The sequence below is a fragment of the Cannabis sativa genome, chromosome 6, assembly GCF_029168945.1.
Source record: "Cannabis sativa cultivar Pink pepper isolate KNU-18-1 chromosome 6, ASM2916894v1, whole genome shotgun sequence".
NCBI classification, from domain to species: domain Eukaryota; kingdom Viridiplantae; phylum Streptophyta; class Magnoliopsida; order Rosales; family Cannabaceae; genus Cannabis; species Cannabis sativa.
The window spans coordinates 29,079,818-29,151,906 of NC_083606.1; the positions used below are offsets into that span (position 1 = coordinate 29,079,818).

At 33.9% G+C, this 72,089-nt stretch overlaps 4 protein-coding genes across 37 annotated transcripts; all 4 read left to right on the forward strand.

The window, feature by feature from the left end:
* The first annotated feature begins 27,925 nt into the window (after nucleotides 1-27,925).
* LOC133039461 (uncharacterized) lies at nucleotides 27,926-41,377 on the forward strand. 5 transcript variants are annotated; one of them, XR_009688617.1, is made up of 3 exons: nucleotides 27,926-28,657; nucleotides 29,247-29,354; nucleotides 41,090-41,377. XR_009688617.1 is itself a non-coding variant. In XM_061118377.1 (3 exons), exons 1-3 carry the CDS (start codon nucleotides 28,534-28,536, stop codon nucleotides 41,174-41,176), a joined length of 303 nt encoding a protein of 100 aa, XP_060974360.1. In that variant the 5' UTR covers nucleotides 27,926-28,533; the 3' UTR covers nucleotides 41,177-41,377. The 5 variants fall into 5 exon arrangements, 2 of the variants coding, with proteins under 2 accessions (XP_060974360.1, XP_060974361.1); XR_009688619.1 differs by having other exon boundaries at nucleotides 41,096-41,377; XR_009688618.1 differs by having other exon boundaries at nucleotides 27,926-28,627; nucleotides 41,096-41,377.
* A 7,708-nt stretch (nucleotides 41,378-49,085) lies between these two features.
* LOC115695673 (uncharacterized) lies at nucleotides 49,086-52,546 on the forward strand. Of its 30 annotated transcripts, none has more exons than XR_009688342.1 (9): nucleotides 49,098-49,566; nucleotides 49,678-49,752; nucleotides 49,877-49,928; nucleotides 50,287-50,348; nucleotides 50,477-50,550; nucleotides 50,665-51,058; nucleotides 51,668-51,731; nucleotides 51,859-51,941; nucleotides 52,272-52,546. XR_009688342.1 is itself a non-coding variant. In XM_061117195.1 (7 exons), the coding sequence occupies exons 4-7, from the start codon at nucleotides 50,500-50,502 to the stop codon at nucleotides 52,366-52,368; spliced, it is 378 nt and encodes a 125-aa protein (XP_060973178.1). In that variant the 5' UTR covers nucleotides 49,098-49,566; nucleotides 49,678-49,752; nucleotides 49,877-49,928; nucleotides 50,477-50,499; the 3' UTR covers nucleotides 52,369-52,546. The 30 variants fall into 30 exon arrangements, 6 of the variants coding, with proteins under 6 accessions (XP_060973178.1, XP_060973179.1, XP_060973182.1 ...); XR_009688349.1 differs by having other exon boundaries at nucleotides 51,668-51,727; XR_009688354.1 differs by having other exon boundaries at nucleotides 51,693-51,731.
* Nucleotides 52,547-62,377: 9,831 nt separating this feature from the next.
* LOC115695092 (protein FAR1-RELATED SEQUENCE 5-like) lies at nucleotides 62,378-63,817 on the forward strand. Its single transcript, XM_030622185.1, has 3 exons — nucleotides 62,378-63,084; nucleotides 63,199-63,432; nucleotides 63,616-63,817. Exons 1-3 carry the CDS (start codon nucleotides 62,378-62,380, stop codon nucleotides 63,815-63,817), a joined length of 1,143 nt encoding a protein of 380 aa, XP_030478045.1.
* A 93-nt stretch (nucleotides 63,818-63,910) lies between these two features.
* LOC115695093 (protein FAR1-RELATED SEQUENCE 1-like) lies at nucleotides 63,911-64,717 on the forward strand. Its single transcript, XM_030622186.1, has one exon. The coding sequence runs from the start codon at nucleotides 63,911-63,913 to the stop codon at nucleotides 64,715-64,717; it is 807 nt and encodes a 268-aa protein (XP_030478046.1).
* The last annotated feature ends 7,372 nt before the right edge of the window (nucleotides 64,718-72,089 follow it).

Consider the following 72,089-nt stretch of genomic DNA (forward strand, 5'->3'; position numbering starts at 1 on the left):
TTTAACAACCTAAATATGAACTTCTAAAACGATGGAAAATTAAACACATAAAAGTATCAGAAATCTTACATTGGGTGCAGCAGAATATATGTCTCCTCCCACTCAGATCTCTAACCCTTGATTCCTTTCTGTCGCAGAGTATAATCAAGATCTGAGCCCGATAGTCCTTCTTTGTTGTTTCTGAATTCTACATAGCCTTCCTCACTATGATTGAGGTATTACTTGATGTGTGTGGGCACTACTCTAACACTTATAGATTTCGAAACAGTGAAGGAATAGAGAGAGAGAGGGTGGCGGCTCAGAGAGAGTTTTGAGTGAGAAAATTCTGTCAGAATAATGTGTGTTCAAAACTGAAGCCTTTGTCTTCTATTAGAAGACCACCCAGGGCTATGATTGAATTAATGGACATTTAAAATTGAAAAATAAATGAGAAAAGGGAAGCTTAAGTGGCCGGCCTAGGCATTGTGGAAACAAGGCTTGCCACTTTTCCAACTTTCCTTTTCCTACATTGATAGTTTCTTGTTTTGTCAAAAACTGCCAACTCCTTTGTTCAACCACATAAATGTCAAATCTAATTAGTTAGTAATTAAAATTAATTATCAAATAATTTATTGTCATTTATTTTATTAATAATAAAACTAATTGAAGTTTCCTAATTAATAAATATGCCCTTCAAAATCTCTATTTACTGTTTTGCCCTTAATAAGTGATAAATTCTCATATAGACACAATCTATCTTGAGAATTATAATTGATTAATAAAAATCAATTAAATGAGTCTTACAAGTAATATTATCTCAACTAGTGGGGGGACCATGGGTCTATATATCCGAGCTTCCAATAAGCAGATCTAGAATTTACTACTTATATTCACTGACTTATTAATTCTTCGTTGAATCCACGCATAGAACTTAGAATTGCACTCTCAGTATATAGAATGCTCTATATGTTCCACCATATAGACACATCACTAGTTATCCATTGTTATAATCCTAATGTGATCAATGATCCTCTATATGGATGATTTACACTGTAAAGGGACTTAATTACCGTAATACCCTACAATGTATTTTATCCTTAAAACACTTAACCCTGTATAAATAATATTTCAACTAAGTGAAATGAGTACTCCATCATTTATCTCGTTTGGTTAAGCTCGAAGAAAATCACCATTTGCTTACTATTCGCCAGATAGAAGCTATAGATTCCATATTTATGTTAGCGCTCCCACTCAATCGCACTACCGTGTTCCCAAAATGTACGTATCACCCTAACCCAAAAGTAGGCTTAACTAACAAATCAAAGAACACGAATAACACTTTTGAGATTGAGCCTAACCATATCAGGATTTCGATCATGTGATCTAGGATCAACTTAGTGATATTGAATTGAATAGATATTTACGGTAAGTTTTATAAATCTATTTTAAAGTTCAATATCGGTCCATTCCAATGCATACTCCATGCATCCAACCTGCGCTTTACTTTAACCAATGTTCTGGAAAGAACAAAGCATTTCGCCAAATGCAAGTAAACTCTGTTGTAGATTGTCATATCAGTAAAACCCAGCGTTCTGATAAATCTAGGAATACTTTATTCACATAGTCATGTTTACTTTCCACTGTGTTGACAAAACAATAAACATGATCAAGTATGTGAAAGGGGTTTGGATGAATTTATAAATCAAATAGACAAACAATTGATTAAGTGAACCAAAACATACACAAATGAATGAAAAATACTTCTGTTACTTTATTGATATTGAATAATCTGGATTACATTGAAATGGAGTTTTATTTAGGGCATAAAACCCAACATAATCACCATCTTATCAGTAGACTTTCTAGCACAAAGGCAAGTCTCGAAATCTGATGTGGTGTAGTCTAAGAGTTTTCAATACACCCTTATCGACTAACGTATAGTTCCTCTTCTTAATCTTAAGATTTACTTAATTGTCTTCCAATGTTCCTCTCCTGGATTAATCTGATACCTACTCATTACTCCCACTCAGCAGCAGGTGTCTGGTCTAAGGCATACTAAAACATACCTGAGACCTCTCACTGTTGATTTAAAGAAATTCTTTCATGGCTGTATCTTTTCTGGAATAGTTGAGACTTTTCCTTAGATAAATAAATCTATGCCTAGAAGTCGAGAAGCTTCTATAGATTGCCATTAGAAAGAAAATGCTTCAGCATCTTACTAAAGTAAGTTGCTTGCATTAGAGTAAGTAATTACCACGTATACCGCAAGCCATAGGTTTAGATAAACTCAAACCTATAATACTAGGAACCGGAAGTCTTGTTATGTCCATTGAATAGACTTATACACGAAAATTTCCTTTCTTGTCCTTTTAATAGAAAACTTTAGGTTATTCCATGTGAATGGATCAAACCATAGTTCTATTGGCTTTTCTTCTTAGTTTCATATCTCGACAATCCATTACTTGTTTAACCTCACAATGGATTTTAATCACTAGTGTCTTCCAAGTCATAAGAAGGTGAGTTCCTAGAAACCCTCCCACTACGACAAGGTACCGTGAATTATGTCTAAGAAAACTAAATGGTATTAATCTCTTCGGTGTGTCAAGACAACAGAGGCAGTGGGATCATCATGTATCGAATAAGATGATAGAACACTTATTGAATCAAGAAAAAATTATCTCCTTTATTTGCTACTTTGTTTTTCAGACTTAGTCATTCTCTTAGAAAATTAGTATTTGTTTAAACAAACACTTTCTTATCTATTGACTATGGGATGTTCCACCCCTAATCACTTAGAATAGCTAACAAACATGGAAACCATGGTTAACAGTTCTAGCTTTTCTTAAGATTTCGATTAGGTCATCCATAAATCTAGTAATGGTTTACTCTAAGTACACAACCATTGCATCATTCTGAAATTGTATTACCATAGAAGGACTTAGGCAACGATTAGTAACTAATCATCAATATCTAACAATTTCTGGGGAGGTAAGTTTGGATATAATTCAAAAATCAATTTAATGATCTTTGAACTGCATATCAACTAACTATTTCTCCACCCCTATCAATGCGCAAGATCTTTAACCACTTACCTTAATGGTTTTTAACCATTGCTAGAAATTCATGAAATTTTCAAACATTTCAAATTTCTTTGCATAAGGTATAATCTAGAGTGATCATTTTAAGAATACAACGAAAAACTCATATCTACCCCTGAATGTACATCCATCTGCGAATGAGATGAACTTACTTTCAGTGGATACAGGCATATTAACTCTTTGCAGAGAATGATCTTGTCAAAACTACTATGAACAAGATACAAATGCCATAGATTTATAAAATATGGTTGTGTCTTTTGATGACTCAGGTTTAGTTACATTAAAGAGTTCTTAGAATAGTGCAAGTGGATCCTGGTCACAGAATACTAAACTCATATTCCATACAGTTTGAATCCATTGATAGAAAATGGTTATTAAACACTTGTGAAAGTGAAACTGTATTGTATTAAAAAAAAATTATTTGGAATCTAAAATTTAAAGTGAAAGACTTAAATTTATACCAAATATACATGAGTAATTCTTTCTTGGACCACCACTACTAATTTAACTCTAAGTTTTATTTTCCCATACAAGTAGGAGGTTTCTAAGATTGAGGATTTATATCAATTCGGGATAGAATCTCGGGAATATAATCAAATGTGTCATTCAATTTCTTAAGAGAAAATATAGAATGACATGAAATGATTTATAGACCATTCATCCAATGATATGTTATTGAGCTAATTCGAAATGAATAAGCTAAGCGAAATTAGGATAATTTCGTTTTTAAATAAGAATCCAACGATGCTCCGATTAGCGAGAGTCAAAGTAATCTTATTTATACAATCTTCTTGTTTCATATTGTAAATACTAGTCTAAGGTGTCATCAATCGATGAACAGCTAGATGTTGCATTTACAATATTTATCTTTCGAGATGTAACACTATTATGTTTGTCTAATGATTGACAATCCATTAGGGATATGTCTCATTAGAACAACAAGCCTAGTTAGACCAACAATGAAGATTCGAAATTGAACTACAAATAATAACAGAAAATAACATGGTTCAATATAAATTCATACACAATTCAGGAATTATCAAACATATAGCAAATAAAAAAGACATGTGAAAATACAAAACAAGCATATCTTAAACAATTTCTAAGATTTCCAACAAACTGATACAGTGCCCCGGTAGGCGAGAGTCAAAATATCATTCATTGAATACAGTTGTCAACTCATCTAAAATGCAAACCATTCTAGCAACCTTTAATTCGATCAAAATAAGAATCCAACGTTGTCCCGGTAGGCAAGAGTCAAGGTTATTCTCATTTTAGGAGCTTCCACCATTGTTTCATATTTTATAAGTTTATCTCTAAGTAGTCACCATAGGGGAGAGTCTAATAGAGACGAAAACTTACAAAACACTTGTCAAATGAGATCTTACGGTGTTAAATGCGTTCAACGAATAACCATCCATAAGGGGGACGAAGTCTAGCGTCTCGAGGTTATATTGAAAACATTTAACTATTGTAAGACTAATAATGGAGATCGAATATCCTTATAACTAAAAGCTCATTATTTTAAAGAGTTGTATTTTCTTCTAATATTTATTTTAATCAATTTATTTTAAATATATATTTATTTAATTAAAATTTCTAATTTAGAATGAAAAATTCTAAATATAAATTTTAATTTAATATTTATAAATTATACTTAGATGGATATGAAAATAAAATGAATTATTTCCATCTTAGTAATAATTTCCAATAAATATTTAGAAAATTATTCAATTTAAGTTGTTTCAAAATTAATTTAAATTAATTTACAACTCAAATTGAATTTTCTATAAACATATATTGCATTTCGAAAAATTGAAGTATTTAAGAATACAATTTTCGAAATTGCTTGTTAAAATAAAATAAAAATAAATCCTGGAAAAATTATTCTCATTTTATGTTGGCCCAAAATTAATTAATAAAATTAATTTACAACAAAAAATATAATTTTCCTATTTAATTAAATATTAAAAAAAATCAAATATTTAAGTATCATGATGAAAATAAACTTAAATATTAATTTTCTATTTAGTTAAATACACTAGAAAAATACTTTAAGCAAAACAGATAATATCTATCTAGATTTTCTTTGACTAATTAATTCAATTTCTAATTATAATATATTTTAATTCATTTATTTTTAATTAATCATTAAATGAAAAAATCATTGATTTAAGTTGGTCCAAAATTAAAATAAATAATTTTCAACTTTAATCTATTTTTCAAATAAAATTCAAAATTTCTGCATTTAAGAAATGCAATTTTAAAATTGTGGGGAAAAGATTAATAAAATAAAATAAAATATATTTTGAAAATTATTCAAATTTAAGTTATTCTAAAATAAGATTTTAAACTTAAAATAATTTTCAATTTTAATTAAATAACATGAAAATAATAATATTTAAGTATCATGATGAAACTCAACTTAAATATTTAAATTTTCAATTTAATTAAATGTATTAAATTCAAGAAATAAATAATTAATTATAGAGAAGACTTAATTATTAATTCTAATTTAATACTAGAAAAAATATACTTAACTTAGATTGTACCAAAATTAATTATTAAACAAATAATTTCCCAATCTATGATATTTTCCTAATTAAATATTAAAAAATATAATTAGTACTAGAAATAACTATCTAGAATATATATCATTAACTAAGTGTTTTTCTAAAATTAACTTTAAAATATTAAATGAAAAATAAATTTCATATATTTTTAAAGTTAATTATGTTGTTAATTCAATTTTAATTAGGTTAGACTAAAATTATTAACCTAATACAATTATTTAAATAAGGAAAATGGGCCTTCACAATTGGGGTAGTTCATGTGAGGGGGAGCTGGTTTCAGTATGTCGTACCCACTTCTATTGGCCCCCAACTCTCACACAAGGCCCAAAAAAAAGGAATTTCACCTTTAAATATACAATTGTTATTCATTGAATAAGCCCAAATCTAATTGGGCCTAAATAAATTTACTTATGTCAAAATTTATTTTAGCAACCTAGTCCATTTACTTAGTAAAACTTAAATGAGCTTCCTATATGCATCTAAGCCCTATAGCAAACATATAGGCTCACACAGGTCAAAATAATTTGAATGGGCCCTATCATGTTACTAGGTTTACACAGATGAAAAAAATTGCAAAAATTTACCTGTTACAAATTATTTATAAGATCTATTGACAATTGGACTATGATTAAAATCATATCATTGGATCTGTCAACAAGTTAATCATAGCAATTTAGATCAAATAAATAATAGGTTTGTAAAAAAAAATTGTATATTAATATATAAACAAACAATACAAACAAATAATTGATCTAGAATATCTGGAAAGTAAGCTAAAATATCTCAATTTTAAAATTTAAAATAAAAATAAATTTGAAAATAAATATCTCAACTTGAATTCAAATTTAGGTTGTTAGAGAATATTTGAAAAAATTCAAAATTCAACAAACTCCTAAATTTCCTAAATTCTAACAAAAAATAAAAAAATATCTAACCAATTTTTTCAAATATCAAGTTTATTCAAAATTTAAATTTATTTAAAATTTCTAATAAGATAATATAATAAAATATCTTGAATTTTAAATTTAGATATTTCATTATTATATTCTAAGTCTTATAATTTAATTCATTTAAATATTACATAAATAAACTAATTGAGAAAAAAAAAAGATATTTTATATGGTTAGAATATTTAAAATAATAATAATAATAATAATAAGTTTGAAAAATTTATAGTTTGACACCGCAAAAAAAATCTATTCAAACTAAACTAACCAATTTTTCAAATTTTATGTTATTTTTGCCAACATATAATTGTAATAAAAAATGTCTAATAAGATAAAATGTTAAACCTAACATATTCCTAATCTTATAATTTTAATTAATAAAATATATTTCAAAAAATAACAAATTTAAAAAAAAAAAAATGATATGGTTAGCAAACTTTGAAATTTGAACAAGATTATTTTAAAAGATAATATTTTAATATCAAAGTAAGATTATTCAAATTTTAATAAAAAATAATATCTGATCTTATAATTAAAATAAATAAAATAATCTAAAATTTCAAAATTAACCATAAGGCTCCTTTGTGAGAAATCAAATTTTCAAAATTCAAAGCCTACTAATATCAGAAACTAATTTTAATTAATTAAAAAAATTAATAAAAATTTATTTTATTCTGACAATTAGATTTTTGATTGAAAATTTAGATTCTACGCAAAATTCTACAAAAAATTCGCTTTTGTTCCAATTAAAAATAATTTTTGAATCAAAAGTTACGACGAAAACAAGTTTGGTGCACAGCGGTATGCATTGCATACCCCTGCGCGCGCGGAATGGCCCATCTGACCGAGACAAGAGGCTGCATGCAGCCTCCATGGCCGAGAAACATGGGCATGACACAGGGGAAGCATCGGACAAGGCTTTGTCTGAAGGGATTTTGTCCCATGTGCGCGCGAGAGTGTTCTTTCAAACCCTGATATTTTCGTTCAACTTCAAAAAATCATAACTAATTCATAAAAAATTCAAATTAGGTTCTGTAAAAGCCTAAATTTATTATTTTTTTGTCTACTTTCCAGAAAAAATAATTTCCGATCGAAATAAAAAATATTTCAGTAACATATATTACGATTTCTAAACTATCATCAAATAAGCACATAAACCACATGAAACCATCCAAATCAACACATAACATCATTTTAATTCATATTTCATGAAAGTAAATCATTACCATGGCTCTGAGGCAAATTGTTAGAAATATTTTACCAGGATCTAGATTTACTACCAAGTGTGTTTCAATAACATCCTAATATGAATTCTAAAATAATGAAATAAACACATATAAAGTTTAAGAAACCTTACATTGGGTGAAGCGGAATATAATGACTCCTTCCGTTCAGATCTCTAGCCCATGATTCCTTTCTGTAGCAGAACATAATAAAGATCTGAACCTGGATCTCTTTCTCTCCTTCCTTTGATGCTGATTCTCCTTCTTGTTGTTTGGAATCTCCTACATTCTTACACACTATGATTGAGATACCACTTGATGTGTGTGGGCATTACCCTATCACTCAAGGATTTCGAAATTGAAGAAGAAAATAGAAGGGAAGTAGTTTCGGCTATAGAGAAAAGAATAGGAGGCTAAAATAATGAAAAAAATAAATGATAAAAGCCTATAAGAGTGGTCGGCCATGGGCTTTGGATAATGGGCCTCACTTATGCAATTTCGCTGTTTTATCATTTCTGCATCTCATTTTCTCAAAAACGCCAATTTTCAAATTCAACCATTTAATTGTCAATTGTAATTATTTAATAACTAAAAATTAATTATTAAATAATATTTTCATTTAATATATTTATTAATTAGACATATAAAGTCTCTTAATTAATAAATAAACCTAGAATCTGTTTTCTTTACAATTTCGCCCTTGCTTAGTGAAAATTCGTAAACTAGACATAGTCTAACTTTAGAATTATAATTGATTAATCAAAATCAATTAACTGAGTCTTACAAGCAGTATGGTCTCAACTAGTATGGGGACCATGGGCCTATATAACCGAGCTTTCAATAAGTTGAACCGAATTTACCAAGTAAATTCCCTAACTTATTAATTCCTTATTGAATCCACACTTAGAACTTGGAATTGCACTCTCAGTCATGTAGAACGCTCTATATGTTCCACGATATAGATACGTCATTAGTTATCCATTGTTATAATCGTAATTTGATCAATGACCATCTAATAGATGATCTACATTGAATAGGCACTAAGTTACCGTTACACCTTCAATGTATTTTATCCTTAAAACACTTAGCTCTGTATAAATGATATTTCAGCGAAGTGAAATGAGATCTCCACAATTTATCTCTGTTTAGCCAAGCTCGAAGGATATCATCGTTTCACTTCTAAATTCCTATAGAAGTTATAGACTCCATATTTATGTTAGCGCTCCCACTCAATTATACTATCATGTTCCCAAAATGTACGTATCACCGTGACCCAAAAGTAGGCTTAACTAACAAATCAAAGAACATGTATAATACTCTTGAGATCGAACCTAACCATATCAGGATTAAGATCATTTGATCTAGGATCAACGGGTGATATTGAATTGAATAGATATTACAATAAATTTTAATATATCTAATCAAAGTTCAATATCGGTCCCTTCCGATGTATACTCCATACATTCGATACTGGTAAACTTCGCCAATGCCCTAGAAAGGACATAACACTTATCCAAGGTGTAAGAATACCTATCGCTGATTATACCATGCCAGTCTAAATCCAGTGTTCTGACAAATCAGGGAATAAACTTTCAAACATATAATTAAGATTATATTCCACTGTGCTGACAACACTATAATCATTAACAAATTCATATGTTCTGGACTTAAATAGAATTCATACATTATATATATAATCATGAAATAAATCATGTGAACCATGCAACATAAAATGTTATTTCTGATCTTTATTAATAAGTAAATCTGATTATATTGAAATGAGTTTTATTTAGAGCATAAAACCCAACACTCTCGTCCTACCCTTATGCAACCCATTGATCCCCTTCATGCTTTTGTTTCTTTCTTTATCAACTCGGATATTACTTGGGATATCCCTAAACTCAAACATTATTTTCCTTCATATCGGGTTGATCATATTCTTCAAATCTCTTTGGACCCTACTATGGTTTACTCACTGATATGGGGTTTTCATCCTTTTGGTCTTATTACTGTGAAATCTTCTTATCATCTAGCCTCTTCTTCTGCCTCCGTTGACTCACCTTCCTCCTCTAATCCCAACCCTTTTCAGCAGTGGTGGAAAGCTCTCTGGACTCTTCCGTCCCTCTAAAATCAAGCATTTCACTTGGAAAGCTTTCAACCATATTTTACCTTGTGCCTTAAATTTGTTTTACAAAAAAATTAACTCGCAGCCCTCTTGTTCAGTTTGTGGTAATAATATGGAATTTGTCACACATGCCCTTGTGGATTGCCCCAGAGCAAGAAACATTTGGAAGCTTTCAAGATTCAAATTTTTTTACCGTGATCATCGAAGAACAGACATCTAGGAATTTTATCTCCAAGTAATGCAACTCATCTCAAAGCAGGATTTCCCTCTTTTTGTTGCTCTCATTTGGCACATTTGGAATACTCGAAACTCAATATTATTCAATAAATCTAATGCTCCTAACAATGTGGAAGAGTATGTTTTTAATTATTTACAGGATTACAATGAGGCACAACAAACAATCTCGCTGGTCATTCGGTCCCAGCCTCTAATCAGCGCATGCACTATTCCCAATTATTTCCAGTAGATGACTTTCATGAGGACTCCGCGGCTCTTTATGTGGACGCAGCTTTAGACCATAACCATGGCTTAACGGGGATTGGTTTCACTTTAAAGATTGGTCAACACCAGATTATTGCTTCGGAAAATCATCTCTTGCCTAGGGCTTCCACTCCTATTTTTGCAGAGGGTCAGGCTTTGTTGCAGGGTATATCTTGGTGTATTGACTCTCAGTTGAAGCCAAAATTCATCTTCTCCGACTGTTTAAATTTAGTTTCAAAAGTAAATGGTGATTGGCAGGACCACTCCGCTCTTTCTGGTCTTGTTTCTTAGATTAGGTTGTTCTTCTCCAACTTCCCTAAAGCCTCCTTGAAGTACTTACCTCGCCAGTTCAACACAGCCGCCCATTCTCTTGCCAAGGATGCTATCAGGTTGCATGAAGAAGGCCATGAGGAATTATTCTAATTCCTTCGTTGTTGCTGCCTATGCTTAATGGTGTTGTCCTCCAACTTGTTACCTCTCTGAAAAAAAAAACTTTTATTTCAAGTTATTAGTCAATTTTCGTACTTGAAATCACATACTAAAATGTTTTTGAGTACTACAATTAATAAATTTATCTTGGAATTTTTCATAAAAATAAAATAAAAATCAAAGACATAGATCTACTTAAGCTTGTTTCATCGATTTTTGCTCGGCGCTTAATGAAAATTTAGTTTTATCTTTAGAAGGAGTGTGATTTTCAAAAGCCTATGTCCTCGGCTATGATGAAACCCCCAAAGACGTAAGCTTGCACGCGAAGCTGAATAGACTCAAATAATCGAAAACATATGTCTCCGGTTATTTGAATAATCAAAGACATTGGTGGTTTATTATGTCCCCTGCAACCTTTCTCTTTTACTTTCTCTCTTCTCTCATTCACTCTCTCATCTGAAAATCCTCAAACCCCTAAAAAAGCCATTGTGACGGGACTAAATTTCACGATTTTAACTGTTTTTCATCTTTATTTTTGCAAAACTTCAATTTTCCGACCCATAATCACATCCTGAGTACCAAAAATAATTTATTTTAGGGTTTTGACGTTAAAACTCGAATGTTTATGCGGTGGTTTTAGGTGGGTGACAATGCGATCGAAAAAAATGCTATTTCGAGCTATTTGGTTGTTTGGATTATCTTGTATTTAGGTAAAACTCCATCTTATATGCGTATTTTGTACGTTACATTGTATTATTTTATGTTTCAATTTTTCGGGAGTGTTTGGTATAGGGTTGTTTTTTGGAAACCTCAGCTGTGGTACAAGAAAAATATCTTTTAGCTACCATGCTTTTCTTTTTGCTACCAAATTTTAGTTGCAAAATTTCTTAGTAGCCAATACCAAACAAATAAGACCAAATATTTCTACTGCCAAATTATTTAGTAGGCAAATGTTCTTTTTAGCTACCAATAAATTTTGGTAGCAAAAATTTTGTGTTTAGCTACCAATTTAACTACCATATTTCTTAGTAGCAAAAGATCTTTGTATTTTCTGCTACCAATTTTACTACCAATTGTGTTTAGTAGCAAAATAATATTTTCATCTACTAATTTTTGCTACCATTTTTTTATGGTAACAAAATATGAACTGTTAGATATACGCATTTTACTACATTATTTTTAGTAGAAAAATATTTCTTCTCGCAATCAATGCTCAGCAATTATTTTTTCTTGTATAAAAATATTAATTAGCACTTTTTTATTTTATATTTAATAAAATATAATATTTTGTTACCTACTAATTTATTAGAGTAAAAATATAATTATTATTTATAAAACTGTTATACTAAACATTAGAAAATACAGTAAATAATTGACTTTTTTTTACTAAAATATAAATATTATTTTTAATGTTTTTCCAATGAACTTAAATTATTTATGTAATTTTTTTATTAATTTTAGTGAAATTATTTTATTTTTTTTTTCTTATCCTTTATTGCCTTTATTACCTAAATTATTAATTTGGTAAATATATACAATTTGCATGTATTTTTAAAAAGTTTAAAATTAATTATAATTAGGTTGGCACCTAATACAAACAGTATTACTAAATATTATTTTGAAAATAAAAAATTTGAAAGAATAGAATTATAATTTTTTCACAAAATAAAATTATATCATTGCCTTATTAAAACTGTTAAAGAGTGTTGAAAAATAATTTAGAAGAGAAAAAAGGTAAACTAAAATATTAATATAAACCAATAAAATAAAATGATAATATATAAATTAAATAATTAATGAATATAGTATGATTCATTGTTCAATAAAAATGAATAAAAAACTTGATAAATATTAAATCAATTCTATGAATGCATCGGCCCACTCCATTCGAATTTCATCAATGTCTTCATTTGTGTAATTCTCCATTCTATTGTTGCACTGAAAAAAAAAATACTAATAAATATTAGTGAACTTAAATAATATATATATATTGAAAAAGATGTAAATATCATATACATTAGTATTTAACTAATTGAGAGGTCTCGAATCCATGCATAAATCTCGCATGTATTTCATTACATAATGTCCACATTCAAAGTTTGATAGTTGTCGAGGACACTGCACATTTATATAGATGTGTAAGAATCTCTTAAAATAAATAATTAAAAGTAATATTTTGTTGTAAAATTATTAAATATTTGTGAAATACAAATTAAAAACTCATTATATATTTTGAGAGATAAAGACTACTCACTTTTATAATTTTTCATATAATACCACCTGCTTTTGGAATTTTCTTTTTTGAAGCATTGCAATAGTCAAAAATCCTAAATAATAAACAAATTAACATCAACACTATTACATATAAATTTTAGTTTGATGCTTATTATACTAATGATAAATATTATTCACTTGCATTGCAATAAAATTGTTAATGGTATCACTTGGTAGTTCTCCAAGTGGATTGAGCCAGAAGCACATCTCACGTGATGGATCAATTATTGTTAGCACCCAATGAAAACTAGTAATGGAAGAAAAAAAATTGTTATATATAAATATATTACTATATAAGTAAAATAATAATTTAAGTTAATCTTACCATAAATTAATAGGGATCAATGAAAGTTGCATCTGCACTGCGCTTGCTAATCGATCTGCTGTTGATTCTATATTTTGTAGCAAATAGGATCCCACTATAGAAGCCCAACTTGGATGAATAAAACAAAAATATTCCTCTCTTTTTGAATTTTTCAACCTTTCATGTAAGATCCTAAACATTATAACAATACCAAATTAAATAATGTTATTAAGTGCACGATTAAAAAATATGAAAAAAAAAAAATTCTCTTACCTTATATAAAATGTGATACACCCAACTCCAATCTCAATATTTGTGCCAAAATCAACTATATCTTTAGGTTCAATATACAAATCTTGATCAGCCCAAAAATATTTGGATCCATTCCAATACGATACTCATCTCTACTTTTGCGATATTGAACACTTAACAATATAGCTTTGACACTCCTTGGGATGATTTTGGGCATAACAAATGGAACAGGAGAGTCTTTCACATTCATCGAACTTGTTGAAGCTTTCTGAGTTGGCATGTGTAGAGATAAATGTTCATTTTTCTCCATAGTTTTTAATGCCTAAAATATTATTAAACAATAATTAATTATAATAGAAAGGCCAAATACAAATCAAACTATTTTCTTTTACCTCAGAATCACCTAAGATGATTAAGTGTTCCGGCCATGCAACAAAGCTTTTGACTGCATCTTTTACGAAGATTAAATTATCACGAACATGGACAGGAAGACGAGCATTTTCATTCAAGCATTCAATTATGCGTACTCGTACATTGCCTTTTTCTAAATCTTTCCCATGAACTTGTTTTCCTGAAAAAATTTCACTAATAGCAACTACATCACCGTCTCTCAAAGTTAATCTATACGTTTTATCCTTCAAACAACATAGAAGAATTAGCTATATTAGTAGTAAAATCAATATTATTTTAAATTCAAAAAAAAAACCATTGTTGGTGGAGTTGGCCACTGTTGTGGTGGATTTGAACTAATTTGTTGTTGCTTTGTCTCTTTATTTGATGATGATTGAAATTTATGTTCTTCCTAGAATTTTCTTTCCAATGATTCAACCCGCTTGTCCACTTTTTCTTGAATATATTTTTCAAAAACACCATCTTTTTCACTGGTAAAATCTTTGATAATTTTTCTAATTTTTCAATGCGTTGTTCTTGAAGCTCCATGGATTTAGATGATAACTCTATTGATAATTTTTTTCCTATTACATGTCCAGTTCTCTTAGCCACCCATACTTAGCATCACCTAAAACTTGTCTATAGATAGCAGCCTCGTCTACCATTATTAATGTACCAGCTTCGAGTTGATTAAGTTGATCCTCACGTAACTCAATCATCTCTTTCTACAAAGATAAAAAAAATTATGTAATATATTTATATAAAATGTAAATAGTGGAGAAAATGTTATTAACTTATAGTGAATGTGTTGCATACATATTTTTCCTCAGCAATTTAGTTGATCCATCTATTTTTTTTTCTGTGTAGTGAGTTTTTTTGAATGTTTCAATCTCTCCAGCTTTAATAGAATTTGATTGTCCTTCATCTACATTTATTACCGGTGTAGACTTCTGAAATAATTAAGTGAAAAAAATTTAAAACTTATACATAGTAATTTAAAATTAATTAGTAATAATAAATTATTTTTACCGTCTCATGTAAGTGTTAAGTAAATGATTTATTTCCACCCCTATGCATAAATTTTACTTTTGATCTATTTTTTGAGCCAGCCACAGACTTTTTCTTTAAAAAAAGTAATTGACATTAATAATTTTTTTAAGAAAAATTAAAAATATATATGATGAAATAGACATTATGATACCTTCCACTCTTCATTGGAGAAACATGCAGTGCACATCCATTTCCAGTCAGCTTCTCTTATCACCAAACCAGTAGATCGATGCTCTAATGGATTTTTTCCTTCCTCGATCATTTTTTTTATAATGTCGGTCACAATTATGACGATGATTACTGTATGCATTTTTGCAATATTCATCACAAATTACCTCAAGATATGGATCTTTTACAAAGTCTAATTTGAATACATCCTGCATAAGTTTTGAATGAATAAATATAAAATTACCTAATTAAAAGAAATATTGAAAAATGAATATATTAACATAATGTACATGTATACGAGCATATACAGCTTTTTTTCTGAAGGTGGAACTTTACTCCAACCACTGTATTGCAATGGAGCATGATGGCGTACATTTACGACAACATTGATTGTAAAATCAGAAGCATTATCACCATAAACTCGAAGCTCCCCCTTATTATAGGTAACAGTTAAATTAGTTATTTTGTCATTCTTCAATTCACGACTTAAGTGATCTCCACGAGTAGGACCACGTACGTTCTTTTGTATTTCTATTTTTTGTAAGAAAAATATATAATTAATAAGTATTTATAAATGTATTTTTTTAAAAATATGAGTGATGATAAAATTTTGTACCTTTTGAAGATTGATGTTGTTCATCATGTAATGGAACTGTTGAAGGGTCATCAGTAGAAGGTGTCAAGGATTGCGCTGAATCTGATGGTGATTGAGTATCATTGTGTGCCCGTTTAGAGCTAAATCTTCTCGTACTACTCAAGGATTGATCTGAAGTATCAGTGCGTCCCCGTTTTGAGCTACCTTTTCTCGTACTACTTGACATAATAAAATCTGAAATGATAAATTATTAGTAGCTAATATTAAATTATCCCATTACAAAAATAAAGTTATTTACACACCCTTCATATTAATCACTTTCATCACAGTCAGTTTCAGAATCTGAACCACTAAGTAGTGCTTCTTCATCAATATCATCAATGTTTAATTCGTGTTGAACTTGATTATTTTCATCTTTTGGGGAGTCAATCAATAACTCATCAGTTTTAATTTCATCAATATCTTTTCGAATAAGAATGTCATCAATGTTGTTAGAGGAATCCAATATGAGATTAATGTTGTTTGAGGAGTCTTCTTGGTATGCTTCACGATTCAGGACAACTCGTTCTCCATCATCAACTTCAGGCTCTGATGGTATTTCCCAAATATGATGATAGTTTACCTTTTGCACCACTTTCCAATTTTTTTCTTTTTTAAATGGATTAAACTCATTTGTTGCGAATCCCAACCTAATGTTTCGAGGCTCTTTGGCAAAATCAGGATATTGCTTATCGAAATCTTTCCAAGCCTCTGCATCTGCCGGATGTCTAAGTACACCTTCAGTATCCACACATTTTTCTTTGTGCCACCTCATATCTGTTGCGGTGTGTCTTGACATAAAAAGTCATTGTAAACGGGGAATTATTGGAAAATAATGCATCTTTTTATGTGGTATTTTCTTACCTTTAGTTCCTTGGTACTCATATCTTTCATGACCACATATAGGACAATTTGTAGCATCTTTATTGTCTTTTGAGTACAAACAACAATCATCCTTACATACATCTATTGTTTCGCACTCTAAACCAAGACCACTCAATATTTTCTTAACCTCATAATAAGAATTTGGGATTTTGTTATCATCAGGAAATGCATCCTTAAGAAGCTCGAGAATCATGTCGAAGCCTTTAATACTCATGCTAGTCAATACTTTTATATGCATTAGTTTAACCATGAAAGTCAAACTTGAAAACTTTTTACATCCAAGATACAATTCTTTTTCTACTTCATCAAATAATTTATGGAAGTCTTTCCATTTCTCCTTATGACTTGAATCCTCAAAATTCTCAGAAGCATTATGTGTAGGAACTTCTTGAGCCAAGTCTTCAATTACTGGGATCATATCATCATTGTCATCATGGTCAATGTCATTATTATTATCGCCAATATTACTCAAATCTTCGACATCAGTAGCATCATCATTATCATGATCACTTTCTTCTAAAATATATTCCCCATGATGTACCTAGTTAACATATCGAGTATAAAACCCTTTTACGTAGATATGACACTCAATTGTCTGTAAGTCATGAAAGTATAAATTCATACACATTACACATGGGCACCGAATCTTATTCTCCTCATTCCGATGACTACTTGATAATCTAATGAAATTTTGCAATCCCTTATTGTACTTGGCAGATAATCTATTCTTATTAGAAATCCAACTCTTATCCATAGCTTGTTTATTCCTTTTCAGAGATGTGAGGATGATGTGTTACACTAGAAAAAAAAAATCCAAAAAACAATATGACCAAATTCTGAAAAAAAAAAATATTACTAAATAATTTTTAAAATAATTAAATTATAAAAAAATTTCTTAAACTTATTTTTATTTTTTTAAATAAATTTTTTTATTCAAATATTAACTACTAACACTTTTTAATTTTCAATTAAAATAAAAAAAAAGAATTTTCACTAGAATTATTTTTCAAAAATATATAAATAAATATTTTAAAAATATAAATTGGAAAAAAAAATTAAAAAAAAACTTAGTCTTTTCAAAAATATAAATTGAGAAAAAAAATAAAAAAAAAATTAATACAATTAAATAAATAAATTTTATATAAAATAAAAAATTAATAAAATTTTATTATTAAACACTGTTTATTTTTTTTTAATTTTTTTTTTCAGTACCAATTGGCAAAAACTCATTGCATTAATTTGGGTAAAGAAACCCTAATTTCATCATTATCCCTCTTCCACCTCGAGCTATCAACTTCTTCAACCGTGCACAACTCCACTTTGTGTGAATGGATATGCTCCAGTCGCTCTTTCTCTCGTTTCCTCTCATTCTCGCACTCTCTCAGGATCAGATCCACTTACCTCTATCGTATCACTCTCCAGTTCTATCTCCTCATCTCTGACCAAGCCTAAAAGAGTCGACGACTCCAACTCCCCCACTCGCAAACGATGATGGCACAGCTTCTCCCCTACTCACAGTCGACGACGATAGCTCCTTCCTTGCAAACGACAATGACGCTGCCTTCAAGTTCTATCCGCTCATCTATATTTGGGTTTGATGTCTTTTGTTTTGTCTTTAAATCACAATCCTGGGGAGGAGGAGTCCAGGTCTCTCGTAGGATCGGCGAAGGGTTGGGTAAAAGAGAAGCATGTAACTCTGCAAAAGAGGTGCAAACATTGTCAATACATTTCAACATATCAGGGGGAGAATTATTGTGAACCTTTTCATTTCGCACCCTCCATAAAGTGTCAACAACAATTGAAGCATAAAGGAAGACTTCCTCAACCCGGATCCCCCTATTTCTAAGATCCCAAATGAATTTCACCCAGTCCCAGACACGAATACAAGCATCACAAACGGGGTAAATTCCCCAAGGAGACGATCGCCACAAATGCATCACCACCTCACAGGAGAGGAATAAGTGTTCAATAGATTCTTCCCTCAAACCACACAAAGGACAACTAGAATCCTCGATCTGAAAAACGTTTGCTAATCTCATTTCTAACAGAGAGCGCATTTGAAAGCATACACCACCAAAGAACCTTATGTCGCTCCAAAATATTGCTATTCCAAAGCTTATTCCACAGCGACGGGGCAACCTTACAATGAGGGGCTCTCTCTAGAGCTTGAGTTAAGTAAGCTGATTTGCACGAGAATTGCCTGTTACTTTCCAAAGTCCAAATCCATCTATACGTACCGTGGCCCGATGGATTGCCTCCTTTTAAGATTGTCGAAATAGTCTCTTGGTCAAACTGACTGTTTAGCTTCTGTAAGTCCCACTCTCCACTAGATAACAAGAGTTTAGTCACCCTAGTGTTATCCATAAAAACCACACCCTTTGGTTTCGGAACGAAACCTTTGCAATGAGGAATCCAAGGATCCCTCCAGATACAAGTATCTCTACCATTAGCGACCACTTTACAGGCCCCTTTCTCAGAATTGTGTTGGCTTTTACAATATTTTTCCAAAACTAAGAATCAGAGTCCTTGTAGTTACAGCTGAGAAAATCCTTTCCCTTGAGATACTTAGCCTCCAAGATCTTGCAGCACAGAGATTGGCACCCATTCAAAATTTTCCACCCCCACTTGGCTAAAAAAGCAAGGTTCATTTCCTTAGTTTTCCGAAAACCAAGACCCCCCAAGGACTTGGGGAGACAAAGCTTATCCCAAGCTGTTAGGTGAAGACCATGGTTCCCTTTCTCTAATCCCCACCAGAAATCTCGGATAAGACCATCAATCTTATAAACAAGCCAGTTAGGGAGCTTAGTAGTCTACATGGCATAGATTGGCAAAGCCAAGCCCACAGACTTGATAAGGGTCGCCCGACCCGCCTTGGATAAAGTTTTTTCCTTCCATCCCTGTAGTTTAGAGGTAAGATTGCCCAGTATAAAGTTAAAATCAGTATCCTTTTGTCTAGATCTGAATAGGGGAAGACCTAGATACTTAATGACACCATCCGGATAGTTAATTCTCAAGGTGTCCTTAATACCCCTTCTCATGCCCTCCGGGGTATTCTTGCTGATGAAGATAGACGTTTTGAGTTTATTAGCTTTTTGGCCTGACCAATCAAAAAATTTCTCAAGGCAGCTCCAGTAACTTTGAGCTTCTCTTAGATTGGCACGCCCTACTAGAATAAGATAGCCTGCAAAGAAAATATGGGAAAGGATCGGACCACCCCTACTCAGCTGAATGCCTTGAATATTCCCCTTTCCAAGGGCCTCTTCTAAGAGTCTAGATGAAACTTCAGCAGCACATATGAAGAGATAGGGGGAGAGAGGGTCACCCTGCCTAATCCCACAAGAAGGCATAATCTTACCAACCTGAACCCCATTTAGGCAAATGTTGAGAGTGGTGGTGGAGATGCACTGAGAAACCCAATGGCAGAACTTCTGTGGGAATCCAAAACAGGCAAGAACATGATCTATGAATTTCCAACTCAATCTATCATAAGCTTTGACGAGATCAATTTTAATGGCAAAGTACCCCTCCTTCCCTTTTTTCCGGTTGAAAGAGTGGATAATCTCTTGCACAATCACATTATTATCTTGGATATTCTTACCCAAGATAAATGCAGCCTGCGTAGGGCAAATAAGAGAGGGGAGGATGGGTTTAATTCTATTTGCCACTATTTTAGATATGACTTTATACATCACATTGCAGAGAGAAATGGGCCTGAAGTTATTAGGTCTTTTCGGGTTCTGGCCTTTAGGGATGAGTACAATGTTCCTAATGTTTATACCCTTGTGCATATTGCCTTGAACAAAAAAAATCAGACACTGCATCACAAAAGTCGTGTCCAACAGACTCCTAATAGTGCTTGAAAAAGAGCACTGACATTCCATCCAGCCCAGGAGCCTTATGATTATTCATGGAAAAAAGAGTGGATCTGATTTCATCTCGAAAGGGGCATAAAATGACCCCCTCATATTCCTCCTGAGAGATCTTCTTATGGAACAACTGGGTGCAATCAATTGCCCTTTCATAATCAGAAGCTGTAAAGATACTCTTGAAAAAGTCTAAGAATTCAAAACCAATTAATTCTCTATCATTAACCCAGACGTTATCTTTGCTCAAAATACTTTCAATGGCATTTCTTCTTCCTCTAATTGCAGTCGAGAGAAAAAAGAATTTAGAGCATTTATAACCATCCTTCAGCCAGGAGATTCTAGCCCGTTGTTTCCAATAAATCGCTTTCCTGGCCAAATTTTCATTTACGGAACGACAAATATCACATTCCACGTTCCAATCTCGGACACCAGCAGGTAATTTCTGGAAATTGTCAAGCTTAGTCTCCAGCTCCTTAATGGCCCAATCAAACTTACCAAATTGAGTTCTATTCCAATGCAGCAGGGCCACCCGAGTTGCACCAATTTTCTTGAAGATTCTAACAGAGGCCCAAGGATGATAAACGGAGCCCCAAGCATTGGCAACAACCAAATTGCTTCTATCATCCCTCGTCCAGTTCTCTTCAAACTTGAAACATCTCTTAAACTTGACCTCCTGCCCTCCAGAGAGTAGACATAAAGGTCTATGATCCGAGGTGCTTGTCTGAGAGGATCAAAGGATAGCTTTAGGAAATAACTGGAGCCAAGCTCCATTGACAAGACCTTTATCAATAGCAGATTTCACATGGCCCGTGCCATTCCGGTGGTTATCCCAGGTCATCTTATCTCCTTGAATATGCATATTAGTAAGTCCCCGGGAATCCACAAGATTAGCTATCACAGGGATAAAAGGGTCCCTACCGGACGCCCCATCGCGTTCAGAGTTGCTAAGGACAAAATTGGTATCGCCCAGAATCAACCAAGGACCCCCAAACCTATCTCCAAGGTTCATGAGGTCACCCAGAACTTTGTCTTAGCATGAAGGTAAGGAGGGCCATACACACACACGAGAGAAGCCAAGTGTGGGTAGGAGGATCTGAATAAACAAGGCCGAAAATGTGGTTGCGGGAACAAGAGATAGTCTTAAAACTAAAACCCAGTTTCCAAGCTAAAATAATACCCCCAGCAGTGCCAATAGGAGGAACATTAACATTAAAATAAAAATCGAGAGATTTCAGTATACGTACCAGGGAAGTGGGTTCCACTTTAAGTTCAGTCAGAAACACAAAATCAGGAGAGCGTGCTCTAATCACGGACTTCAGTTCGCGAACTGTAGAGGTCTGCCCCAACCCTCTACAATTCCAAGCAACACCTCTCATGGCTCCTGTGGAGTAGATATGACATTCTCCTCCACAGGGGTATGAGAGTGAACAGACAAGCTGGAACTGGAATCTTCAATCACAAAAGAACCAACCAGAGGGTTCCTCATAATTCCATCAGAGCAGCTAGGGGATCCAAAACTCTCTTCAGTTGGTTCTTCATAGGCCACTTTATCTTCCTTTTCTTATTCCTTAGTATCCCACGGGAAGTCACGAACAACATCAGGGTGCGTTCTGATAACTTTGTGAGGTCTAGAGCACAACGAAGTAGAGCCTTCAAATTTACGCTTCTTAAAAGGCATAGTTCTCTCATTGGTTTCCGAGGTAGGCACTACTCCAATATCACTCCCCAAACTCTTAATCTCATACAAATCCAATTTTCTAAAATGTTTTAGATCATGAAGTAATAATTCTTGAGCACTTAAAAAACTGAGCTAGAGCATTTTCTTCTTCATCACTTGTCACGACCTTTGAACCACCAGCCTTACCCACAATATTATCCACACCAAGTGTTGGCCTAGTATGCCCGAGAGAGGACTGGTTGATAACCCCACTACCATGCAAAATATCCTCTCTATGTTGCTGAAGAGGACTTTCAAAAGCACAACCAAAGGAATTTCTCACATTACTAGTGGCCACGTTCTTCAAAATAGAAGAGGCTCCCAATTCCCCACCAAGACTATTCTAATCCACAAGCCCATTAGTTGACTCCTTGACTGAATCAGAGGGGTCCATAATATTATTTTGGCCTAAAGGGGGCTGGGCCGTAGCCTTAACACCACAGAGTGGGCCTTCCTTCACATTCAAATTAATATTAATATTATCACTTAACACTTCAGTCCCCACATCCACCTTAGAGTTGGTCAAAGGCACATTAAACAACTCGCTAGGCCCACATAAACTCGGCCCAATACCAACCGCACAACCCACTTCATTTACCACATTCAAATTTTTCTCATAACACGAGGCACGATCAATCCTTCAATTGCTATAACGGGTACCACCTCAGAAGCCTTTTCCCCTACTAGCAGACCCTCTTCACCTCCAACACCAGAAATGGCAATAGCCTGAACAGTGACATCAGGGGTAGTCTTGGGGAGCCACACCGCCTGATTTGAAATCTCGGAACCCACAGCCGCGTGACCCTGAGCGGTCACCATAACCTTCGTGCCCCTTGGTCGACAAGCTTGACCCCTCAGACCGAAGCCAATGATCCTGTCAACCACCCTCGTTGACTTCTCTACATGAGGTGATTTCCCTGGCGTTGTGCCCCGAGCTCCACGAGCAGAACCAGAGATCGGACCGGAGAAGACATCCAAATAGGCAAACTCAGTGGATAGCCAGGGGCCAAACATGGGAAACGGGGTGCCCTCGCGATTTGTAATAATCACAGGTGAAGCCAACTTGCATCCCCTCCGTTGGTGCCCAAGAACACCACACTTATAACAGAAAATTCCAATTCATTCAAACTTGAACTGTAACCATCTTTTTTCACCATTTGCTAAATCAAAATAGCATCCAGATGTAAGGGGCTTAGCAAAGTCAATGTCGACTTGCACCTTCAAAAATTTACTCCAAAAGGATGGTTTATCATCATCTAAATCCACCTTCACAACCCCTCTAGCAAGATTATTCAAGAGATTACCATTAGTTGTAGATAAATATGTTGGGTTTTATGCCCTAAATAAAACTCATTTCAATATAATCAGATTTACTTATTAATATAGATCAGAAATAACATTTAATGTTGCATGGTTCACATGATTTATTTCATGATTATAAGTACATAATGTATGAATTCATCTGAAACCCTTTTCACATACTTGATCCTGTTTATTGTGTCGTCAACACATTGGAAAGTAAACATGACTATATGAATAAAGTTTCCTAGATTTATAAGACACAGGGTTTTACTGATATGATAATCTACAATAGAGTTTACTTGCATTTGGAGAAATGCTATGTTCTTTCCAGAGCATTGGTTAAAGTAAAGCTCAGGTTGGATGCATGGAGTATGCATCGGAAGGGACCGATATTGAACTTTGACTTAGATTTATTAAACTTACCGTAATATCTATTCAAGTCAATATCGCCTAGTTGATCCTAAATCAAATGATCTTAATCCTGTTATGATTAGGCTCGATCTCGAGAGGCTATTTGTGTTCTTTGATTTGTTAGTTAAGCCTACTTTTAGGTCAGGGTGATACCTACATTTTGGGAACACGGTAGTGCAATTGAGTGGGAGCGCTAACATAAACATGGAATCTATAGCTTCTATCTGGCGAATAGTAAGTAAAGGATGATCTCCTTCGAGCTTGACCAAACGAAAATAAATGGTGGAGATCTCATTTCACATACGCTGAAATATCATTTATATGGGGTTAAGTGTTTTAAGGATAAAATACATTGTAGGGTGTAACGGTAATCTAATCCCTTTACAGTGTAGATCATTCATATGGAGGATCATTGATCAAATTAGGATTATAACAATGGATAACTAATGATGTCTCTATATTGTGGAACATATAGAGAATTCTATACACTAAGAGTGCAATTCTAAGTTCTATGTGTGGATTCAACGAAGAATTAATAAGTTAGTGAATTTTAGTAATAAATTCTTGATCTACTTATTGGAAGCTCGGTTATATAGACCCATGGTCCCTGCACTAGTTGAGATAATATTTCTTGTAAGACTCATATGATTGGTTTTGATTAATCAATTATAATTTTCAATTTAGACTATGTCTATTTGTGAATTTTTCACTAAGTAAGGGCAAAATTGTAAAGAAAGAGTTTTAGGGGCCTATTTGTTAATTATGATACTTTGTATGGTTCAATTAATAAGTATGATAAATGACAATATTATTTAATAATTATTTATAGTTATTAAATAGTTAGAATTGGCATTTAAATGGTTGAATTTGAAAATTGCCGTTTTTGAGAAAATCAGATGCAGAAAAGATAAAACTGCAAAATTGCAAAAAGTGAGGCTCAAATCCACATGGTAGGGCTGGCCACTTTTGTAGGGTTTTCCCTCTGATATTTTCATTATTTTAATGCCAAATAATTCAAACCTAACCCTAGTGGAATGCTATAAATAGATAGTGAAGGCTTCAGGAAATTTACACTAAAATTTTCTATTTTTCCTTAAGAGAAAAACCTGAGCCTTTCTCTCTCCCTATCTTTAGCCGCCACTTCTTCTTTCTCTTCCCTCTTGAATTTCGAAATTCTTAGATTTAGAGGAGTGCCCACACACAGCAAGTGATACCTCAATCATAGTGAGGAAGATCGTGAAGAAAGACTTTCAGCAAGAAGGAGTTTCAGCACTAAAGAATCAGAGAAAGAGATCCAGGTTCAGATATTGATAATGCTCTGCTACAGAAAGGAATTAAGGGCTAGATATCTGAACGGAAGGAGTCATTATATTCTGCTGCACCCAATGTAAGGTTTACTAAACTTTATATGTGTTTATTTCATCGTTTTAGAAAACTCATATTTAGGGTGTTAAACAACATACTTGTGAGTAGATCTAAGATCCTTGTAAAATAATATCCAACAAAATATTCATGAGGAAGATTATGGATTTGCATCCATAACCTTAGCAGATGACATACAACCGAGCCAGTCAACCCCAGAGTCCATGGCTGTAGAACTAAAGTATAACCCCGGATGCACCAAGGGCCATTAACCAGGGCCCAGTTCCTGTCTTCCACAGCCTCAAACCCAAACTCAAAACATTTGGAATGTTGCAACGCACCTTACATAGCCACAACAGAGACATTCCTTTTCCAGAATTTTGCCACAAACTCAGACACAGTATTTGTTGGAATTTATTTTACCAGGATCTAGATTTACTACAAAGTATGTTGGATTAACAACCTAATATGAATTCTAAAACAATGAAAATAAACACATATAAATTTAGAAAACCTTACAGTGGGTGCAGCGGAATAATATGACTCCTTCCATTCAGATCTCTAGCCCTTGATTCCTTTCTATGGCAGAGCATAATCAAGATCTGAATCTGGATCTTCTTTTCTCCTTCTTTGATGCAGAATTTCCATAGTCTTACATACTATGATTGAGGTACCACTTGATGTGTGTGGGCACTACTCATTCACTCAAGGAATTTCGAAAATTTTCTCTCTTCTTTTCTCTCTTAATTTCGTGAGCTATGATCATCCAAGAGAAGAGAACAAGGGCTGCTATATATAGGGAAAAGGGAGAGCTCAACTTTCCAAATAAGCAGTTTCTTCTTTTACTGTGTAATTGATTAACTGCCTTATTTAGTGTGATTCACCACTTTCCTATTATTGCTAGGCTTTGATTAGAAATTACATGGCAATTAAAATTGAAAATAATAATTTGGAAACAAGCAAAGAGGTGGCCGACCATGGTGTGATATGGGCCTCACTTGGATTTTGCAGTTTCCTCAATTTTATTTCTATTTCTCCAAAAATGCCATTTTTCAAATTCTAACCATTTAAATGCCAAAACTAATTATTTAATAACTAAAATAGATTATTAAATAATATTGTCATTTAAAATAATTATTAATTAGACATACAAAGTCTCTCAATTAATAATTAAACCTAGAAAACCTTTTATTTACAATTTTATCCTTAAACTGTAAGAATTCACAAATTAGACATAGTCTAACTTTCAGAATTTTAATTGATTAATTAAAATCAATCAATTGAGTCTTACAAGCAGTATGGTCTCAACTAGTATGGGGACCGTGGGTCTATATAACTGAGCTTCCAATAAGTCGAACCGAATTTACCATGTAAATTCCCTAACTTATTAATTCCACATTGAATCCACACTTAGAACTTGGAATTGCACTCTCAGTCATATAGAACGCTCTATATGTTCCATGATATAGACACGTCATTAGTTATCCGTTGTTATAACCCTAATGTGATCAATGACCCTCTAATAGATGATCTACATTGAAAAGGCACTACTGTTACCGCTACACCTTCAATGTATTTTATCCTTAAAACACTTAGCTCCGTATAAATGATATTTCAGCAAAGTGAAATGAGATCTCCACCATTTATTTCTGTTTAGCCAAGCTCGAAGGATATCATCGTTTCACTTCTAAGTTCCTATAGAAGTTATAGATTCCATCTTTATGGTAGTGCTACCACTCAATTATACTATCATGTTCCCAAAATGTACGTATCACCCTGATCCAAAAGTAGGCTTAACTAACAAATCAAAGAACATGTATAGTACTCTTGAGATCGAACCTACCCATATCAGGATTAAGGTCATTTGATCTAGGATCAACAGGTGATATTGAATTGAATAGATATTACGGTAAGTTTTAATATATCTAATCAAAGTTCAATATCGGTCCCTTCCGATGTATACTCCATACATCCGATACTGGTAAACTTTGCCAATGTCCTGGAAAGGACATAACACTTTTCCAAGGTGTAAGAATACCTATCGTTGATTATACCATGTCAGTCTAAATCCAGTGTTCTGACAAATCAGGGAATAAACCTTTTAAACATATAATAAGATTATATTCCACTGTGCTGACAACACTATAATCTTTAACAAACACATATGTTCTGGACTACAAAAAAATTCATACATTATATACATATAATCATGAAATAAATCATGTGAACCATGCAACATAAAATGCTATTTCTGATCTTTATTAATAAGTAAATCTGATTATATTAAAATGAGTTTTATTTAGGGCATAAAACCCAACAGTATTTTCATCCACTTCCATTGGGGCCACAAGTTTTCCAAGCAAGCATAAAGTGGAGAGGGCTTTTAGAGATGAGACACTAGGGGATAAAGTGACAGTGGTTTCAATGCAAGAGTAACATTTGCCATTAAAAAGGGGAACACAAGCACCATCAGTCTCCATACCTACCCACCCAACACAAACGGACAAAGGAGACAAGAAGAATAAGAATAAAGACCCAACAACCTTACCAACCCTCCAAACAAAAGTAAATGACACCAAAAAGCTAAAAACAAAGTCAACACAGCTCACTCCTCACGACACAAACAAATAACTAAACAAAATACAAAGGAGAAAAGCTATAAAAGGACCACACCACTCAAACAGTGGAAGAGGAACCCAACACTCAACACATAGAGGAGGACACACACCAAGGAATCGAGACACAAAGATTCAAAGCAGAACCACAGCCTAGGAGACAGATCGAAACAAAGAGGATGAAGGGATAGTATATGACTATACCTTCAGAGAGTACTACTACACACAACATTATTAATTATATTCTCTACAATTTTTTATTGTCTACGTTACTCGTAAATTTTTTTTCTTTTATTTTATTTTTGTTTTCTGTCCAAGTGGTATAAATTAAGAGGGTTATACGCCTAACTCTCTATCCATTGACCATCAGTACGCTCACAGAATATATATATATATTAACCATCTTCTTCTTATTGTAACTTGGTATTTTTGGTTTCATCGACCGATTTATGGCAATTGCAGGCACCTCAAGTAGTACTACTACAGCTAGTGATAATATGAGTCAAGAGAACGAGTCTTCCAACAACAACGTGCTTGCTCAGTGTGAGAACTTTTACTTCTTGCTTGCTCAGTGTGAGAACTTTCACTTCTTGTTTATTAACTAATTATGATTTCTTGTCAATTTATTTATTTAATATTATTAAAAAAAATGATGTATGGTTGAATATACCATTGCAACATTTGTTACCCAACTATAAATTTTGGCTTTAAATGAAAGGAGTATATAGTTTGTTCTATTACTCCCTGCCATGTCGATTATTTCATTGTTGAATGGCACCAGAATTTTTTTATTTCTTTGTACTATTATTAATTAATCTCTGCAATCAACAATTTTCTAGAAGAAAGAAACAAACAAAATGACTTTAATTCATGAGTTTACCACATTTGTCTCTGTTATAATATACTCCTCTATCGGAAAGTGTTAGATTATATTTTCTGTCATGATCTGGGTTGGATTCCTTATGAGGACCAACCTAGCAATTCCCAAGGATTTCTCTCCTTTACAAAATTTTAGGTTAACAACAGTGTATGCAAAAACATTTTGAGTTTTTTTATATGGTTACATTGGTAATGTGGCTCAATTTTTTTATACTCCTTCCTGTCAATATGCAAGATTTTTTGTCTTGGATTTTTGAGTGGTTTTCTTATCTTATCTTTTTAGGGTGCCACAATTGTAGATCAACATATATGCATAACACGATGGGGCCAGTACAGAGATGAATTTGATTTTTGGAACAGGTCTTCAGAGACTTGTGAATCTAGTTCCAAGGTAAGAAAAGTTCAATTCTTTTCAATTTTATGAGAGTATGGGAAATTATTGTTGGAAATTATTTTACCAGGATCATATATCTACTCACAAGTATGTTTATTAACACCCTAAATATGAACTTTCTAAAACGATGAAATAAACACATATAAAGTTTAGGAAACCTTATATTGGGTGCAGCGGAATAATATGACTCCTTCTGTAAAGACTGCTTAGTTTAATTTGGAAATTAGCAGTTAATTATGATTAATTATGAAAATTATTTATAGCCATTTAAATAATTTATTATACTGTTATTTATTGAATTCAGAGATGCATTTTTATGTCATGTAGTGGTTTGCATAATTTTGCATTCCGGTGCCCGGTATTTTGGAACCGGGTGTTTGGCTCAGTAGAAATCACAACTTAGTATGTTAGTAGTTTGGAACGGGTTATTAGACATTGGGAATGTCGGGGATGGCCGGGAATTTAGAATTTCCCAAAAATACCCCTTTAGTGTTAATTATGTGATTTTAGTGTGGAGGGGCAAAATGGTCTTTTTGCCCCAATGATATTTGTCCTTTAGTGGACTTAGTAAATGAAAAATAAAGGTTTATTTTAATTGTTTGATGGCTGAAATAAGAGTAGGACTTTGCATGATTTTCATTTTATTCAAAAAATTCAAAAGTTAGAAAAAATAGAATTTTCCAAAGCTTTTTCTCTCTCTCTCTCTTTTCGGCCAAGCTTGGGAGCTGCTAGGGCTGGGTTTTATTGGTGGATTCAAGTGGTTTTTAGCAAGATCTAAGTAATCCTAGTTGAGGTAAACCTTGCTCTAGCTCCTTTTCTTATTCTTGGAAATTTTGGATGAATTTTAATGTGATGCATGTATGATTATTTGAGTTTGTTGCTGTTGTGATATTGTTGTTAAATTCTGTGATTTAAGCATGTTTAATTGAAGTTAAATGAGCTGTTTATAAAGCATGATTCTTAGGTTGAGCAAGTTATGGTTTTTCTATGCAAAATATATGATTTTTTTTGAAAGAAATGTCTATGTTCTGTTGCTGTGATGTTGTGAATGTTTGTAATTGTTTCCAGAGGTTATTCTAAGCATGTTTAAGTAAGTTTAGACTGATTTGATTGCATGTTAGCTAGGTTTGCTCAAGTTTGAGTTTAGAACTCAAAGCTTGAGCTTTAATGGTGATTTTTGATTGGGTGCAATCTGGGTGGTTTTGGTGCCTTAGAAATGTTCTTTGGGTCGTATGGAGTAGGTCTGGAAGGTTTGAATTGATTTGGAGTCGATTTGTGCAAGATATGAATTTTTGATGTTGCTGCCTGCGAGGAACCGGAATTCCAGTTGTGCATCCGGAATTCCGGATGGGATTCTGAATTTTCCCAGAACCGGAATTCCGGTTGGGCAACCGGTCTGCCGGTTGGGGAAAATTCTGAAACCCTAGATTTTCTCGATTTTACGTTTTAGGGGGTATTTCCATGCTTTTTATCGATAGGGAAACTTTTAGTTCCTAGTTTAAGTCCCCGGGAAGTGATTTAGCGTGTCACTTATAATGTTGTGATTTTTATGGTTTAGGAGCCTGTAATCCGCCGCGCAGTTAAAGTTCCAGTCAGGTTGACCGGCACACCTGAATTCGGAATCCAGGTAAGATTAGTATAACAGTATGCATATGTAGATTACATGTTTAGCGTGCATGTAGGAAGCCTGTTAGATTACATTAGTTATGTATGTTGGCTTCGAACCATCCAACCCTGTCACGTCGGTACAGGCTGGAGTATGACCAGCAGACGGAGTATGACCGGTTCGACCGATCAGGCTGACACTTGGTTGGTGGTTCCGTACTATTGACGTATCCCGTCGGTACAGGCTGGAGTATGACCAGCAGCCGGAGTATGACCGGTTCAACCGATCAGGAGGATCCTGTAACACGTCGGTACAGGTTGGAGTACGACCAGCAGCCGGAGTATGACCGGTTTGACCGATCAGGCTGTTATTTGTCAATAGTACCGTCGCTATGAACGTTCAGAACTCAGTACCGTGTTGGACACGGCAGTAGTGACTTAGTACCGTGTTGGACACGGCAGTAGTGGGACTCAGTATCGTGTTGGACACGGCAGTTAGGGTTATGATCAGGGGTATGGGCGTCTGATCATGGCCGGGATTATGTATGAATATTATTATGCTTTTCTTACTGAGTCTGTCGACTCACAGTTCTACGTTTATGTGTAGGTAAAGGCAAGGCTAAAGCTGATGGACCGTGAGCGAGCTTATGAAGGTTGTACATGTCGGGGCGGTTAGGCCTGGAGAGTACGATCCTCGGGACAGCGAGGCTGATTTTGTAACTAGTCGATAGGCGACATTTATTTTGTATAAACAGTTAACTTTTGTAAATGATTTTGTAATCGGGATCCCAAGTCTTTTTGTAATTATATTTTACAAGTTTAATTAAAAAGAAAAAATTTTAATTAATCACGTTTTCCATAAACCTCGTTGATTAGCAACGAGCTCCACAGCATGTTTAAAAATCACGTAATACGCCTATGTTAGTTAGGGTGTTACAATTTGGTATCAGAGCCGCCAGGTTGTCTTCCGAAGATCGTCACGACATGTACAATCATCATCAGCAGTTAGCTCGTTTCACGGTTCAGTAAGCCTTTATTGCTTTAGTAGTTTATTTATTTATTTATGAAAAAGAGAAAAGCCTGATAGGAATCATGTTAGTAGCCTGATAGTAGAATAGGCGCATGTTTCGTTTTTTATTTCCAAATTAAGCGGCATTAGTAAGCTCTCCTTGAATACGACCTGATATGCCAACTCTTGGTTTCACAGGCGGTTCTAACTAGATGGACGCCAGGCGGACTACCAGGAGTCAGGGCAACTCTGTAGGGTCGAATCAAGGTCAGGGAGCTCAGTTTCCCCCACCTGTTAGGGGCCGAGGTAGAGGTCCCCGAGGCAGGGCTCGTGGTCGGGGTGATGAGAACCCGCCACAGGCTGCCCAGGCTACCCCAGCCGATCAGGGAGCCCAGAATTGGGAGGTTCGGTTTGCTGAGATGCAAGCCCGGATAAAAGAGCAAGACCTCGAGATTCAGAGGTTGAGACAGCAGGGTGCTCCTGCAATTCCAGTGCCCGTAGTTCCAGTGGCACCTGCCCCTGCTGCCCAGGCCGAGATAGTGGTGGCGGCCAATAGATTCGAACCTCTGTACGAACAGTTCTGGAAGCAAGCACCTCCGGTTTTTCTGGGAGGTCCAGACGTGATGAAGGCCGAGCAGTGGCTGACGGTGATTACCAAGATCCTAAACTTCATGGGTGTCACCGGTAATGATAGAGTGGTGTGTGCCACTTTTCAGTTCCAGGAGGACGCTTTGGTCTGGTGGGACATGGTGTCTCAGATTCACGACGTCACCACCATGACCTGGGAAAGGTTCCAGGAACTCTTCAATGCCAAGTACTATAATGTGGCGGTCAGAAGCGCCAAGAGGAAAGAGTTCGCTCACCTGACCCAGCGTGAGAATATGAGCGTCACCGAGTATACTACTCAATTTGACCGGTTGGCGAGGTTAGCCTCGGGAATTGTGCCGACCGACTTCAGCAAGAAAGAGAAGTATCTTGATGGTTTAAATGCGAAGATCAAACACGATTTGATGATCACCACGGACGACAGCACCACCTATGCTCAGATGGTGGAGAAGGCACTGCGAGCTGAGGGCGCAGTTGGGTGTATGTCGGAGTCAGCTAGTACTCCGGAGAGTGGCGGGGCTCCTACCCCTCCTGCATCAGGCTTTAGCAGGGGGAGTAGTGGTTCGGCCATTGATCAGAGGAAGAGAGCACCCACTGCTTCCGGTGGCTCGAGTCAGAACAAGAGGTTCCGGGGGAAACCGCAACGAGCAGGAGTCGTCCTGGTGGTACTGAGACCCGATTCTCCTATCCCGAGTGCCCTAGCTGCAAAAGGCACCATCAGGGTGAGTGCAAAGGTCAGGGCTGCTTTCACTGTGGCATGCCCGGACACTTCAAGAGGGACTGTCCCCAGCTCCGTTCAGAGGCACCGAGAGCTCCGGCGATACCCACTCCAGCCAGGGTGTTCGCCATCACTCAGGTTGATGCAGATGCCAGCCCATCAGTTGTCACAGGTCAGCTTTCTGTTAATAACTCGCTTTACTCAGTGTTGTTTGATTCTGGGGCTACACATTCTTATGTGGCAGCCAGAGTCTTTAGTAGATTGGATAGACCATTCGATAGATATGAATCAGGGTTTGGAACCCTATTACCTGGCGGAGAGTTGGTTATCTCCAACAGGTGGATTAGGTCTATGCCGATCAGGATAGATGGTAGAGAGTTAAGTGCTGACTTGATAGAGATGAGTCTAGTTGAGTTTGACATTATTTTAGGAATGGATTTCCTATCTAAATATTCGGCGAGTATAGATTGTAAAAGGAAGATGGTGATCTTCCAACCGGAAAGTGAAGAACCATTTGTGTTTGTTGGTTCAGTTCAGGGATCCCGGATCCCAGTGATTTCGGCCATGTCAGCTAGAGATTTATTGCATGGCGGTTGTTTAGGGTTTCTGGCCGTGGTGGTGGACACCACTCGGCCAGATACCATTCGGCCAGAGGACATCAAAGTGGTTCGGGAATTTTTGGATGTTTTTCCCGAAGAACTTCCAGGGTTACCACCTCAGCGGGAGACTGACTTCGTGATAGATTTGGCACCAGGGGTGGAACCGGTTTCCAAAGCCCCGTATAGAATGGCTCCAGCTGAACTTAAGGAATTAAAGATTCAGCTCCAAGGGTTGCTTGACATAGGGTTTATTCGGCCCAGTGTGTCACCCTGGGGAGCCCTTGTTTTATTCGTCAAGAAGAAGGATGGATCTATGAGGATGTGCATCGACTACAGAGAGTTGAACAAACTGACGGTGAAGAATAAATATCCATTACCTAGGAGCGATGATTTGTTCGATCAACTTCAGGGGAAGACGGTCTTTTCTAAGATTGATCTTCGTTCGGGTTATCATCAGTTGAGAATCCGAGAGGAGGACATTCCGAAGACGGCTTTCCGCACTAGGTATGGACATTACGAATTCCTGGTTATGTCGTTCGGACTAACCAATGCTCCTGCAGCATTCATGGACTTGATGAATAGAGTATTCAAGGATTTCCTCGATATCTATGTGATTGTGTTTATCGACGACATCCTCGTGTACTCTCAATCAGAAGAGGAGCATGAGTTACATCTTCAGATGGTACTGCAACGGCTTCGAGAACACAAGCTTTATGCCAAGTTCAAGAAATGCGAATTCTGGCTATCTCAGGTGTCCTTCCTAGGGCACATTGTGAGCAAAGATGGGATCAGGATCCCGGGAAGATCGAATCCGTCAGGGATTGGCCGAGACCGAAGACAGTGACAGAGATCAGAAGCTTCTTGGGTTTAGCTGGGTACTACCGTAGGTTCGTGGAAGGGTTTTCAAAAATTTCAATGCCCCTAACCGAGCTTACAAAGAAGAATCAGCGATTTATTTGGTCAGACAAATGCGAAGCTAGTTTTCAGGAGCTGAAGCAGAGGTTGATTACCGCTCCAGTGCTAGCTTTGCCTTCAGACAAGGAGAAGTTCGTAGTTTATTGTGACGCATCCAAACAGGGTTTGGGGTGTGTATTGATGCAAGCCGATCGGGTTATCGCTTATGCCTCTCGTCAGTTAAAGGATTATGAGCAGCGATACCCGACTCATGACCTAGAGTTGGCCGCGGTGGTTTTCGCATTGAAGATTTGGCGGCATTATCTTTACGGGGAAAAGTGTGAAATCTATACCGACCATAAAAGTCTCAAGTATTTCTTTACTCAGAAGGATTTGAATATGAGACAAAGGCGTTGGTTGGAATTAGTGAAAGATTACGATTGTGAGATCCTCTATCACCCCGGAAAGGCCAATGTAGTGGTCGATGCCCTGAGCAGAAAGGGTCCCGGGCAAGTAGCTAGTATGGTTCAGATCTCACCTCAGCTAGCAGAGGATATGGTTAGATCCAGCATTGAGTTTGTGGTAGGTTAGCTTCACAACTTAACGCTGCAATCTGACCTGTTGGAAAGAATAAAAGTCGCTCAGATGACGGATCCAGAGTTAGTGAAGATCAGAGATGAGGTGTTGGCTGGTCAAGCCAAAGACTTTTCAGTGTCAAACAGCGGGATGCTTTTGTATAAAGCTAGGGTTTGTGTTCCGAATAGTGTGGAACTCAGGAATGAGATCTTTGAGGAGGCTCATTCTACCCCGTATTCTCTGCATCCCGACACCACTAAGATGTACCAAGATCTTAAACCGTACTTCTGGTGGAGCGGTATGAAGAAAAATTTGGTAGAATTCGTATCGAGATGCCTCACTTGTCAGCAGATTAAGGCTGAACATCAGAGACCAGCAGGGTTGTTGCAGCCTCTAACCCTACCAGAATGGAAATGGGAAGATATCACGATGGATTTTGTGGTCGGGTTACCTAAGACCACGGGTTTATTTGACTCCATCTGGGTAGTGGTGGATCGATTTACAAAATCTGCTCATTTTCTGCCGGTTAGAACAACATTTACAGTGGATCAGTTGGCAGAGTTGTATGTCAGAGAGATAGTAAGACTTCACGGGGTACCGAAGTCTATAGTTTCGGACAAGGATCCGAAGTTCACCTCCAAATTTTGGCAGAGTTTGCAGCGAGCAATGGGTACAAAGCTGAAATTCAGTACAGCATTCCATCCTCAGACAGATGGTCAGTCCGAAAGGACAATTCAGATATTGGAGGACATGTTGCGAGCCTGTGTTATGGATTTCGAAGGCTCATGGAATAAGTATCTACAGTTGATAGAATTTTCTTACAACAACAGTTACTAGAGTACGATAGGGATGGCTCCCTATGAACTATTATACGGTAGGAAATGTAGATCTCCCATCCACTGGGATGAGACAGGGGAGAGGAAATACCTAGGTCCAGAGTCAGTGCAGCGGACCAATGAGGCAATAGAGAAGATAAAAGCTAGAATGCTTGCCTCACGGAAAGACATGAAGAGTTACGCAGATCCGAAACGCAGAGATGTTGAGTTCCAAGTAGGGGACCATGTGTTTTTACGGGTATCTCCGATGAAGGGGATCAAACGTTTCGGGAAAAGAGGCAAGTTATGCCCTAGATTTACAGGACCTTTCGAGATTCTCGAAAAGATAGGTCAAGTGGCATACCGGTTAGCATTGCCTCCAGCTTTATCAGCAGTTCATAACGTATTCCATGTCTCGATGTTGAGAAAATACGTTTCAGATCCCTCTCATATACTCAGTTATGAGAGCCTAGAACTAACGACGGACATGACTTATGAAGAACAACCAGTGCAGATCCTGGATAGAAAGGATAAAGTCCTTCGGAATAAGACCATAGCATTGGTCAAAGTTCTCTGGAGAAACAGCAAGGTGGAGGAAGCCACCTGGGAGCTAGAGTCAGATATGAGAGCTCAATATCCGGAGTTATTCAGGTTAGATTTCGGGGACGAAATCCTTTTAAGGGGGGATAGTTGTAAAGACCGCTTAGTTTAATTTGGAAATTAGCAGTTAATTATGATTAATTATGAAAATTATTTATAGCCATTTAAATAATTTATTATACTGTTATTTATTGAATTCAGAGATGCATTTTTATGTCATGTAGTAGTTTGCATAATTTTGCATTCCGGTGCCCGGTATTTTGGAACCCGGTGTTTGGCTCAGTAGAAATCACAACTTAGTATGTTAGTAGTTTGGGACGGCTTATTAGACATTGAGAATGTCGGGGATGGCCGGGAATTTAGAATTTCCCAAAAATACCCCTTTAGTGTTAATTATGTGATTTTAGTGTGGAGGGGCAAAATGGTCTTTTTGCCCCAATGATATTTGTCCTTTAGTGGACTTAGTAAATGAAAAATAAAGGTTTATTTTAATTGTTTGATGGCTGAAATAAGAGTAGGACTTTGCATGATTTTCATTCTATTCAAAAAATTCAAAAGTTAGAAAAAATAGAATTTTCCAAAGCTTTTTCTCTCTCTCTATCTCTCTTTTCGGCCAAGCTTGGGAGCTGCTAGGGCTGGGTTTTCTTGGTGGATTCAAGTGGTTTTTAGCAAGATCTAAGTAATCCTAGTTGAGGTAAACCTTGCTCTAGCTCCTTTTCTTGTTCTTGGAAATTTTGGATGAATTTTAATGTGATGCATGCATGATTATTTGAGTTTGTTGCTGCTGTGATGTTGTTGTTAAATTCTGTGATTTAAGCATGTTTAATTGAAGTTAAATGAGCTGTTTATAAAGCATGATTCTTAGGTTGAGCAAGTTATGGTTTTTCTATGCAAAATATATGATTTTTTTTGAAAGAAATGTCTATGTTATTCTTTGTGATGTTGTGAATGTTTGTAATTGTTTCCAGAGGTTATTCTAAGCATGTTTAAGTAAGTTTAGACTGATTTGATTGCATGTTAGCTAGGTTTGCTCAAGTTTGAGTTTAGAACTCAAAGCTTGAGTTATAATGGTGATTTTTGATTGGGTACAATCTGGGTGGTTTTTGTGCCTTAGAAATGTTCTTTGGGTCATATGGAGTAGGTCTGGAAGGTTTGAATTGATTTGGAGTCGATTTGTGCAAGATATGAATTTTTGATGTTGTCGCTGCGAGGAACCGGAATTCCGGTTGTGCATCCGGAATTCCGGATGGGGTTCTGAATTTTCCCAGAACCAGAATTCCGGTTGGGCCACCGGTCTGCCGGTTGGGGAAAATTCTGAAACCCTAGATTTTCTCGATTTTATGTTTTAGGGGGTATTTCCATGCTTTTTATCGATAGGGAAACTTTTAGTTCCTAGTTTAAGTCCCCGGGAAGTGATTTAGCGTGTCACTTATAGTGTTGTGATTTTTATGGTTTAGGAGCCTGTAATCCGTCGCGTTAGCTAAAGTTCCAAATGTCGGGTTGACCGCACACCCGAATTCGGAATCCGTGTAAGATTAGTATAACGGTATGCATATGTAGATTACATGTTTAGCGTGCATGTAGGAAGCCCGTTAGATTACATTAGTTATGTATGTTGGCTTCGAACCATCCAACCCCGTCACGTCGGTACGGCCGGAGTATGACCACCAGCCGGAGTATGACCGGTTCGACCGATCAGGCTGACACTTGGTTGGTGGTTCCGTACTATTGACGTATCCCGTCGGTACAGGCTGGAGTATGACCAGCAGCCGGAGTATGACCGGTTCGACCGATCAGGAGGATACTGTAACACGTCGGTACAGGCTGGAGTATGACAAGCAGCCGGAGTATGACCGGTTCGACCGATCAGGCTGTTACTTGTCAATAGTACCGTCCCTATGAACGTTCAAAACTCAGTACCGTGTTGGACACGGCAGTAGTGACTCAGTACCGTGTTGGACACGGCAGTAGTGACTCAGTACCGTGTTGGACACGGCAGTAGTGGGACTCAGTATCGTGTTGGACACGGCAGTTAGGGTTATGATCAGGGGTATGGGCGTCTGATCATGACCGGGATTATGTATGAATATTATTATGCTTTTCTTACTGAGTCTGTCGACTCACAGTTCTACGTTTATGTGTAGGTAAAGGCAAGGCTAAAGCTGATGGACCGTGAGCGAGCTTATGAAGGTTGTACATGTCGGGGCGGTTAGGCCTGGAGAGTACGATCCTCGGGACAGCGAGGCTGATTTTGTAACTAGTTGCTAGGCGACATTTATTTTGTATAAACAGTTAACTTTTGTAAATGATTTTGTAATCGGGATCCCGAGTCTTTTTGTAATTATATTTTACAAGTTTAATTAAAAAGCAAAAATTTTAATTAATCACGTTTTCCATAAACCTCGTTGATTAGCAACGAGCTGCACAGCATGTTTAAAAATCACGTAATACGCCAATGTTAGTTAGGCTGTTACACCTTCCGTTCATATATCTAGCCCTTGATTCCTTTCTGTAGCAGAGCATTACAATATCTGAACCTGGATCTCTTTCTCTGAATCTTTGATGTTGAAACTCCTTTTTGCTGAAAGTCTTTCTTCACGATCTTCCTCACTATGGTTGAGGTATCACTTGCTGTGTGTGGGCACTACTCATACACTAAGAATTTCGAAATCTCAATGAGGAAGAGAGAGAGAGAGTGGGTTCGGCCAAAGATAGGGAGAGAGAAGGCTCAGGTTTTTCTCTGAAGGAAAAATAGAAAATTTAAGTGTAATTTTCCTGAAGCCTTCACTATCTATTTATAGCATTCCACTAGGGTTAGGTTTGAATTATTTGGCATTAAAATAATGAAAATATCAGAGGTAAATTCCTATAAAAGTGGTCGGCCCTATACTAGTGGATTTGGGCCTCACTTTTTGCAATTTTGCAGTTTTATCTTTTCTGCATCTGATTTTCTCAAAAACGCCAATTTTCAAATTCAACCATTTAAATGCCAATTCTAACTATTTAATAACTATAAATAATTATTAAATAATATTGTCATTTATCATATTTATTAATTGAACCATACAAAGTATCATAATTAACAAATATGCCCCTATAAACTCTTTCTTTACAATTTGAGAATTATAATTGATTAATCAAAACCAATTATATGAGTCTTACAAGCAATATTATCTCAACAAGTGCGGGGACCATGGGTCTATATAACCGAGCTTCCAATAAGTAGATCAAGAATTTAGCACTAAAATTCACTAACTTATTAATTCTTCGTTGAATCCACGCATAGAACTTAGAATTGCACTCTTAGTATATAGAATGCTCTATATGTTCAACCATATAGACGCATCATTAGTTATCCATTGTTATAATCCTAATGTGATCAATGATCCTCTATATGAATGATCTACACTGTAAAGGGATTAGATTACCGTTACACCCTACAATGTATTTATTCCTTAAAACACTTGACCCCGTATAAATGATATTTCAGCTTATGTGAAATGAGTACTCCACCATTTATGTTCGTTTGGTCAAGCTCGAAGGAGATCATCCTTTACTTACTATTCGCCTGATAGAAGCTATAGATTCCATGTTTATGATAGTGCTCCCACTCAATTGCACTACCGTGTTCTCAAAATGTACGTATCACCCTGACCTAAAAGTAGGCTTAACTAACAAATCAAAGAACAGGAATAGCCTCCTGAGATTTAGCCTAATCATAACAGGATTAAGATCATTTGATCTAGGATCAACTAGGCGATATTGACTTGAATAGATATTACGGTAAGTTTAATAAATCTAAGTCAAAGTTCAATATCGGTCCCTTCTGATGCATACTCCATGCATCCAACCTGAGCTTTACTTTAACCAATGCTCTGGAAAGAACATAACACTTCTCCAAATGCAAGTAAACTCTGTTGTAGATTATCATATCAGTTAACCCTATGTCTGATAAATCTAGGAAACTTTTTTCACATAGTCATGTTTACTTTCCAATGTGTTGACAACACAATAAACAGGATCAAGTATGTGAAAAGGGTTTCAGATGAATTTATACATTATGTACATATAATCATGAAATAAATCATGTGAACCATGCAACATTAAATGTTATTTCTGATCTATATTAATAAGTAAATCTGATTATATTGAAATGAGTTTTATTTAGGACATAAAACCCAACAATTATCTGTATACAAGTCTAGACAACTACATAAAGCTGTCAAAAATTCTAAATACACTGGTTTACCAAATTATTTTTAATTTCCTTTTTTTGGAAATTATATGTGTTTTAATCTTTATATAATTAGTTAAAGCCTCTCTCAATGGCATTACAGTCTCTTTCCCACGCTCTTATCTCAAGAGCACAGCAGGTAATTCTCTCGCTTTCTCTGTAAATGAGTCATTACATATATCATTTTGAAGCTTATTAAATCTGAAATGATGTATAAGTTTAACTTTTAGTTGATTGAAGTTGGTACTTTATTTTGAAGAATTTTTGAATAATTTTCAAGATGAATTTATTATATCAATTTTTTTATCAAAGTTTGGATTTGAGTAATATAAGAGGATTGTATTACTAAACATCTTTTGAAATATTATATATATAAATATATATATATATATATTTATATAAATCAGAGAAGAATGGACGAAAAAAAACATTGTATCTATTTATTTATGAATATACTAACTGACTAAAATACTCAACAACAAAAAACAGTATCCATTATTAAAACATTTAAATAAACAAACAATATACCTTATTGTGATCAAGTCCTCCAATTGAAGCTTGCCTCGATCTGGAAATTTTCCTTCAAAATGGCCTCACACACCTATTATAAAGAAATTTAAGTTATTTATCATAAATTTGAATTAGTATCCACATATATCATACATACATTACTATATCTAATCTAAACATATAAATATACATTTTACCTTTTTGTCTTTCAGTCCTTGCTTTTCAAAACTCTTCAATCCAAAAATCGATACTTTTCATAATAATATATAGATATAGATATTGAGGTTTCGGATGAGTTCTATTTTTTTTTTTTTTTTTTTGCAGAAATAGATCGACAGAAGGAAGGATAGTTATATATATGTGGAGATATTTAGGTTTTATTTAGGATTTTATTATTTTTAAATATAAATATCTTAAATATTTTAATGATATATAATCTCTTTTTTATTCTTATTTTTTTTTTCATCTGAAAATTTTATTGTTATTCAAATTCAAATGTCAATAAGTTTTATATATTTTATTATTTTTATGATTATGTTATTTATTCATCCTAATATATAGTTTTAAAATAGGTTAGTTAGTTAGAAAATAACGTATCAGTTTGTTTAAGTATTAGAATAATTTATTATCAATAAAAATTAGTAAATAAAACAATCAAAATTTCTAAAACCTTCTCATATTAAAATCAGTAAATCTTTCATCATTAAAAAACTATTATGTACTTACTGATGACTGTGCCTATATATATATATATATATATTTATATATTTAGTTCTGTTCTATACCTAGCTAATATATACGTAGATCTCTCACAACAAAGCATCCTCACAACTACAAATGCTACTACTCTTTCTCTCTTCTATTCTTCTATATTTCTCTCACATTTATTTATCTATTATATATTTATATACATCAATCGATCTCTTTGAAGAGAAAAAAAATGAGTAGGTTACAACTATTATGCTGCTGAGTTACTTCCGTTGTCAATGAGTCTAAAAAAATATTGGTAGAGGTTTCTTTCTCTGCCATACATATATATATAAATATATTTATATATAAAAATATAGTTGTATGCTATATAATATTCATTAGCCTCCGGTGTAGAGGGTCACTGATATGAGAAAAAGTGTTGTGGAAAATTCATAGGGGGCTTTGGAAATAATCAAATCTGTCACATGGGTACATGTATGTAAATACTCCATCCATCCATCTTTCTTTTTTCTTCTCTTGCAAAAAAAATAATTATATTAAATTATAAGAAGAATACTAAACATTATTATTTTTCTTTCCAAATTCAATGTGAAATTTTGTTACAGCGGGCAATGGTTGAATTCATGTCTGAAATAAGAGGAAACAAAGTGACATTTGACCCGCAAAGTCTAGTGCTCATCGCAGGTGCAACCTCAGCCAACGAGGCCCTCATATTTGTGGGATGCTATTACTGAGAACTCACCAAGGAATCTTAAGGAATTCAAGGTTATTTTCATGCCATTTAAGTGTTTATGTTTTGAATTTTGAGAATGTGTTTTGCAATTGGCAATTTGGTAATAAATAGCTGGTTAATTTTGTAGGAAGAACTTGGACTTGAATATGATGAACATGTTGATGTGAGTTTGTAGTCATTGGGTGAGCTTCTACAACGTGGTAAGAAGAGGCTGCGAGGCCAGTGAATTTTTGTTTGAAGTCTTATCTTAGCTAATTACACAGAAACAAATGTATAGTTCTTTTTTTTTCTTTTTTCATTAGTGAAAATGCAGATTCTGCTTTGTATTAGTTTCATAGCTTGTATATTGGAGTTTCAGAATCCAATATGGTTAACCTTTTATGTATGTTAGATGCTCTAAACTGCTACATGATTAATGAAAATAGTTTACCTTTTGTGTATGTTTAAGGTAAAACCTTTACAGTCAAAAATATTTAGATGAAAAATGCTAGTTTGGTTTTAGAGAAGACAACTGAAGAATCCAATAGAGAATTTATGTTTAATTATGTAGTGTTTAATTGAACTTTATATTCTGTAGGTATCCCTCATTGCATCTATTTTTCTTAAATGAATTGAAAGTGGCAACCGAGATGCTTGGACACAGTCTACTTCTAGAGCATCCTTGACAACACTACTTAAACTCTTACAATTGGAGAAGAATCAAAGATGCTCATACTATATTCTGAGGACTATTTTCACTTGCAACCCTGCAGTTTCATTAAGTGCAAGACCAGAAGATACAATTCTAAAATAAGAAGCTAAACTACTTCTAGATTTGCTCAAGTGTGCACTTAAAAATGTGACTCAATATTTATGAATTGATGCATGTACAAATTTAATAACTTTAACCATTTGTTATTTTTTTTTTTAGAAAATAGTTTGTTGTACTTAAAGATTGTACTATAATATATATTTCATTACAGAAAGAAAAAAGAAATTATTACCACATGTCAATATATCATTATTAATTATATAATTAATTTATATAATTTACTACCAAAAACTGGTAATAAATAGTTGGACATTATAATTTATTAATTTTGCTACCAATTTTTGGTAGCAAAATAATTATATTGAATATTAAAAGCTAATAATTTTGCTACTAGAATAAAGATGATTTGCTACCGAAAAAGTAGTAGCTAAAAAAATAGTATCAACTACCAAATATTTGGTAGCAAAAAACTTTCAGCAACCATAATACAACTACCAATTTACTACCAAATAATTTGGTAGCAAAAAAAGTATTAGCTACCAAATATATATTATTTGCTACCGACTTTGTAGTAGCTAAAACATATATTTCTTGTAGTTATGTGGTGTTTAATGGGCGGTAGGGGTGTTCATTGGATCACATCCAATGGATTTGGACCCATTGGACCCATCCCATCCAATCCAATTATTTATTGGATATTGGATTTTTCCATCCGATTCAATCCAATTGAATTGAGTCATCCGATCCGATCCAATCCAATGGACATATTGGATTGGATCGGCTCCATCCATTGGATGCTTTAACTGGTTTTTTATTGGATTGGATTGGATCCATCCAATAGATCTCATGGATGAATCCAATCCATTTTAGCCACTATTTAGGCTGAATTCATTAAAAAGAAAAAAATATATGAAAAAACATAATTTAAAACCTAATAATCTAACATAGATAATAAAAGAGTTATTTGCGGCATAACCTCCTTAAGTGGCTAGGCTTTTACAACTAACCCCCAATTCTAAAATTTTAGTGGTAAAACCTCCTAAACCTAAGTTCTGTTAGCACTTAGCCATTTCCATCTATTTTTGGCTGTTAACTGCCATGGTGGAATGTCTACGTGTACACAGTGTACACGTGGCACAATTTTATTGGTCCACATCAATAAATATTTAAAAAAAATAAAAAAATTAATTATTTTAAAAATAAAAAATAAAAAATAAAAAATTTCTTTTCCTTTAAAAATTAAAAAAAAATTTAAAAAATAAAAATTAAAAAAATAATTCCCTCAATCTCTTCTTCTCTTCTCGTTCTCTCTCTCTCATTGCCCTACCTGCCGCCCCCTCCTACTCCTCCTCCTTCTTCTTCTTCTTCTTCTTCATGCTCAGACACCGGCGAAGAAGCCATGGAAGTGTTTGAGTTCTTCTTCATGCCCAACAACAACTACACTACAAAAATGCAATTATAGGTCTATTAATCCCACCCAAACACAAACAAACAAAACAACACAAGAGTTTGAGTTTACATTTTACACCTCAAAAATTCAAAACACATTTGTGCAAATTATTGGTGATGAAGCGGTGAACTGACGTTTCAGAGGATGGGTTGAGATTCATCTTCTTTTTCTTTGGCGGCGGGGTTGTATTTGGGGGTGGCGGCTACGGTGAGTTTCGAGGTGGTAGTATAGGAAAAATCAAGGTGAGTGGTTACTAAGAAATGGTGGCCAGAGAGATGAAGAGAGAGTAAGACGAAGAGAAAGAGAGAGGTTATGATTAGTAGAAGCTTATTGGTGATAGGGATGATTGAGGTCTTCCCGCCCATACATACCCATGGTGGTGAATAAGGTTGTAGCAAATGAAGGTGACGCGACGTCACAGTAATCCCTATTTTTAATATATATGGTGAAATTAGGGCTGTGATTATTATCAATATACCCTTGGTTTTTTTTTACTGAATCAATTTTCCTGAGTTTTATTCAGGAACTGAATGAATCGAGGTCGGAGCTACTTACTAGGATTCAAGGGCTGAAACAGGTTGCTATTTCGCCGGTGTCTGAGCATGAAGAAGAAGAAGAAGGAGGAGGAGGGGACGGCACCGGTGGCAGTGGTGATGGCGGGGTTAGGTGTGACAATGTCGAGCTTTTCTTGTTCCTTGGGGCTCGGCAGAGCTTGATCTGCAATGGGGCTATGGTTTTTTGTTTGAGATTTCTAGGAAAGAGCAGGGAGGCGGAAGAGAAAGGTTGAAGAGATGGGAATTAGGGTTAGGATTAATAAAATTAGGGTTTATTCTTGAGAAATAAAATTAAAAAAAAAAAAAAATTAGGGTTTATTTAGGTTTTTTTTAATTTTTATTTTTTTAAAATTGTTTTTTAATTTTTAAAGAAAAAGAAAAATTTTTATTTTTAAAATAATTAATTTTTTTATTTTTTTTAAATATTTATTTACGTGGACCATTAAAATTGTACCACATGTACACTATGTACACGTAGACATTCCACCATGGCAGTTAACAGCCAAAAATGGATGGAAGGGGCTAAGTGCTAACAGAACTTGGGTTTAGGAGGTTTTACCACTAAAATTTTAGAATTGGGGGTTAGTTGTAAAAACGTAACAACTTAAGGAGGTTATGCCGCAAATAACTCATAATAAAATAATATATAAAATATTAAATAAAATAAATAAATATATAAAATTATAAATATTAATTATGATTGGATATATTGGATTGGATCGGTTCGGTTATCCAATGGATCGGATGTCTCATCCAACATCTGATTTGATCCAATTGGATTTTTAAAATTTGCATCCGATCCGATCCAATTATGATTGAATATCTGATTCTATTGGATCGGTTAAGATTGGATCGGTCGGTTGGGATTGGATTGGATGACTTTATACACACACCTATAATGGGCGGTGATGATCTCAAAACGAAGTATGTATTAATATTTTATGTTTTATTATTTTTTTTATTTTAGTGTTGGATATAGTTTAATCTAAAAATGATTGATTCTAGGAAATTAACTTTAATTAGTTTCATAAAGTTATTTATATTATCTATAACTATATAAAAAAGAGAATGTGGCTTTGGGCTTTCCAAAATAAATTACAACATTGTCCTTTTTTTTTAAAGTAAATTACAACATTGTCCTTTTTTTTGTTAATTACTATTAAATCCTCACATCATTTTGGGCTTCCTAAAGTAAATTACAAAATTGTCTTTCCTTTTTTTTTTTTTTTGTTAATTACTATAAATCCTCACATCATTTAATCACAAGAAAAAATCATAATTTAGAGAGCTCTATTTTTTTATTTACAATATTATGCATATAAATACACATTTTTTATTTTTATGAAAAATAGTTTGTTTATATGAAAAAGACTACAAAGCATAAATTAAAACTATATAAAAAGTGTGAATAATTTTTGAGCTTTTACATATTAAATTATTTATTTAACCATTATTATTTTTCCATTAAAATCTTTTATAATTTAATATAAATTATATTATTTTGATAACTATAGTTTCAGGCTTTTACATATCAAATTATTTATTTAATCTTTGTCTTTTTTTTTATTAAAATCTTTTATAATTTAATATAAATTTCATTACTTTGATAACCATTATACTTTTACAAGTGAGAAATTTTATAAGTGATATTTTTTTATTTCAAATTATTTTTTGTCGATAACTATATGTTACTTAATAATCACACAACAAATCAATATAAATAATCATATTTGTGTTGGTGAAACAATATGTGTATATGTATATATTATAGTTTATACTTATAAACATTACCATAAATAATTATATATTAACTAATTATCACATAATAAATTAATATAACTAATTATGTTTGTGTTGATGAAACAATATGCATATATTATAATTTATCTATAAAAATATTACCATTAACAATAAAAAATTATTAAAATATTCTTTTAATTACTCTCTATGAATAATCTATAATCTTTTACTATACAAAAAGTATCAATAATTTTTAGGCTTTTTATATCTTAAATTACTTACTTAACTTTTATCTTCTTTTTTTTTTCCATTAAAATATTTTATAATTTAATATAAATTAAATTATTTTGATAACTATATATTATACTTGTACAAGTGAGAAATTTTGTGAGTGATATTTTTAATTTTTAATCATATATTAGCTAATAATCACACAACAAATAAATATAAATAATCATTGTTATGAAACAGCAATATGCTTACATTATAGTTTATCTATAAACATTATAATTAACAACAACAAATTGTTAAAATATTCTAATCCCTTATATAAGTATAATAATATATTGTTTTAATCGCTCTCTATGAATAATTATAGATTAGATAATAGTCACATAACAAATTATTTTAATAATTATATTTATATTGATGGATAGAAATTATTTGCAGGCATATATTATCATTTAAGTATAAACTTGATCAACAATTTAAAAAAATTAGTAAAATAATTTGATTTCTGGTATTAATTATTATAATAATATAATTATTTATCACATATAATATAATTATTTATAATATATAGATAAAAATATTATTTTTCATATATATATATTTTAATTTTGTAAATATAAAACAACCAAATATACATAATTATTTAAGGTAATCTTAATCTTTCCTTCATATTACCATTTTTTATGAATCCTTTCAATTTTTTTTTCTTAACTTAAATTATGTTTTTAAAATACTTCTTTTTTAAAATTAAAAATTTATTTTAATCCTAAAAATAATTTATTTATTATTTTATTTAATAAAAAAATCTACATTTACTTATACAAGTGTCTTTTATTTATTATAAAAAAAAACTAAATTTTTAAATTTTTAAAATTATTAAAATTAATATATAAATCAACATTTAATTTGATACACGTGTGGAGCACGTATGTCTCCCACTAGTATTAGTAAAATAACACGTCTCCGCATGTGAGTTATACTTATAAAATTAAAAATATATATAAAATAATATTTTTATTATATATATTATAAATAATTATCATGTATATTAAGTTAAATATGATAAATAATTATATTATTGGGTGACTATTTAATGGTTACATTTTTATTGTAACTATATGGTTACAATTTTTTTTTACCTGTAATAGCAGGTTACCAATAAGTAAAAATTCTATTTTTAGAATTAATTAATTATTTTTTAAATAATTAAATAAATATTTAACAAAATCTTTTTTAGCAATTAAAATTTATAAAAAAAAATTATTTATATATAAATCTCTTGGGTTAATTATTTTAACAATTAAGTAACTTAATTATAATATTTGCAATTTTTTTTAAAAAAAATTAAAATTAATTTTATATAAATTAAAATTTTGTCCTAATTTTTTTTAGAAGAACACACCACCTTCTTTTTTCCAGGATGTGTTCTTGTGATGATTGTCTTGGATAATCACTGGAGTAAATCCGAACTTGGCACAACAACACACCCTGTTTTGGTTCCTAAAATGCTCAAATTTCTGTTTTTGTCCTATAACTAACCTCTCATTCACTTCACCCGAGTTCTCGCCTTACTCTTCCTCCTCCTCGCTCTCTACTGTGCCACTGACCCATTTAAGCACAGCGCCATCTCCGATTTCCCCGACTTTCAATCTCACAACATAAATATCTCCTATTGGTCCGAAATTCCAACCCATAGAGACCGCTAGAATTTGCTCCAAAAGTCAAAGATTAAGTTTTTGAACCTGGTTCAGGGCCCTGAGAGTGTCACTTTTGATTCTCTTGGCCGTGGACCTTACACTGGTGTCGCCGATGGTAGAATTCTCTTTTGGAATGGCCACTCTTGGACTGATTTCGCCTATATATCGCCCAATAGGTCAGATTTTATATATAAATGTATATATGTGGGGCTTCATTCTTTTTTGTTCCAAGGATATCGATGGTGAGGATTTTTTTGGAATTTCAATGGTTTTGTAATCTGTTCTAGTTTGTAGATAAGATGTTTGTCGTTTTGTCTTGGAAATTGGGTCCTGACTACTGATGTCGGAGAAGGAAAGCGAAGGTAGTTCAATTTCATTAGTATTCATTTTCCTTCTTGAATTTTTATGCTTGAATGCTAGCAATAGGATCTAAGAATGTAGTATCATTAATAAAATTCCCTTACCATTATTTATTTTTGTCAACAGTTTAATTTCTGAGGATACAGATAGTGGTGTTGGTTTTGAGATGCATTTTAAGGTAAACCTGTACAACACATTTTTTATCTACTTTGTGTATCCAAGTCTTGATTTCACTGGCAGTGGTGAAGTTATTCATGCAAGCTTTTATGTCTTTGTTGAATTCATAAATGTGATTGTAATACAGCTCTTGAAAGAGTTTCTCAAAGATTTGGCCTCTTTGAAAAGAGCAAATGATCTTTGTTGAATTCATAAAAAAATTTCAAATTATTCTTGCTTAGTTTTTGATTTTCCTAGTTGATGTTTTTGGTTGTATAATGTTACGGTACATGTATGTATAAGATTAATAATAATAGTAAGAACACTTCACATCTATCTTTCTCTCTCTCTCTCTTGTAATTTCTTAGTAACATTATTAGGTGTTCTATTATTAACAACTTCAAGCTCAGATTTGGCAGAAGCTTACATATTCATTATGAAGGTTAGTTAGTACTACTAATATTTCAAGTTTCAATAAAATTAGTAATACTTTTTTTTAAAAAAAAAAATAAATAATTAGTTTATGATTTATTCTTTCGCCATCAAACTAATATGGGATTGTTTTTACAGCAAGTGGTGTTGAAATTGGTTTCATGATGATAGAACCAAGAAGTAGATTACAAAGACAGTATCTGTCCATTCAGGTATATAATTGTACCAATTGTAAAGTTTGAATTTTTCTCTTTAATTTTTAACAAAATAAAGAAACCCAGTTCAAAACATAATGATGAGATCAAATAGAATTCATTTATTTTCAGGGATTGATTAAATTCCATAGATTCCAAAGACATGAAATTGACAATAACAGGGGACATAAATCTGTAAGTTAGTAAGCAAGTTGAGGAAGCAATTTGTAATGTATTTTGATCAGCAATCTTTTCTTTTGTCTTCAATTTCGATTTTGATTTTTTGGTATGATTCTTTTGGATCTAGTTTCGCATTAGGAGATTCTTCGTTTGCCAAAGGTAAATTACTGAATTAGTTTAACTCTGTTTGCTCTGGAATCAATTTCTATGCTTGTTTGTTCTGTCATGTTTCTCTCTAAAGGTTTCTATTGGGTTTGTAATCCTCTAAAATGTGGACCTAAATTGAGATAGTTCAGATTCTAGAGATGCCAAATTCAAAGAATGTGGATCTTTGAAATTCATTGAGGTAATTGATGCATAAGATCTCGTCTTGAGGAATTATTGAAAACCTCTCTATATTTATTTATTTTCTACTTACATGTAGTTGTTATATCAATAAGAAAGATGCGTCCCAGAGCAGATCCTAGTTCATAATTTGCTTTATAATGATTATTGTTCTTGATTACTACTGACTGTGTTTCTAGCAATATTCTGTTTTGAAACTATTGAAACTTCATTTTTCTTGTCTATTGTTCTTGAATAACCGACTGAGTTTATGAATCTCTAGAATGAGAGCTTGTTGTTGTTGTTGTAAAGTAATATGTTTATGAACCGAGAATTTTCCCTTGAACTATTGAGATTTGGATACATAATATGTTGCGTTTTACATTCTCTAAGATCGAGTTCATAGAGTTAATTTTGGAGATAGGAGTGTTCTGTGACCCATCGTTTCTTCAGCACAAAGTAGTTATGAAATTTTAGAATAAAGCCCTTCATTCTCAGTAGTACACATTTGAACTAATCTATACTACTTTACCGTTTAGAGTTAGTTAGATTTTATTTTGTATTGGTTGTTGTTTTATTTTCATTCAATACATCTGTTCTGATTTCATATTTTTGGCCTTAATTTATTAAGGTCTGATTTACTTCATCTCCAACAGTTTTTAAAGAACGAGCAAAGTGATGCTCCTCAAAAGTAGGTGAGAACCAAACATGATATAAGTGTTTGCTTCTCTATTCTAGGTGTCTGGTTTAGAATCACTTATATACTTGTTTGTTTGTACCACCACATCAACACATTGGATGGATTTACTTCATCTCCAACAGTTTTTAAAGAGCAAGCAACATGAGTCTCCTCAAGAGACTATTCAAGCATTGGATGTTGTTCTCAGGGATGCTCCATCGAAAGTGTAAGATTCTTAATGCTACCTTATTTTATCATTCAAAAATATCTTGATCAGTGTCATATTTTGGTAGATTGCATGCAAAGAGTTAAAGTCCAGCATGGGGATGTTGTAGTTAGACAGGTTACTCCTTTTGCATTTTGATTTTACTTTTTTTCATTTAATAGAGGTTTGGCTGTTATGGGTTGACGGTAAAGTGGTACATATATCCTTTAAATGGAGTAGTATTTTGAAAGTTATATTATCAAAATGTGGTGTTCCAACAATTCTAGTAAATTTAGTTTATATGAGTAATTAGGCAAATCTTTAACAAGTGTTAGTTTTCATCTTTTTCAGGGGTGAAGGAGATTGCTTTGATGTTGGTAGAAGTGGAGAATTTGAGGTCTTTCTAATAATACTTTATTGTCTTTCCCCAATTCAGGCATTTTGTTGACGGGATGTAATTGCATGAAATATTTTTTGGCTAATTCTTGCTCTTAATATTATCATACTACCCTGAAAAGTTCATTCCTTTATGATTGAAAAAATAATTACTCAGCATATCATCCTTGTTCTTGATATTAAGATTTGTATCTTTATTATAGCAATGAAAAAATAGTGTTGTGTTCTCATTTTTAGACCTTTTCTTTTTGCAACAAATTGGAGTAAATGTATGAATGCAACTCGTGTGATTTGTAGCAATCTATACAATGAATAGGGGTTTAACTTTGCGATAACGAAAAATTATTTGTAATGAAAACTTTATAAAATAATAACTAATAACTTATTTCATATATGAGGAGAAAAAGAGAAATTGACAAATAAAAATAAAGAGCTCGGAAAGATAGTAGTTTCTGAAAGCACTCACTAACATGAAATTGAACAATATAAGGAAAAGAAAAGCATTAAAAAAATGATAAAAATTAGAACGCTCCCCATCCAAACGTCCAAAACAATCTGCTTAAAATATTTTTCTCTTGGTAGTCTTATCATGACTTCTCTCTTCGTTAGAATCATCCTAAAAAAGAAAACAATATATTAACTTAATAAAAATATTAACCAAAACTAAGGAAAGATAAATCTCCCCAATACATAAATTAGATTACATAACCCCACTTTCATAATTATTAGAGTCAAGAAGAGTTGTATAAAGCTTAGTCTTTTTGTTTTGAGTAGATCGAATCTTGATAGAAAGATCACCACAAGTTGTATTTGAGCTCTTTTCAAATATTTAATCCATCCTTCCGAATAATCCATCTACTTCCCCCAAATCTTTTTTCATTTCAGTAAACAAACTCTTTAATTTTAATTCTAACTTCAAGTCATGAAGTTCTCGTTCAACATCTTTTTCCATTTTCTCTTTATCCTGCTGAAAATGAATGAGTTCTTCAACATCCTCTTTAATTGATGATACATTTTTCTCCAAGCATTCGATTGCTTGAAAAACATACATCTTCTCTTCTTGGTCAAAATTCATCTGCAATTTAAACCTTATATTTAAAAATAAATACGAAGTATACAAATTAGAGGAGAAATTAAATACATATGAGAGATTTACAAGAGTTTGAAATTTTCACATACATTTCTTGTGAATGATTGACTAAGTAAAATTTTATGAAATTGTATATACTGTTTGATCTTATATTCTATATATAATGTGAATGTGCTACAGGAGAATATGGGAAGTACTAAATTAAGTAGTTTCCATAATTAACTTAATACCATTCTATTTATGTAAGAATTTTCCTATTATTTTTTGATCTGTGCCCGTTTTTGGGTCTGTTTCTGTTTTTTCTTCTTAACTGTCTTCTTTTGAATTTTAACTGTTTTTCCTACCGATCTTCTTCTTTGTTTTGAATTTCTTTGCTTTTAACTGCTCCCGCCTCTTCTTTCCTCCCCTTTCCGCCTTATTCCTCCTCAGTCTCCCCCGTCGTTTGCTCCTCTGGTGTATCCCACTTCCCCTTCCCTGGCCTGATATGGATCCATTCTCGGATTCCCTACGCACTACCCTCTCCCTTACAGATGAAGAAAGAAATATTGTATCTCTACCCACTGCTACAGCAACAAACACACTCAATACATCCCCCTTTTCCCTGATTGCCCGAGTTATAACTTCCAGACCAGTTTACAAACCCGGTTTCTTTGAGCAAATGCCTGGTCATTGGGCAGGTCGCTACCCTGTGGTAATCACTGATTTTCACTCTGATATGTTCTATGTCTCCTTTGGTTGTGAAGGTGATAGAAGAAGAGTTCTGAATAAGGAGCCTTGGCATTTTCAGAATCACTTAATTGTTTTACTCACGCCAGATGCTCGATTAAATGTCTCAAAGGAAGATTTGATCTTCACGCCATTTTGGATCCAGATATACCGCCTGCCCTTCCTCAGTAAGACCACTGCCCTTGCTGAAGCCCTTGGTAATACAATTGGTCACTTCATTGAAGTCTTTGAGGATTCCACTAATGAAGGTTGGGGTCCTTTTCTCCGTGTTCGGGTTAAACTTTGTGTTACAAAACCACTTCTACGTGGCCAAATGATACGATTGCCGTCAATTAAAGATGAATTTTGGATTGACTACCGGTATGAACGTTTGCCTGAATTTTGTTTTGAATGTGGCATTCTTGGCCACCCCTATGAGCAGTGTGTGTTGTTTATGGAACGAATGGATAATGGGAACGATGATGATCTACCATATGGACCATGGCTTAAGGGTGCTAGACTTCCGACTAATAGCTATGATCGATACCGCACCGATTTCTCTAAGGCGAATGCATGGCCACTCTTAACACGTTTGGCTCGAAAATCCTTGGTCTCTGCTGTCCCACGGTTAGCCACACCAAGTTCCCCTCACCCAAATCCAATTCATGACCGTGAGAAGGACTCTTCAATTTCCCTTCCCCGGCCTCAAATGGTCTCCACTACAACACCAATTTCCATTTCTCAACAGCCTCAAACACCACATACTTTCGACCCGTCCCCTACCACTCTCTCTGCTACACTTACCACTAACTCATACCAGGCCATTACACCACTCTCTGCTGCCCCTACTGTTCAAAATATTAAAGGTAAAAATGTACTTGGAACTCCCTTCGATCCAAACTTCACCTCCACTAATTTTTCATTGCTTGATAACACTACCAACCCCCCTATAAGTACAAAACCTCAAACAACAATCTCAGTGGCAGATTTCTCCCATATTTTTGTCCCTGACTTGGGTTCTGCAAGTCAACAACATAATACTTTTGCCACCTATCCTCCACCCACGCCCACCATGCTTCCAACCTCATCTTTGGAATCTTTGTCACTATCCACTACCATACAGCCGACACACTCAACATCCATTTCAACAACCTTTGCACATGCTGCTTCTCTCGATAAAGAGAATATCCCACCCACCATTACTACAAAACGCCAAGGTGATTCCGTGTCTATGAGGAAACTCCTTAAACGCTGCCGTGGTGTTAGTAGCTCATCCACACCCTTTTTCACCCCTGAGCTTGCTCCTGGATCTATAGTTTCTTCCAATGAAGATTCTATTGATTCTCTTGACTGTCCGGCGATGGTTGCTTCGCAACCTCGCCACTCATCATGAAAATATTAAGCTGGAATGCGCGGGGATTGGGGAACCCGAATGCATTCCGACATCTCCGATTGCTTGTTCAACAACAATCGCCCCATGTTCTTTTTCTCATGGAAACTAAACTACCTACCAATTCTATTACTCGTTTTAGACAGTCTTTAAAATTCAATAATGGCCTTGAGTCTCCTCGTGTTGGAATGAGTGGGGGTCTACTTCTTCTGTGGCAAGATGATATAGATGTCAATCTCCTTCATTTTGGAAATACTTATTTTGACTGCTACCTCAAAAGTGGCAGTGACCCTTGCCTCCACTTTACTGCATTCTATGGTTCTCCACATGCTCACAACAAAGAGGCTTCTTGGACTTTGCTCAAACGACTGGCTGATGTTGCACCGACTCTCCCTTGGCTTGCAATTGGAGATTTCAATGAAATTATCTCCAATTCTAATAAATCTGGTGGCAGCCTTCGTAATGAAAAACAAATGGAGACCTTTCGTAAAGCTCTTGATCATTGCTCACTTCATGAAACTTCTTTTGAAGGAGACCCTTACACTTGGATCAAGAATCGTTTGGCTTCGAATACTATTAAAGAAAGGTTAGATTGGTGTTTTGTTAACAATCTTTGGGACAATACTTTCAGCACCCCGACGGTGCATCACTTGGACTATTTTAGCTCAGACCACCGAGCCATTTCAGTCATGGTTACACCAATCGGCACTAAAGTTCAGCAAGAAAAAAGACGCAGCCGATTTCGTTTTGAAAAATTGTGGCTTTCAGACCCAGAATGCAAGGAGTTAATCACCAATTGCTGGGATTTTTCCACCAATACTGACCCGATTCAGACCTTATTGTTCAGGTTGGATTCTTGTGCTACTTCTTTGCAAAACTGGCATCAGCGTACATATGGCAGCATGAAGAAAAATATCACAGCAACACAATCTCGAGTTAATGAACTCAACAACCTCACTCATCGAGATAATGACAATATGCGTGAGCTGAAAAGGGCTGAAACTATTCTTGATGATCTCTTAGAGCAGGAAGAGATCTATTGGCAGCAGCGTTCAAGGGTGGATTGGCTAAGTTCGGGAGACCGCAATACTAAGTTTTTCCATGCTAAAGCTTCAGCAAGGAAGTCCAACAACAAGATCAAATCACTTATTAATGAGGCTGGGGTTCGGGTGCACTCCAAAGTTGATATGGCAGCAACAATTCAAAATTATTTTGCCTCCATTTTTGGTGCTGATACTATTGATGAAGCTTCTCTTTCCCAAACTTTGGATGCTATTCCACATATGGTCACACAAGACATGAATGATGAGCTCACCAAACCTTTTCTACCTTCTGAAATTGAGCATGCTCTACATTCTATGGCCCCTGACAAAAGCCCTGGTATTGATGGTATGTCCTCAATGTTTTATCAACAAAATTGGTCCATTGTGGGTGAATCGGTTACTAATGCTGTTTTGAGTGTATTGAATGATGGCGTTGATTCGACTAGACTAAACAAGACGATAATCACCCTTATTCCTAAAATTAAAAATCCACAAAGGGTTCAAGATTATCGACCTATTAGCCTTTGCAACGTCGTCTCCAAGCTAGTCACCAAAGTTCTTGTTGGTCGTTTCAAACATGTCCTTCCTCATGTTATCTCCGAAACTCAGAGTGCTTTCTTGCCTAACCGTTTGATTACAGATAACATCCTTGTTGCCTTTGAACTTGTACATGCCATCAAAAATAAAACAGCGGGTCGGTCTGGTATTGCCACTTTGAAACTTGACATGAGTAAAGCTTTCGATCGGGTCGAATGGCGTTTCATTCAAGAGGTCATGGTTAAAATGGGTTTTGCAACAAAGTGGGTTAATTTGATTATGGGCTGCCTCACCACCAACACCTTCACCTTTTTGTTAAATGGTGAAGTGACGGGATCTCTAACTCCTTCCCGAGGTTTGAGACAAGGTTGTCCCCTTTCACCATACCTTTTCCTAATATGTTCTGAAGGATTATCTCGCTTGCTTCACCAGGAACAATCAATGGGCAATCTGAATGGATTCAAGCTAACTAGACATGCTCCGCCAATCTCACACTTACTGTTTGCTGATGACAGCCTCCTCTTTTGTCAAGCCAATGAAAACTCATGTCTAGCCATCAAAAGAGTGCTTGATATATACCATCGTGCTTCGGGTCAGGTTCTTAATCCGGAGAAATCAGTTATGTCTTTTTCGCCTAACACTACGCTAGCTGCTCAAGTATTCTTTCATAGGCATCTGTCCATGCCTATTTGTGAATGCCACGAAAAATACTTGGGGCTGCCATCATACTCCGGGAGAGATAAAAAGGAAATGTTCAGTGGGATTAAGGAGAAGATCTGGAAGCTCATGCATACTTGGAATGAAAAAAATTTTTCCACTGGTGGTAAAGAAGTGCTTCTCAAAGCGGTAGTGCAATCTATTCCTACTTATGCGATGAGTTGTTTCCGGTTACCTATGTCTTTTTGCAAAGTTGAGTCCATGATGGCTAACTTTTGGTGGGGGTTGAATGAAAATGGTACTAAAATACATTGGCGTTCTTGGAAACTTTTATGTAAAAGGAAAGAAGATGGTGGAATGGGATTCCGGTCTTTTGTTCACTTCAACCAAGCTCTCCTTGCAAAGCAAGCTTGGAGACTTCATTCCCAACCGGATTCACTACTTGCTAAGCTTCTTAAGTGTCGTTATTATTCTAACAATTCTTTCCTAGAGGCCTCGCTTGGACACTCCCCATCCTTAACCTGGCAGGGTATTCATTGGGGTAAGAAGCTTCTATCTTCGGGTTTACGGTGGAAAGTTGGTGAAGGGTGTCGAATTCTTTGTGGCCTAGATCCATGGATCCCAGGGCACTCCACTTTCCTTCCTTTCCATTATAAAGGGCCAGCCAATGGTGTAGTCTCTAGTCTTATCAAAGATAATAGAGAATGGGATCTTGATCTTCTTCAACAATGGTTTTCTGATCCAGATGTTCAACGAATACTGACTATCCCTTTGAGTTTTTTCAGGAACCGTGATACCTTAATATGGCACCATCATACATCTGGGACTTACACAGTCCAAACGGGTTATCACTTAGCTTCCTCACTTGAAGATGTGGATGCTTGTTCGGGTTCATATGCAAACAGCCCCTGGTGGAAATTTTTTTGGGCACTTAAGCTGCCACAAAAAATTAAAAAATTTGCTTGGCGAGTCTTCCACGACGCCCTTCCTGTTGCAACTGGCCTTGTCAAACGGAAAGTTATTACGGATTCCACTTGCTCATTATGTAAACAAGCGTGGGAGACTGTGGGACATGCTCTTTTTGGTTGTAAGTATGCCAAAGCTGTGTGGAGAATTTCTGGTTTTAACTTTGATTGGTATAAAGCCTCTTCAATGCATAAAGGGGATTACTTGGTTCACCTTACAAGTATTCACTCTAAGGCTGAAATGGAACAAATTGTTTGTATTTTGTGGGCTATCTGGTCTGAACGAAACAGAGTTATACATGGACACAAAGCCAAAAAGGCCATGGAGTTGTCTTCCTTTGCTGGAAACGACCTGCTGAATTACAGATCAGCTATATCCAAATATCAGCAACCTTGTCAAGCTCCTGCAGCAGCACCAATGCAGAATTCCATTCCCTCTGCTTCAAATTGTAACAACGTTCCATGGAAACCTCCTCCCACAGGTGCTTACAAGCTGAATATAGATGCTGCAGTGGACCGCAACAACAATGCTACTGGTTTGGGCGCTCTTCTACGGGACAGTTCTGGTATGGTCATAGCCGCTTTCTCCAAGAAATTGTTAGGCAGCTTTGAACCTCATGAAATGGAAGCTCTTGCTATGTTCCATGGTGTGCATTATGCTCTAAACTTTCAATTCCCTCATCTGCTTATAGAGACTGATGCACTTCGAGTGAGCAATGCAATTTGCTCCCCAACAGTAGCTTCCTCAGTTTTTAATGATATTATCATGGATGTTTCTAGTCTTCTTTCTTTTTTCCCTAATGTAAATGTAACTCATGTCAAGCGCACAGCTAATATGGCTGCTCATGGCTTGGCTAAATTTGCACTAGGGATAGATGAAGATTGTTTTTGGTCGGATTGTATTCCTCCGCCTATAAATTCTGTTATTGTAAATGACTCTCTGGTTTGATTTATAATAGCAGTTTTTTTCCTCAAAAAAAAAAAAAAACATTCTATTTATGTATTTATTTATTTACTGTTGGAGGTAATTTTATTATTTAGGCATTCCTTATTATTTATTAAATGGGAAACTATAATTTTGGAAAGGTAATACTAACCATAATTGTATTATCAATTAGTTGATTATAGACAAAAAAATTTATTAGTGACATGTTAATAATATCATAAATTTGTAAAGTAATACCATTTTTGCATCACATTAGAATTTACCTTTAAAATCGTCGCATTTATTTATTTATTTGCAATAAAGGTGAAAAGGTGATACTTACCATATTTGTGAAAGAATTTTGGGCTATCAAAGTAAAACTAGGAAAGTTTCAGTTTTTATGCATGTGAGAATCTATTGGTTTTCCTCAGAATTAATAAAATCAATTTTCTTTTTAGTTTTAAAACAATTATCAAAATACCATTTTTTCATCACATTAAAATTCACCATAAAAATCGTCCCATTTATTTGCAATGAATGCGAAAAGGTGATACCATATTTGTATTAACAATTAGTTGATTATATTGATTTTATTAGTGAGATCTTAATAATATTATAGATTTTAAAGTAATAGCATTTTTTATTTATTTATTATTTTTCAATAAATTTAAAAAAGTGATAGTTACCAGATTTGTATTATCAATTAGTTGATTGTCTTGAGATGGGATATTTTATTAGTGACATCTTAATAATATCATAAAATTTTAATGTAATTCCATTTTTGCATCACAAAAATCAGCGTCACATTTACCTTTTATTTATTTGGCAATGAATTTAAAAAGGATAGTGAATTTTTGGGCAAATAGAGATTGTAAAAAACATTTTTTTTAAAAAAAAAAGAAGAACAGTTCTCGTGAAAAGATTTTAAATCCTAAATTCATCAATTGAGAAACAAAGTTAAGAGAAAATCTTATTTATAAAACAATTCAAAATTTCACAATAATCTTATTTTTTTTTATAAAGATTCACACATATACACTATAATAAATTTCAAAAACTCTGCTTCTAAGATTAATTATCCAATAGAAATATGTCCTAAGAATTAATATATCAGTGGCGCACCATTCACGCATGGCTGGCTCAGTTGGACTGGGCGCATCAATTATATATACAAAGAGTACAAGTCCGAATTATAAAAAATAATTAGATAAATGTGTTTTTTTTTCTTTTGATAAACTTTGATAAATAAGAATCACATGCAAATAATATATTTGGAAAAAGAAATCAGAGATATTGGGAAGGATAAAAATGGTGAGTTTGGCCGTAGAAATGAAAATCAACCTAAGATTAATCGATTTGGTGGAGGGGCTGGTAGCTTGTAACCGGACTTGATTCTTCGAAGCGTTGGCAAACCAGAAAGCATCTGGTGTGATATCTTTCAGTTTTTTTAGGAAATTTTTGGGGTATAAAGTATACTTAATAATACCCTTTTGGTAAAACAAAGTGGGGTGTGATTATAAAAGGAAAATTCGATTTTTTATCCTTACAGTAAGGGGAAATTTTTCCCTTAAACCTAAAATACCCTATATTGGTAAAATAAGACAATATTTACTTAATTCCCACATTACCCCCTCATTCAAATCTGACTCCACAAGCATCGGACCAAACACAATTTTTTTGAAAAATCACTCAGCACATGCATCGGACCCAGCCCCATCCAGCATCGGGTGCCATCGGACCCCATCGGACTCCATCGAGTCCCCATCGGACCCATCGGGTCTTCGTCTTCCCCAACCCATTCACATGGAGCATCAGACCTGCATCGGCCTGAATCGGATTGCATCAGACTTGGTGGTTCGGTTGAGATGGGTTCGTGGTGGAGGAGGTGGCCGATCGGCGTGGGTTTTCGTGGTGGTCACGGCGTCGAGCGGTGTGGTGGTTGCGGCGGTCGAGCGGTGCAGTGGAGGAGGTGGATCGGCATGGGTTTTGTGCGGTGGAGGAGGTGGATCGGCGTGGGTTTTGTGCTGTGGAGGAGGTGGCTCGGTGTGGAGGCTTAGTGGGGTTTGGGTTTGATTTGAGAGAGAAAGGAGGAAGAGAGAGAGAGAGAGGTTGAGAAAAATGGGAGGGGTATTTTAGGGTTTAGGGAAAAGTATACCCATTTTTCCAATAGCTATAACTATTAGTTTGGGAAATAAATTTCGGTATAAAAAATGCATAGAAAATCAAATTTCCCTTGTAAAAAGTATTATTTAATTGGGGTAAACTTAGTAATGTGGGTTTACTTATAATTTCATGGGTGTAAATAAAACCTTCCTTAAATTTTAATATATGTTTCCTAAAAAAAAAAAAAAACATGATGATATTATATTGACACTTAATTAAAACTTAATTAATCTTTAAAGTCTTGATTTTTTATTTTTTTTTTTAATTATAAATTCTAATTAACTAAAGTCTTACTCGCAATTATCCTCTTTCATTCACTCTCCACCACACTTACATCGAAAATGATTGACAACGAAAACATAAAACCTATAGCAAATTTGTCCGAAGATGAAGATAATTTTTTTCATTTCATGAGTTTTGTGAAAAAGAAATGTGAAGAAGATGTCTCTGACATGAGTAACAGTGGAATTGAGCATGACACTGAAGATGTTAGCCATGAACAAATTGATCCTGATGTAGCTGTTTGGAGGGACTTTTAAATTTTTTGCAGATTGATAAAAATTTAGAAGATATAGTTGAGTCTGACATGGTAGGTAAGGAAGTCCTTTCAATAGAACAAGCTGAGAAGTTTTATTTTTTATATGCTAAATTAATAGGCATTAGTGTGAGAAAAAAATTGGAAAGGAAAAACAATAGTGGTGTTGTAAATTGTAGAAGTTGGCATTGTTCAAGTGAAGGCTTTAGAGATGAAAAATATAAGCATATTGAAAATCGAAAAAAGGAAGAACGTGATGTGACAAGAGTGGGTTGTAGGACTACCTTAAAAATACTTTTGAACAAAAAAACCAATACTTGGTTTGTTAAATGTTTTAGGGTTCATCATAGTCATGCTCTAGCTAAGTCTCACGAAAAACCATTTGTTAGATCAAATAGAAAACTAACTGAACCTGTGAGGGAAGTAGCATTGTTGATGAAAAGGGCTGGAATAAAAACTTCTCACATTTGGCAATATCTAGTAGAGATATATGGAGGTTGGGAGAAGGTGGGATGTATAAAAGCTGATTTATATAGAGGTTTGAGAAACAACTTTAGAAATTGGGATGATTGTGATACAACCACTGCCATGGGTTATCTTGAATCAAAGAAAGGTCTGGATGCAGACTTCTTTTACAACCATGATGTTGATGAAAACAATAGGTTAACTAACTTATTTTGGGCTGATGGATCAATGAAAGTAGATTATGAATTATTTGAGGATTGTCTATGTTTTGATGCAACCTACAAAACAAACAGGTATTGTACATATATAATTTTAACAACATTACATAAGTATTTTTAAATTAGTTTAGTTTTAATTATTAATAACTCTGTTCCAAAAGTGAAAATTTTATTTTTATGTGATAGCAGATATGAAAAACCATTAGTAATTCTACTTGGGTACAATAACCAGAATAGAACATGTGTATTTGGATTTTGTCTTCTTAAAAATGAGAAATGGGAAAATTATAAATGGCTTCTTAAGACATTCTTAGAGTGTATGGAGGTTAAGATGCCAAAAACAATGTTGACTGATGGCTATCTCTCTATGAAAAAAGCACTGAATGAGGTGATGCTTGAAACAGTTCATCAAATATGCTCATGGTATTTACTAAAAAATGCAATTTTTCATATACATAAAACTGGATTCACCAAAGAATTTAAGAAATTGATCTTCAAGTATGATATATTTTAAATTTTTTTATTAATTATTTAGCTATGTTATATTTAAAGTTATTGTCGATTTAATTTTAACAATATTACTTACTTAATTTCACGTTCATTAAGGTATTATTCATATAGCGAATGGGAAGATAATTGGAAGAAATTGAAAGATGCTTACAACTTATCCAACAATAATTGGTTTGATGAACAATATGCTACGAGGCACAAGTGGGCAGATACATTTTTGCGGGGTCATTTTTTCGGTGGGGCCAGAGCAACTGGAATATGCGAGTCTATGAACGCATTCATCAAAAAAGATTTATAAAAAGGGCTACCATCGTGGATGTTCTTGAGGCATTGTGACAATGGCGTAGTTGCCTTACGTTATAATGAAATCGCAGAAAATTACAAGACAAATATGACTAATCCATGTCCAAAACTGACAAGCATGCCAAACATTGAAGAACAAGCAACTTCAATCTTTACAAGGAAAGTATTCAACCTAGTCAAAGGTGAGATAAAAAAGGGAGATAGGTATTCTTGCTCAAAGTCTGAGATTGTACCTAATTATGATTTATTTCTAGTATCAAAGTATACGAATAATCATCCTAAGCGTAAGGTTTTTATTTCTCATGATGAGGAAGACATCAGATGTAATTGCTATTGGTTTGAGACTAAAGAAATACCTTGTAGACACATTTTTGCATCCATGAAGCACTCAAACAAAGGTAATTTTCCAGCTTGCCTTATCAATTCTCGTTGGATGAAAGATGCAAAAGACATTGATCCTAAATCAGTTGGTAAAGAGAGAAGATGTCCACATCCCAATGCAGTACAAAATACTAGGTATGGTAGAATCAACACCCAAACAAGTTTGGTATCATACTATGCTACCAAATCTCAAAGAGCATTTACAAAGGCTATGAGTGTGATGTCAACATTGGTAGAAGACCTACAAAATATGACAAACAATGAAGATGATGATGATGGAAATGAAGATTTTTGGCTTACAATTCAAATTAACGATCCAAAATTAGAAGCAAATAAGGGTAGGCCAACGAAATCGCAATCCTCTCAAAGATTGTTTGCTGAAAGTGGTAGTAAAATAAAGGAGCTAAGTAAGCCTAGATTATGCAAAACATGCATATGTACTGGACATAACTCAAGAAGTTGCCCACATAAGCAGGATGGTGGAGAAGAAAGCTCAAAGGGACAAAAAAGTTAAAAGAGCTTCTTAAATTTGGACTGGTTCTTAATTTTTATTTGATAATAATCATATTGTTTGAAGTATTTTTTTTTTATTTTTGGATATTATAATTTGGACAGATACTATTTTATATTATAAGATTGATTATGTTTTAAATATATTAGTAATATTTTCTTTTATTCAAAATAAAAAAAATATCACATTTTTTTTTTTTTAAGTTCTAGTATAATTCCAAATTATATTAAAAAAAGCTGGAATCATGATATCAACTCCAAAATTTTTGTTTAAAATAAAGATTGCTTTAATTTATGCTAATTTATCAATCCATTTAATTTAAATTCTATAATTAAAAAAAAAAAAGTAAACCAAAATATTATAATAATGAATTAAACCAATTATAATAGTGTAACTAGTAAGTTTTCTTAATATTTGATTGTTGTTAGTATTTTTTTTTAATATATAAACTTCCAAAATAAGTGTATTATTTTTATTTTTTATTTATTTTATATATAAGTGGCCAACTAAACAAATAATTTTTAAACTTTACAACAAAAAAAAAATTATAGTAAAATTAACTAAAATTTGTGCTGATTTATATTTTTTAAAAAACATTATCCACTGATACAACAACACTAAATATTTGTAAATATAAAAGTTGAACGAAAAATATTAACAAAATAATATTTTGAAAAATAATATCATTTTGGGCCTTTATGTTGAAAAAAAATGTGTTAATTTTCAAAATCAATAAAAAAAATTGTGTAATTTTAAAAGGAAAATAAATTTATAGGACCCTGGGCTATGTAAGCCATAGGCACAAGCCTAAGCCGCCTATAAATGTTAGTGCATTTTGACTTCTACTTTATTTTTTATAACCATTATCTTAGTTCAGTCTAATTTATTTTATAATTTTCTTAATCTGGTTGTAAGGATGGCAATTATACTTGCGGGTACCCGCCCTTATGTAACACGATATAGATACGTTATGATTATCCATTGTTACAATGCTAATAGTCAAAGATCCTCTATAGATGATGGACGTTGAATAGGGACAAATTTACTATTCTACCTTTCAATGTATTTTATTTTTAAAACACTTAGCAACCTATAAATTAACTTCAGTAAAGTAATATAATTATTGAAATGAGGCTTCAATCATTTATCTCTATTCAGCCAAGCTCGAAGGAAATCATCGTTTCACTTCTAAATACCTATAGAAGCTATAGATTCTATATCTATGTTTAGCGCTCCCACTCAATTGATTTACCATGTCCTTAATCTGTATGTCACGAGAAGATCCAATTAGTTGACTTAGAAAGATATTATAGTTTGTTTATGATATCTTATCCAAGTTCAATATCGGTCCCTTCCAATGTATACTCCATACATCCGATACTGGTAAATTTTGCCAATACCCTGGAAAGGACATAAACACTTATCCAAGGTGTAATAAAGTATACCTTATCGCTGATTATCATGTCAGTCTAAATCTAGTGAACTGACAAATCATGGGAATTAAACTTTTGAACATATAATCATGATTATATTCCACTATGATGACGATACTATAATCATGAACAAATATATACATATTTATATATGTTCTGGACTTAATAGAATTTATACATTAAACATAATCATGAAATAAATCATGTGAACCATGCAACATAAAAGCGATTTCTGATCTTATTTTAATTAGTGAATCTGATTATATTAAAATTGGTTTTATTTAGGGCACAAAATCCAACATATGCCCCTATTCATAGGAATATAGGTTTTTCGTTATTTTGTTGGGATCAGTTTAATATGTAACTGTTCATGAAATGTGGACAATTCTCACGTTTTATTTAATTCCATGTGGGATAATAATTCATAACTGCTTAACTTGAACTGCATTTTCTTCTTATTCTTTTCGTTGGCTGCTATATGTAATCTGAGGTTGCAGTATATGATTACATTTAATCTACTTGAACGAGTAAATATCTTCTTTTTGACTATGTAAATAGAAGCTGACATATGTCTCGTCAGTATCAGTTCAATAGTTTTTATCCTTATTTCGCTTAAGACTATAAAGTTAGGGAGTTTTGAATTTAAAATTTTAATATATTTTTTTAACATCTAAATTGATTTTTTACTAAAAGAATGTTGAATATTTTTTATTTTTATTTTCAGGGGGTACGATTTGATAGTTGTCAAATTTTACACGGTAAATTTGCTAATTTAAAAAAGACATGTGAACATTTAAACGAAATAATAAGATGAAACCTAACATATACTAATTATAAACTATTTAAATATATTGTAAACCAAATAATATTAAATAATTTAATTTGGTGTAATGGTTGTACCACTAGTTTATTGTTGAAGAGATCCGAATTCAAGACCACCTACCTTACTTTTATTTTCATTTTAGAAAATTTAATTTTTGTGTGAAATAGGTGAAAACGCACCAATTCTATCATTTACTATAGTATCTAATATAATAAATTATTTTACATACTTAATTTATATTTAATTTATAAATTAAGAATCTTTATAATAGTTGTCTTTTAAATAATATATTCTTATATTTGGAATGTTATACTTGGTTATTTAATTATATTTTTTATTAATAATAATAATAATAATTATATTTTCATAATGGAAACATTCCTTTAAAATTAATATACTTAATTTATACGATTATGATGGTTATATATATTGAATAATAAAAAAAATTAATAATATTTTTGGGAATTATCCCATATACTATTTTTTTTAATTTTTTTTTCAAATTTACGGTTTGAGTTTCTAAAGTGGTTGCAGCGCTAGTTACAATAGGGGTTTATGTACGATCTTTTGTTCCAATTTAGGTTGCAGCGCTAGTTGCAATAAGGGTTTCTATGTAGAATTTCGTAAAAATGCAGAAAAAACTGTTTTGAAGTGTAAAAATGAAAAAGCCCTTAATATTTTATGTCTTATTATTTCAATAGTATGAAGTCTATGAATGATCATGAATGGAGAAATAGCATTGAGCATAAAATTCAAAATTTAGAGAAAGAAATGAAGGAAATCAAAGAGTGTCTTACAACAAAAAAGGAATGCAGAAATAAATTTACAGGAAAATATTGAAGATAAGAAGATAAAGTGGGTGAATATTGGTTGGAAGTATGACGAAGAATTGTGTGTAATAGCAGAAAATAATTCATCATGAACAGATAATGTGTCCCCCATAAATACTTCCAAAGGAGATAATATTTTCTTCGAAAATTTTAAACTAGAAAATTGTAACGCCCTAATGCTAAGGCACGCTACAGTGCTTTTTCAATTATTGTGCAATCTTTGCTAATCAAAGAAATTTCTCGAAAAACGTGTCAAATTAAAACTTTTGCTTTAAATATTAAACTTTGTAATATAATATAATATTTACAAATCCCGGGATCCCGATTTCAAACTTTTAAAAATTTACTGTTTAAACTTTACATTCAAAATTCACAAGTTCTGGGTCGCACAGCGACTTTCAAAATACAACTCCCAGATGTCCCGAGACCGAACACTCCAGGTCGCGCCGCTTGACATGTACAATCTCACCCGAGCTCAGGTTCATTCCTGTTCAGCCTTCGTCTTTCCTTTACCTACACATGGAAGTAGAAACTGTGAGTCAACAGACTCAGTAAGAAATGCATATAACATACCATATAATTTCCGACCTGTAAATAGGCGCCCATACACCTATTTACAGAGTTTAACAGATGAGTATGAACGTTCAATACCAGGGTACAACCACTATACCACATACACAACGTACCTCACTGTACGAGTGTTGGTAGGGTTTATCCCGATCATGAAGTAACACTGAGTGATGTACCACACACCTTAGCATTATCCATGCTTGTGTTGGTATCACTGTATCGTACTCATAATCACAACAATCACTGTACCAATACACTCTATAACTTATTCATACAAGTGTTGGTAGTGTTTAACATAATTCAAGCATGCATATATAAACACATATACACACATTCAGATAATCACATCATACATTATACACAGTTCTTACCTAATTTCCGAACTCAAGTGTGCTGGCCGACCTGAACGGAATTCACGTGCTAGATGGATGCCCTAATCACAACAATAGTAATACAGATGAGTGACTCGCTAAATCACTTTTCGGGACTTAAAACTTGAAACTAAAAGTTTCCCTATCGATAAACCTCATGACAATACCCTATATAACTCAAAATTGGCCAAAACTAGGGTTCTGGAAATTCCCCCAACAGGTAGACCGGTTCCCAACCGGCATCCCGGTTCTGGGTCACCAACCGGTCGACCGGTTGGTACAGACCACCCTAACCGAATTCCTCTCTCTTGGGAACCAAAAATCATCCCCCTTGATTCAATTCAATCCCAATCTTTACCAAACTCTCCAGTATACCTATACAATGCATACACAATGATTTCCAGGCAGTAATTCTCAGAATAAACCATCACAACTCAAGTTGCCATTAATGAACAAAGCTTTGAACTTTAAACCTAAAATTGCATAAAAACCATCCACACCCTTTAAAACCAGCAGCTAGGACTTAGAATCAACTCAACTAAACCCTAAAATTCAAACCTTAAATACTTTAAAACCTAACAGCCACTTACTCCCAAAATCACATGTTCAAACTAAGTAAAAAGCTCAAAAATTACATAAGCAAGAGTTCTAGGGCTTACCTTAGATAAAACCACTTTGAATCCTAGCTTAGATTCACAGAAATGGAAGGAAAAAATTCTGGTTTGATCCTTGATTTGCCTCAGCCGAATAGAAAGAGAGAGAGAGAGTTCAAGAGGAAATGTTTTCTTTTCTTTTCTTTGATTTTTCCAAATTGGGAAAAGGATTGATTAATCCTTGCCTGAAAATTAAGGTGCTAGGTGTCAATAACTTGGGCAGCCACCTCACTCATCCATAAACAAAAGACCAAAATGCCCTTAGACTTAAAACTAGGGTATTTCTAAAGCTAGGGGTAAAATGGTCAAAATCCATAACCCCGCTCAATCCCGATAATTAATTTTTTCTAAAATATTCCCCACCATAAAATAGGGTTCTAAACTTACTCATGTGATTATCTAGCCATCCATCGCATTTTCCGTTGTCGCCGAGCAAAAATTACAAAATTAACATATTTCACATATAAGCTAAATAATACCCCTAGAGTTTAATAAAATCTCCGGAATTGAGAAATTATAACTCTAATATTTATTTCTAAATATTGGGGTCCACAAATAAATTAATTCACAAATAATAATAAAATAATAAAAATTAGTGCTAATTGCCTTTACTAATCCACATTACTAGAGCGGTCATTACAAAAATACACTAAGAAATAAGGACAGAGATATGTTACAGTATATATATTCAAACTCCAATGATACCCAGTAAGTGTTATGATTATTTTGTTTTATTAATTAAATTTATTTATTTTCATGTATGTCTTAATTTACACATTTTTCATGTATAGGCAAGTGATTGTAAGGAATAGTGACATTCATCTTTTACGATCAGATTTTCGATACCTTGGCCCTGGAAAAGAAGTAGAAATAACGGTAATTAATGTGATTATATTATGAATAAGGTGTTCGATGGTTTCATTGTTTGTATTAATTTTGTTTTATTATATAGTTTTTGACTATGGTCTCTACTTTATTAACCAATGACGAGAGGAACAAAACTTGTGGAAAAGCAAGAAGATGGTATCTTCCAGCTAACATAACTGTGAGTAGTAATAGTTATATTGTATTCATAATTATATTGGAAGAAAATTATAACATGAATATATTGGATTGTGTAGAATGAGACGCTACCCTACAACAATCTACCACTTTATCAACGTTGGAAGAAAATGTGTTATTATGATTTATACATGGGTTCTCTTGATAAATGTAACGAGGTATGATAATATTATTCCTTATTTAATTTTTTTCTTCAATAAATACAAAATAACATGAATTTTTTTTAGATTTTTATTCCACTCTTATTCTCGAAACATTATATTCTCGCACGACTGTTGGTGTCTCTGAAAAAAGTTGAAGTTTGGGACTCACTTGCTGACAATGATAGTCCAATAGTATATTCATCTAAGATAAAGGAAATAGTAAGTCTTTCAAATAATATTATAATTTTTTTTATTTTAAATAATGTTATGTTTTTTTTAAAAAAAAAAATTAAACATTTTTTTAAATTTCAAAAATTTATACATTTTTTTTAATGGAAGATTGGCAATTTTATTAACTTCAAGAATCCGCCAATACAATACTTAACAACTCCGAAAGGCAGTTGTTTGAATAAAAAACACAATCTGACAATAAACAAGCACAACGCGCAAGGAAATGCGCCGCCTTATTAGTAGAACGTCTTACAAACTTAACAAAATCCAAATCGTTTAAGATTTTTCTGCAATCTTCAACCAGGAGGCCAAAGGATGAAGGCATTTGAATACCACTACTAATAGCCTGAACAGGAACCAGGCAGTCGGTCTCCAATGTAACTTGGGAGACACTAGTGATTAAAATCCATTGTGAGTTTAAACAAGTAATGGATTGTCAAGATAAGAAACTAAGAAGAAAGCCAATAGAACTATGGTTTAATCCATTCACATGGAGTAACCTAAAGTTTTCTATTACAAGGACATAAAAGGAAATTTTCGTTTATAAGTCCAATCAATGGACTTAACAAACTTCCTGTTCCTAGTATTATAGGTTTGAGTTTATCTAAACCTATGGCTTGTGGTATACCTGGTAATTACTTACTCTAATGCAAGCAACTTACTTTAGTAAGATGCTGAAGCATTTTCTTTCTAATGGCAATCTATAGAAGCTTCACAACTTCTTAGGCATAGATTTTATCTAAGGAAAGGTCTCAACTATTCCAGAAAAGATAAAGCCATGAAAGAATTTCTTATATCAACAGTGAGAGGTCTTAGATATGCTTTTGTATGCCTTAGACCAGACACCTGCTGTTGAGTGGGAGTAATGAGTAGGTATCAGATTAATCCAGGAGAAGAACATTGGAAGACAATCAAGTAAATTTTAAGATTAAGAAGAGGAACTATATGTTAGTCTATAAGGGTGTGTTTAAAACTCTTAGACTACACCATATCAGATTTTGAAATTTGCCTTTGTGCTAGTAAATATTTCTGATAAGATGGTGGTTACTCTGGGGGTGGAATAGTGATTTTGGAGAAGTGTAAAAACCTATCTGAAGTCTCTAGGTCTACCAGAGAGAGACTGAATGTTAAAGCTGCAGGAAAGGTACTTATTCAGTCTAAGGAAAGTTCTATACATTTTTGGCATCATTCCAAATTGCCTTAAACTACTAGTGTTAATTTCCTGATTAACAAAAAGTAGTTGCCAAAGGTATAGAATC

What these genes read in the sequence shown, in the direction of transcription:
- LOC115695092 (XM_030622185.1), top strand. Translation starts at nt 62,378, where the DNA reads ATGGTAGGTAAGGAAGTCCTTTCAATAGAACAAGCTGAGAAGTTTTAT. An exon ending in GCAACCTACAAAACAAACAG is followed by an intron (nt 63,085 to 63,198) that starts GTATTGTACATA and finishes ATGTGATAGCAG; the next exon opens with ATATGAAAAACCATTAGTAA. An exon ending in GTTCATCAAATATGCTCATG is followed by an intron (nt 63,433 to 63,615) that starts GTATTTACTAAA and finishes ACGTTCATTAAG; the next exon opens with GTATTATTCATATAGCGAAT.
- LOC133039461 (XM_061118377.1), top strand. Translation starts at nt 28,534, where the DNA reads ATGGCAATTGCAGGCACCTCAAGTAGTACTACTACAGCTAGTGATAAT. An exon ending in TTACTTCTTGCTTGCTCAGT is followed by an intron (nt 28,658 to 29,262) that starts GTGAGAACTTTC and finishes CCACAATTGTAG; the next exon opens with ATCAACATATATGCATAACA. An exon ending in CTTGTGAATCTAGTTCCAAG is followed by an intron (nt 29,355 to 41,089) that starts GTAAGAAAAGTT and finishes TTATATAATTAG; the next exon opens with TTAAAGCCTCTCTCAATGGC.
- LOC115695673 (XM_061117195.1), top strand. Translation starts at nt 50,500, where the DNA reads ATGATGATAGAACCAAGAAGTAGATTACAAAGACAGTATCTGTCCATT. An exon ending in ATAACAGGGGACATAAATCT is followed by an intron (nt 50,728 to 51,774) that starts GTAAGTTAGTAA and finishes TCTCTATTCTAG; the next exon opens with GTGTCTGGTTTAGAATCACT. An exon ending in AGGGATGCTCCATCGAAAGT is followed by an intron (nt 51,942 to 52,271) that starts GTAAGATTCTTA and finishes CATCTTTTTCAG; the next exon opens with GGGTGAAGGAGATTGCTTTG.
- LOC115695093 (XM_030622186.1), top strand. Translation starts at nt 63,911, where the DNA reads ATGACTAATCCATGTCCAAAACTGACAAGCATGCCAAACATTGAAGAA.